Source organism: Ornithorhynchus anatinus, chromosome 17 (assembly GCF_004115215.2).
Source record: "Ornithorhynchus anatinus isolate Pmale09 chromosome 17, mOrnAna1.pri.v4, whole genome shotgun sequence".
Classification (NCBI taxonomy): Eukaryota; Metazoa; Chordata; class Mammalia; order Monotremata; family Ornithorhynchidae; genus Ornithorhynchus; species Ornithorhynchus anatinus.
In genome coordinates, this window is record NC_041744.1 from 28,584,665 (window position 1) to 28,656,753 (window position 72,089).

Below are 72,089 nucleotides of genomic sequence, written 5' to 3' on the forward strand. Positions count from 1 at the left end.
TAGAAGGTTGTTGCACTGTGGGATGGGTACCTAATGAGGCTTTTTAATGGACTTCTCTTGTGGCCTTTAAAGAAGGTGGATGTAGAATTCCCTCTCTGGGTTGGTTTAAATGTTATACTTATAGAAACCTGGAAATTGGATTTGACGTCTTTGGGAGTTCATAGCTTATTTTATATGTTTGGTTGAATAAGTTAACTGTGTACCTTAAAGAAAACTACAGAAAAAGAATGTGCTTTGAAAGCTAGAGGAAGGTCCACTCTCTTAAGTGGTATGATGAAACAGTTTTCCTCTGGGAAAACTGAGGTGAATTCCAAATAGCTCATCATAGGAGGTCCTCACTGATTTTGGAGAGAAAATAGCATGACCTGTGGAGACAGTCACAACCAAAAGAAGCTAGTGAATGCCCCAGTAGGTGTTCACCCCACTGTGAAAGGCAGCTCCCCTGTGCTACCTCTGCCATCAACAATGCCAGTTTTGAAGATTGGAGTTGGCTGTGGGGAGGAAGCTCAAGTGGTTGTGGTAGCTAGAACTGTGTGCCTATTTTAAAGATATCCTCCCTCTGTTTCTTTTCTTAGGTTAGATATTTGTTCTTCTACTTCAGACTCATTGAATGTTTATGGAATCTGTCCACTGTATGCTACCTGAATCACAATGGGACTTCAGACCAAAGTGCAGCACAGATCTTTACATGCCACACATAAAGCACTGTGTTGCTTTACACATTTTTGCTGATGAAGGAACTGAGGCACAGAGAAGGTAAGTGACTGGCCCAAGGTCACACAGCATGTGAGTGACAGATGCAGGATTAGAATCCATGGCCTCTGACTCCCGGGCCTGTTCTCTTTCCTCTAGGTCATGTTATTTCCCCATAATGAACTGTAAACAGGTCCTTTCAGAATCAGAGAGTCTACTGCTTCCCCAATAGGGGTAAAAGCAAGAAAATGAGGCAGTGAAAATTTCTGTTGCCTGAAATCTATTCTTTAATAATGCCTGAATCATTTTTGAAGTCCTAGCCTTCATTGGACTTTCAGCCTTGTCTTGCTTTTCTAAAGTCTATAGACTCCTTTTTCCTAAGATCCCACAACACTGGCCAAGGAGCGTCTTAGCAGTGTAGACTCAAAAATGAGGGAAGCTGGGGAGGAAGCGAGGGGAAATGTCAGGAAAGAAAAAAGGTGGAAGTAAGACAAGCAACAGCAAATTTTCAAACCCCACACTTTGTCTGGGCTCAGATAAGGTACTTTGACGATATTAGATCCATCTGAGAAGCAGAAGTCGTGGATTCTAATCCCGGCTCTTCCACTTGTCAGCTGTGTTACCTTGGGCAAGTTACTTAACTTCTCTGGGCCTCAGTGACCTCATCTGTAAAATGGGGATGAAGATTGTGAGCCCCACGTGGGGCAACCTAATGACCTTGTATCTACCCCAGTACTTAGAACAGTGCTGGCACAAAGTGTTTAACAAATACCAACATTATTATTATTGAACTTAAGTTCCCTGAGGTTAGGGAACGTGTATTGCTTCTATTGTAGTTTCCCAGGAACTTGGTACAGGGCTCAGCACTCAATAAGCACTCAATAAATACCACTGATAAGACCAATGGTAAGAGCTAAAGTTGTTTCAAGATTCTTTGAACATTTTCTGTGTTTACCTTTGAGTATTTCAACTCATCCTGATAGGAAACAGTGAAAGAAAAATATAAAAAAAAACCAAATAGTGAAAATCAGCCCATCTGGATTTTTAGACTGCTGAATGGAGAGATGGTATTTAATCATATGGCCCTTTTATATTATAGTTTCTGTCATTTTTTTTGTTTCATTGAGTTTGTATAAGTATCAGTGGGAAATGGCTGGCTGGGCACTGGGAATGCAAGATAAATTGGGACAAGGATGATTTTACCATTTTACTTAAATATGAAATGGGAATTTCCACCAAAGAATTAAAACTGATTGCATTCAAGCAAGTGCTTTGGTGCAGTGAGATGAATTCTGTTTAGAATGATCTGCACTTGATAGTATGTGGAGTGATACATCATCTGTATTGACAGACTGTTTCACTAATCTGATTCAAAAGCTATCTTATTAGCAATGATAAAATACTCCTTTTTTTCCAAAATAGATTAATTCTTAAAATGACTAGTTATAAAGTTAATCTGACCCCACCTACTTTCCAAAGGAAAAATTAATATATTAATATGTTGGTATTATTTTTCTTCAGCATTCATCCATTCAATCGGATTTATTGAGTGCTTACTGTGTGCAGAGCACTGTGCTATGTGTCACCTTTCAAAGCCTTAGGAAAAAAATGAAAGAAGCAACATGTTTAATATAAATGGTTTGCCATTCTATACACATTGTACAATACTACTTCATTATCGAAAACTATGGCGCATATCCTGCATTGAGAAAGTTAAAAAGAAATCCTTGCATACTCACTGCAATAGCAACATCTCTCAAAGGGAATGCTTAATCCAACCTAAAGTGAATATAACCCAATAAATATCATAAGTACTTTTGGGATATATAAAGGAATGCAACAAGCAGTTTTCTTACATGGGCTATTGGACCTGAAAAGGTAACCCAAGAAATTTGCTGCATTGAAAAATGTTTTGAGACCATTACTGACTAATTCTGATCTTATTAAGTATGAATTTCAGGAATATTCTAATAAATTATGCAGTTCAGCACTAGTCTTGGATAAACAAAAAGCTCTATTATTCAAAGAATCATTGTCCCAAAGATAGACAAGTGCAAGAAAAAGAAATAACTACTGCTGTTAAAAGTCTGTAATTGGGAAATTTTCCAAAGGTGGAAGAAAAAAAAACCTCATAAAAATCGAAATTCACAATCGCTCTCGTGTTTGTGAGGGAAAAATGTAATATTATAGTTATAGACCAATATCTCTACTAAGACATTTTGTTGTTGACACTCTTCTTACAAATTGAGCTCCTTCCTGCATAAAATGCCTTAATGTCCTTCTCAGAAGCACAAAGTCAAATGAAAATGATATAGGGATGAATTTAACTGGAATTAAGCATGAGTTGCATTTTAATAAATTAAAACAGTGAAAAAATTATAGCAAAGCATAATTGTGTAGACACATAAAGACACTTGAGTTCTGCAAATATTGTTCTCAGTCTAACTAAGCATTCTGCCAATCCTTGCCCTACACTGTAACAAGTAGAACTAATTCATTCATTCAATCATATTTATTGAGCACTTCTGTGTGCAAAGTACTGTACTAAGAGCTTAGCACTGTACTCCTCTGTCACACATTTAGGAGAAATTTCAGAGGCCATAATTCCAGTGATGGATAACTGAAGCTGCCACTCAGCCAGATATTCCCTGCTAGGAGAACCTCAGGGAGCATCAGCCTGTGACCATATATCTTCTCCCTCAGTTTCATAAACCACTAGCAGAATACCCCATACTTCATACTTCATTCTCCAGCATAGGAAGAGTGGAAGACTCTGCACTCATTATGAGGGTGACACCATTAATTCTCTCTCTTCACAACCAGCCCCTTCAGGAGGAAAGGGGCTGAATTGGGAGTTCAATCATTCATTCAATTGTATTTATTGAGTGCTTACTGTGTGCAGAGCACTGTACTAAGTGCTTGGGAAAGTAATACAGGAATAAAGTGAGACAAATGAGAAAACACCTCCATGCTTTGGACTCTGTCAGCAGGATGGAACCCTGGCTCAGGAAAGTGTGTATCTCTGCCATCTTCACATTCACATTCTGTCTTTGCCAGGCTACAGCTGTTCACTAGCCCCTACCTGTCACTCACCTCCCCTTTCGGGCCTTCTTGCACAAAGAAAAATGTGACCAAGGAACTTGCCAGAGATATAGAGCAGAGATATAGCCAGGCCAGGGTTAGCCCATTAGGACCTGTGGTATTTAGTGTGTTCTGGCAGCAGTCCATTTTTATGTCCTGAATTCTATAGACTGGATGCATTACTGTTCTAGTGCACAATGTGCACAAAACACTTGACTTCAGCAACTCTGTGACAAGCATTATTCATTAATCTTCATTTCATAAAGCTCTCCAGAATACACCCTCCTTCCCTCACACTCTGTACAGGTAAATTGTTTTGTTAAGAAAATGAAGATGTCAGCAAGAGATGTAAGGCTGTAGCTTTTTTGTTGGGTCTTTGACTAGCCCTGTCTCTGGAAAGGAACAATTAAATCAGAAAACCTGCAGTTGGATGTTGAACTGAGGCTTAATTCGTCCCAAGTTGAGAAAATGTCATTGAGGGCACTTAGCGCCAATGGCCAGAGGGGAAAGCTGTGCTCTCCCTTATGAACATGGAAGCTTGCTGCATCCCCTCAGGATCCTCTGAGAGAGCAGGCCCGATCAGAACCACTGAGCACCTGACAGATCTGAGGTTCACTTCATTTCTCAGGTTTGCCCAAAGATCATCCACCCATGGAGATATTTGGCCCAATTTTAACCAGTTGCCTGGTTGGGTCATAGCTAGGAAGAGATAGGGTGGAGAGGGTGGAAGAGGAAAATTGGGAATCACTTTCTAGCACCCAGAGCTGACTATGGTTCCCTATCTTGCATGGCCCACAAGGTCCCCAAACAGGAAAGCACTGGACTGGCTGAGCCCTCCCTTGGCTCCTGACAACAAATTATAGGCATAGAAGTGGCTCCCAGGTTCAGAGGACCTGGGAAAGGAATGCAAAGGCTCTGGATGAAGTCAGAGGTAAGAGGGGCCAGGATACTCATAGGAGAAATGCTCTAGGTTTTATAGGATTCTTGCAAATTGTTGAGAAGCAGCATGGCTTTATGGAAAGAGCCTGGGCCTGGGAATCAGGGCACCTGGGTTCTAATTCAGGTCGTGCCACTTGTCTGCTGTATGACCTTGGACAAGTCATTTGCTTTCCTGTGCTTCAGTCACTTAATTTGTAAAAGGGGATTAAGACTGTGATCCCTTGTGGGACAAGGACTGTGTCAAACCTGATTAGCTTGCATCTACCTGGCATTTAGTACAGTGCCTGGCACATAGTAAATGCTTAACAAATACCATTATAAAAAGTTGCATATGGCATTATTACATTACCTGCGTGTCTGAAGTAATGCAGCAATGCCAAGCACATTTCAGTGTTCGGGACCAGCAAGTACTGTCAGTGGCCAATCTAATCCTGGCTTCATTTCTGTTTGGCAATGCCTGGGCAATAGGAAACAATCAGTGGTTTTAATCCTGTATTGATCCACAATGCGCAAGGTGTTGATAATTCATTCATTCATTCAATAGTATTTATTGAGCGCTTACTATGTGCAGAGCACTGTACTAAGCGCTTGGGATGAACAAGTCGGCAACAGATAGAGACAGTCCCTGCCATTTGACGGGCTTACAGTCTAATCGGGGGAGATGGACAGACAAGAACAATGGCAATAAATAGAGTCAAGGGGAAGAACATCTCGTAAAAACAATGGCAACTAAATAGAATCAAGGCGATGTACAATTCATTAAAAAAATAAATAGGGTAATGAAAATATATACAGTTGAGCAGACGAGTACAGTGCTGTGGGGATGGGAAGGGAGAGGTGGAGAAGCAGAGGGAAAAGGGGAAAAAGAGGGTTTAGCTGCGGAGAGGTAAAGGGGGGTGGCAGAGGGAGTAGAGGGAGAAGAGGAGCTCAGTCTGGGAAGGCCTCTTGGAGGAGGTGAGTTTTAAGTAGGGTTTTGAAGAGGGAAAGAGAATCAGTTTGGTGGAGGTGAGGAGGGAGGGCGTTCCAGTACCGCGGGAGGACGTGACCCAGGGGTCCTCGCTGGAGCCTCCTCCCCCTCCCATCCTTTAACTGTTGGAGTTCCTCAAGGGTCAGTTCTTGGCCCTCTTCTGTTCTCCATTTACACTCACTCCCTCGGTGAACTCATTCGCTCTCACGGCTTTGACTACCATCTCTACGCAGATGACACGCAGATCTACATCTCCGCCCCTGTCCTCTCCCCCTCCCTTCAGGCTCGCATCTCCTCCTGCCTCTGGGACGTCTCCACCTGGATGTCGGCCTGCCACCTAAAACTCAACATGAGCAAGACTGAGCTCCTCATCTTCCCTCCCGAACCCGGTCCTCTCCCAGACTTCTCTATCACCGTCGATGGCACGACCATCCTTCCCGTCTCTCAGGCCCGCAATCTCAGTGTCATCCTTGACTCGTCTCTCTCGTTCACCCCACACATCCTATCCGTTACCAAGACCTGCCGGTTTCACCTCTACAATATCGCCAAGATCCGCCCTTTCCTCTCCACCCAAACGGCTACCTTACTGTTACGGGCTCTCGTTATATCCCGGCTAGACTACTGTGTCAGCCTTCTCTCTGACCTCCCTTCCTCCTCTCTCGCCCCTCTCCGGTCTATTCTTCACTCCGCTGCCCGGCTCACCTTCCTGCAGAAATGATCTGGGCATGTCACTCCCCTTCTTAAACAACTCCAGTGGTTGCCTATCAACCTCCGCTTCAAACAAAAACTCCTCACTCTAGGCTTCAAGGCTCTCCATCACCTTGCCCCTTCCTATCTCTCCTCCCTTCTCTCTTTCTACCACCCACCCCGCACGCTCCGCTCCTCTGCCGCCCACCTCCTCACCGTCCCTCGGTCTAGCCTATCCCGCCGTCGACCCCTGGGTTACGTCCTGATAACTAATGGCAACCTCTGGGCTGAGAACTCTGGGCCTGAGTCAAGCTCCAGCAACATGTAACAAGTAACAGAATGTACTAGGTCCCAACACCTCCCACTACCCTGAGAAGTTAGACCTAAGGAGATAGCAAAAATGAGGTCAAGTAGTAGGACCTTAGACTCCAGAAATCTTTGTAAAGAGGACAAAATTACAGGACAAAAATGCTTTTGATCATTGAGTGTTTAAATTTTTGGTGAAGTAATGAAGCAGGGCTGTTATGGGCACGTTAAGGATAACATATGCAGGAGTTTGCATTATGACAGAATTATGAAAGAACTGTAGTCTTCTGATTAGAATTTAGCTGTTTGTGACCTGCTTAACACTCTCAGGATGAAAGATCAGTTGAGCAGAACATATTGAAACAGAGGTTCGTAGCCTTTGAATTAATTAGTCAGCTAACAAAAGATGGATTTGTCACTATTTAAAATGGAAATGCTGAAAGTGTTCGGGTGTCATAGAGAATTTGGGGTGGTGGGGTATTTCATTTCTATACTGGAATTCATGTTGGTGTCTTCCAATGTTGCCCGGCTGGGAACAGCTTCCAGAAGTGTTGTGGCTCTATTCTCCTTCTTAACCCAGCACCTAGCTGAGTGCCTGGACTTGTAAGACTCCCTGAACCCCAAAGACTGCAGCAGTTCTCATTATTTCAGCTGGATTCAGAGACCTGTTGGTATATGCTTCTGTTGGTTCGGCCACTTGGCTGTATCTCTGCTGACAGGTTCACACTGAATGTTTTTCCCAAAACAAAACTCATATTTTCTACAGTTGTTTCCCCTGCATAATATGGCTGCCCTATATAGTTTTAACTATGGGTTTCTTCTTCACAAATTGGCATTACTAACTCTTTTTCTCTATTGCTTAAGAGGTATCAAGTGAAAATTCAAACCTCTCCAATGTGCCTCTTGTGGTACATGTATTCAACCCTTATTGTCCATAGCACTTACTCAATTCTTTTTCTTGGTGGTCATCTCTGATACTGTGTCTATGATTTCCCCCTGGATCCTTTATGCTAATTTTCATTTTTAATAGCAGGCTGGTTTGTGTTTTGTTACAGGAAAGCCAGATCAAAGATTGACATTATATAGTTCTCATGGATGCTGGTGACTTTTTCCTTTGTTCTTCTCCATATTACTGTGCTCAGAAATATGTCACTGTTGGAATTCCAGACTACAAGGATGCCTTCCCCAGTACGTAAGAGATCATGTTGCTCTTTTTTTCATTGTTAGATATTCCATTCTGGATGCTCGAGGTTATTAAGTGCTTTTAATTATACAATGCTATCTGTGTGAACTGGATTTTTCCACATTGGTATTTAATGAACATTTAACACCACAGGGTGAGTAAAAATAGACTTTAGTGCCTTTACCACATCTGGTGCCCAAGGCACTGGAGTGCTTTATAAAAAATACCCTCAGGTGGTAATGCAAAGCTCACTAAACTAGAGGGATGTCATTGATTGCTTTGCAGGTACTTGGTGGATTGACTGAAAATACCCTTCTTTTCCTTCATGCTTAATCAATAGCCTTATTAACTAAGATCAGCACTGCAACAAGTTCAATTTTGCACATATATTCTATTGAGCCTTGGACAGCTCAGACCTGCAAGAAAGGGTCTGTATCCCCTCTACTCAACCAGGATATTCAGATTGTGTATTAATATACAGCCAAGGTCCTTGAACCCCTAAGAAAAGGAAATAATAGTTTTTTAAAAATGGGATTCATTGCCACTTACTATGTGTCAGGCACTGTATTAAGCAAAAGGGTAGATATAACTAATTAGGTTGGACACAATCCATGTCCCATATGGACTCAGAGTCTTAATCCCTATTTTACAGATGAGGTAACTGAAGCACAGAGAAGCTAAATGATTTGCCAAAGTTCACAAAACAGTCTAGTGACCAAGTCGGAATTAGAACCAGGGTCCTTCTTGTTCTTTCCACTAGGCCATGCTGCTTCTCAAGTTGAGTCATGCTTCACTGGTAATTATATTTCAAGCAGAACCTGGTGAGTCTCTATTGTTAAAGGCCCTAAAAAGTAGGTGGTAGCTAAACATAATGGAGACATAGATGGCACATAGCCCAGACCTGAAGCAGAGCTTTAAATTTCTTTGCCATTATGAACTTAATTCACAGTGTTAGTACCTGTTCATGTCACTTTGACATAATAGTTAAGAGGTAAAATTGTATTGATTTTATTTTAATGACAATATTTTAAAAAATCAAAGTGCCCATAAGGACCATAAAGCTGCCTCTATATACCCTATGAATCAATTAATAAATGAGATTTTTAAAGAGCACTTTTTTCTCCAATTGTCCAGAAGTCTACCATAGAAATACAATATGTGCCCATTTTTTATTCAACAGGATCATAGATTTGGAGGACCATTTAACCTGTAGTATATGAATATATAGATTTCAGTGGATAATTAAGATACCTAGAGTGTAAGGTCCAATGTATAATTCAGAAAAAGCCTAGTAATCTAGGCTGAACTAGAGCTGTTTCTTCTGATTACTGTATTTTCCAAAGAAACTCATCTTAAAAGACATTATAGCACCCTGCTCTGAGGACCTGGGTACTATTTGCCCCTTGCTCTCATCCTTTTACCTTTATTCATCCACCCCAAGAGCCTTTCAAGGGTGTGGTTTCTCTAACTCCAAGCCCAAGTAATCAGGTCTCCAGGAGGAGGAAGAAGAAAGGAAGGAATATAGTAGACTCAGACTTGATATTTCCAGGGAATGGGCATTTCCTAAAAGACATTATTGCAATAAGGTGAGATTGATTATATGCGTATTATTTTTCTTGAAAGAGGAAAGGGTCTCATTAGCATTTGGTCATTAAGAGGCTTAATTATTCAAATTCATTATCATCAAGATTATTGATAATCATTTATTGAGAGCTTACTGAGCACCGAATATTGCACTGGGTCTGCATAAAAATGGATTCAAGGTTATGATTCTTGCCCTCTAGGCATTTTTGCCCTATTTATGCACTGTGAGGCTAAAAGTAACATAAATGAGAACAGTCGAAAGTACAAACATTTCTTTTTTAGATTTTTATTAACCTCCATTTTGATAATTTCACATTTGGATTGGATTTGTAGGAAGGACAACGGTATACATAATGGGATGATATGTCATGGAAGAGTTAGAGAAGGAAAATTGTACATTATATTACATGGGATAGTGAATGAGAAAAATATATGGCTTTAGTGTTGCACGCTGTTTAAATTAGTTTTTGTTCTGCATATTTTTGAAGCTATAATTAGATACCACTGGTCTCTAGTCAAATTAGTTTTTATAGTTCATAAAGAAAAAGTTTGCAACCTGTAAACTCCAAATGTATTTGCAACCTTATTCAAGATCTTAAGACGGTTAACTGGAACCATAATTTAGGTAAGTAATGATACTCCTATGAAATATTTTGGTAAGACATCACGTGATTAAGACCGTGAGTCCCCATGAAGGACAGGGCTTCTATCCACCTCAGCACTTAGTACTTTTTCAATTCATTCAATCATATTTAATGAGTGCTTGCTGTGTGCAGAGCACTGTACAAAGCACTTGGGAGAGTACAGTATAACAATAAGTGCATGACACATAATAAGCACTTAACAAATACCACAATTATTATTAGTAGTATGAATCAAAACACCTGAATTAAGTTTAAACAGCCTTGCAAATGTCTTTATCTTTCAGGAAAATTCTTCCAAAAAATAATATGAAGTGAGGACAGCCAAAAATTATGGGTAATTGGATTTATCAATGAAATTTAATTTTTTATTTTATTGTTCCAGCCAAATATCTGTGGATATTTTAAAAGACTGGTATTTGTGTGTCAAACACTATTCTAAGTGCTGAGGTAGATAACCGTTAACTGGAACTCACCGTTGAAGTAGGAGGGAGAACAGGTGATTAATTTACATTGTACAGATGAGGAAACGGAGGCCCAGAGAAGTTAAGTGATTTGCCTAAGGTCACAAAGCAAGTACTAGGCAAGTAGCTGATTCTCTAAATGGATTAAGTTAAAATGAGATATTGTGGGGGTGGCGGTCATGAAGTCTTTTCTTCTTGACATTATTAAGAATAAGGTAAGCTTGTAATTGACCAAGATGCTTAGTTATTTAGTCCTGGCAAGGATAGAATTTATTTACTGATCTCTATCCTTATAAGTGAATGATATGGTAATTCAAAAAAATAAGGACAAATTCTTGCAGGAAAAGCTACAGTATAGAAAGACGATAGTTTGCTCTCTAAGAGAGGTGTTCCTAAGAGCAAAAGTTGGCTGAAGGGATAATATATGATAGGATCCTAGGCTATTAACTGGGTAACCTTGTTGGAGGAGATGAGATTTTAGGAGGGATTCAAATATGGGGAGAGCTGTGATATGTCTGCTGAGGGGTGGGGAGAGGGAGTTCAAAGCCTGGGAACAGTGTGAGAAAGAAAATGGAGGAGGGACAGTCAAGAACAAGGTATGTGAAAAGATTGGGTTGGGAAGAATGAAGATATTCAGTTGGGGAATAGCAGATGAAGAGGGCAGACTTTCAGTTCTTCTTGCATAATTAAATAGAAATCACTTATTTGTTTAATAAACTTAAAGTGCTCCCTGAAGCACTTAAGTATATATCTGATGCATTGATATATACTTTAGTACATCTTCCTATATGTAATCTACAGTGTCCGCTAAATTGCAGTGTCCTAGAGGTCAGGGCTCATGCCTATTAATTTTATTGTACTCTCCCAAGGGCTTATTACTCTTACTAATCAGTAGGTGCTTAATACATATTGTTGATTGATCATTTAATTTATCAACAAATGGCATTTAAGAAAATTATATAATCCAATTTTATTTAGTATCCTTCTCCCATGTTAACTGAAAAACAGTGAAAGGAAACATTTTTTACAATTTCTTATTTGGTAGAACCATTGTGAACTGTCTTACAAAATACTTTTCAGCGTTAAATAATTCAATTCTGGAGAGAAATAAGTGTCAGGAGGGAAAAAAATGTTCACAGCTGAGATTTGAAAATAGTTGATGAGTAGGAGGAATCCTGAAAGGATGAGTTAGACTACAGGGGCTTTTGCAACCCAGTGGCAAGATTATGTGGAAGGGAAAGATGAGTTACTAATTGAGCTGAAGAAACAGGCTGCCTGGGGATGAATAGGGAGAGATGAAAGAAAGCGATGCCAAGGATGTGGAGTATAGTAGAGAAAGCAGTCAAAGGTGTTCCAAACAAGCATTTCTGAAAATGAAATTATCTGACTGCTGAGAGGTATCTTCCTTTCTCCAATGGATTAGGGCCTGCTGAAGGAATCCCTAGAAGTAGGGCTGAAGGAAACCAGAGGATTGAACTAGTTGAGGTAACAACAGATTGAAATAGAAATAAATTCAAAGCCAGGGGATAAAAAAGCACCAGCCAGGGTCTTGTCTATCCTGTAATACATGCTTTCTCTCCTCCCCACAACCCTTTCATAGGACACATAGTCACAAAACCTTGTTTTGGGAATAGGGTCAAGGATGGTGTGTTACCTCCATTCACCTTTACGTGGAACCCATTTCATACTTTTCCTCCCAGGGGCATTAATAATAATATTTGGGATATTTGGTAAGCTTTTACTATGTGTCAAGCACTGTACTAAGCACTGGAGTGTATGTTCACAATGTGGAACGTCCCTGCCCGACGGTGGATCACAATCTAAATGGGAGGGAGAATAGATATTGAATCCCCATTATACAGATGAGGTAACTGAGGCACAGACACGTGGCTTGTTTAAGGTCACACAGCAGACAAGAGGCAGAGCCAAGGATAGAACGTAGTTCTCCTAACTTCCAGGCCTGTGATTTTTACACCAGGCCAAGCTGATTCATGCTGTTTAGCTCCCCACGATAACCAGATAAACTTTTGTCTTATCCTGTTCCAGAACTGGTGCAATCCATCTACTCCACCATTCCTCTCCAAACCCCTCAAGCAAGTTGTCAATACCCACTGCTTTCATTTCCCCTCCTCCAATTCCCTTTCTTAAGCCCTCCTATCTGGTTTCTAACACCTTCACTCCACAGAAACTACCCCTCTCTTCCAGGCCGCTGCTGCCCAACACAGGTAAATTTTGATTTATTGGAGATTGCCTTCCACTCACTAGCCAATGCCCAAGCTAGGAATGGATTGGATATGCCTCTACCTGACTCTCGCTCCCATAGTCGAGACTGGTAGAGTACTGGAAACTCTCCAGGTGCGACCCTGAGAGGGTAATCCCATTTTACAGTTGAGGTAATTGAGGTACAGAGAAGTTAAGTAACTTGCTCAAGGTTACACAGTATACAAGTGGTGCAGCTGGGATTAGAATCCAGGTCCTCTGATTCCTAGGTCTGTACTCTTTCTATTAGGCAACTGTGCTTCTACCTTCAAAACACATCTAGAGTCCTTTTCTCTCCATCCATACTGCTTGTACATTCATCCCAGCATTTTGGTGGTTGCCCATCCACTTCCAGTTCAAACAGAAACTACTTACCATTGACTTTAAAGCACTCAATCAGCTCTCCCCCTCTTACCTTACCTTGCCCTTTCCCACTCTAGACTGTGAGCTCATTGTGGGCAGGGAACATGTCTGTTATACTGTATTTTACTCTCCCAAGCAATTAGTAGAGTGCTCTGCACACAGTAGGCATTCAGTAAATATGACTGACTGACTGACCAACTACTACTACACAGCCCATACACTTGACTCCTCTATTTCCAACCTAATCGCTGTTACCTCATTCTTGTTTGTCTAGCCAGCGACTCCTTTACCATATCTTCCTTTTGGCCTGAAACACCTTCCCCCTTAATCTACAACCAACCACCAATTTCCCAGTCAATCATTCATTCAATAGTATTTATTGAGCGCTTACTATATGCAGAGCACTGTGCTAAGTGCTTGGAATATATAATTCGGCAACAGATTGAGACAATCCTTGCCCAGTGATGGGCTTACAGTCTAATCGACAATCAGTCAATCATCATACTTATTGAGTGTTTACTGTGTGCAGAGCACTGTACTAAGCACTGTACAATATAAACAGTGTTGGTAAAATGCCATTCTCTACCCACAATAAGCTTACAGGCTAGAAGGGGAGATGAACATTAAAACAAACAAACAAATAAATAAGTAAATAAATAAATAAATAAATAGTATATACATAATTGCGGCGGGGCTGAGGATGGGGTGAATAAAGGGTGCAAATTCAAGTGCAAGAGGGACACAGAAGCTAGCGGGAGAAGAAGGAATGGGAGAAGAGGAAATAGGGCTTAGATGAGGAATGCCTCTTGGACGTATGCTTTTAATAAGGCTTTCAAGGTGGGGAGAGTGATCACCTGTCGGATATGAAGAGGAAGAGCATTTCAGTCCAGAGGTAGGTTGTGTGCGGGAGGTTGGCAACCAGATAGATGAGATTGTGGTACCGTGAATAGTTTGGCAATAAAAGAGTGAAGTATGAGGACTGGGTACTTGCACCTTCCAAGCCTTATTAAAATCACATCTCCTCCAAGAGGCCTTCCCTGACAGTCCTCATTTCCTCTACCCTATCTTCCTTTTGCATCGAGTGTGTATTTGGATCTGTAGCCTTTAAGCACTTGATATTAACCCCACTGCACAGCGTGGCTCAGTGGAAAGAGCCAGGGCTTGGGAGTTAGAGGTCCTGGGTTCGAATTCTGGCTCTGCCACCTGTCAGCTGTGTGACTGTGGGCAAGTCATTTAACTTCTCTGTGCCTTAGTTACCTCATCTGTAAAATGGGAATTAACTGTAAGTCTCACGTGGGGCAACCTGATTACCCTGTATGTACCCCAGTGCTTGGAACAGTGTTCTGCACATAGTGAGTGCTTAACAAATACCAACATTATTATTATTTACACAAGCAGCATGGCTCAGTGGAAAGAGCCCAGGCTTGGGAGTCAGAGGTCATGAGTTCGAATCTCACCTCTGCTACTTGTCAGCTGTGTGACTGTAGGCAAGTCACTTAACTTCTCTGTGCCTCAGTTACCTCATCTGTAAAATGGGGATTAACTGTGAGCCTCACGTGGGACAACCTGATTACCCTGTATCTACCCCAGTGCTGAGAACAGTGGTCTGCACATAATAAGCGCTTAACAAATACCAACATTATTATATATCCTTAATTTATTTTAATGTTTGTCTCCCACTCTAGATTGTAAAATCCTTCTGGTCAGGGAGAGTATTTACCAATTTAAGAAGCAGCATGGACTAATGGAAAGAGCACTGCCCTGTTAGTCAAAGGACCTGGATTCTAAACTCAGCGTCAACACTTGTGTGTTTGACCTTGGGCAAGTCATTTAACTTCTCTGGGCCTCAGTTAACTCATCTGTAAAATGGGGATTAAGACTGTAAACCACATATGGGACATGAACTGTGTCCAACCTGATTAGCTTGCAGCTCCTTAAGTGCTTAATACCGTGCCTGGCACATTTGCTTAACAAATACCATTTTTTTAAAAAAAAAGCTCTGTTGTAGTGTACTCTCCCAAGCCCTTAGTGTTTGCTCTGAAAACAGCAAGTGTTCAAAAAATACCATTAATTTACTGATTGATTGTGAATATCTCCCTTTCCATGAACCAGTTGGGTAACACCACATGGGCAAAGAGAAAATAAATTTCTGGTTAGATAAAAATAAAATCAATTGTATGTATTTTCATTACATTTATTCTTGTATTTATTTGTGTTTGTTAGTTTTACCTATTCTCAGATGGCATCTGTTTTCTCCTCCATTAGATTGTATTCTCCCCAAAGGCAGGGATCAACTCCCCTTTCTACCACTTGCTTAATGCTCAGGACTCAGTCAATAATAATAATAATAATGTTGGTATTTGTTAAGCGCTTACTATGTGCCGAGCACTGTTCTAAGCGCTGGGGTAGACACAGGAGAATCAGGATGTCCCACGTGGGGCTCACAGTCTTAATCCCCATTTTACAGATGAGGGAACTGAGGCACAGAGAAGTTAAGTGACTTGCCCACAGTCACACAGCTGACAAGTGGCAGAGCTGGGATTCGAACTCATGAGCCCTGACTCCAAAGCCCGTGCTCTTTCCACTGCGCCACGCTGCTTCTACTGCGCCACGCTGCTTCTGGTTACTATGGTTACTATACAATATACTGGTTACTGATTGATTTTACCCTGTAAATCTTTCAGTGGCCTGGATGAGTATACTGGTTACTATGGTTACTATACAATACTATGGTTACTGATTGATTTTACCCTGTAAATCTTTCAGTGGCCTGGATGAGTACTCTGCACTCATTAGTCGCTCAAGACTAACTCATATTGATATTTTAAATTGGGATTTCAATTGCTAGCAGTACCCTATCCCCAGCATTTCTTGTAGATATTAGGTGTGTTTTCAATGCGAAATAATTCAGATTTCATAGTAGTGAAAAATCTACCATATCTATTTTTTTTGTTTTATTTAAGGCAAATAATACTATTTTCACTTTTCATGTCATTACTTTTAAAATTGTTTTTTCATTTTATAATATTTTGAACCACAAAACCAGAAGTGAGTAAAGTGAACTTAGACTAAACCAAGACTGAACATTATACTAGTACATTTGATGACATGTTAGCAAAAGAATACATGAAATTATCCAGCTGAGTGAAAATAAATCATAAAAGAAACACTTCAAAAGGAAATAGGACTAGTGTTAACCTTGAAGTCAAGCAATCAAAGGAGTTCTTGATGCAGTTTTACCTTTCCTGTGATGACAGAGAAGTGCAGAATTTCCTCGCAGTAGAACAAGTAGTTTTTTGTTTCATCATGTGCCATGTTTCCAGAAAAAAAATTGACAGGAATTCATTTTATTCAAAAAGGAGCAAGTAGGGAAAGAACTTAATTTTTTCCACCCTGTAATTACATAGCACCCAGGGTTTTCAATAAACAATGACTTTACATTTAGAAAATGTTTAATTGTGATTAAGAAAGATGATGGAAGAGCTAGCAAGATTTGAAGCTATTTTAGACCAATTAAAAAGGCTATAATTGTGATATGATATTTAGTAGTGGAGAAAAATGAAAGCCATTGTGTTTTTATTTAGCATCTGAGTCAGTCACTCAGAAGCAGACAATCCAATATTTAGTGTGCCCACACCAATGCCCCAAGTCAAATAGCTATTTTTAGATGTGAAGAAAATTAGGATGAAAAAAGCTGTTCTGAGCATCAATAAAAGGAATTCAGGAAGATAAAGACAAATAACTGAGCCCAAGATTGGCAGTAAGGGAATTGTTTCATTCAATCCAAAATTGTAAGCAATTTTAGAAGATCATGGTTTAGCATGACCTCACCAGGGATTATGTCAGAGGGCTATAAAGCTTGAATTTAATGTGTGTCAAGGGCAAATATAGTAAATTTGCCAAAGAGGCATCATGAAAATGGTGAAACTTTAAAAGTTTTTTTTTTTAAATGGTATTTGTTAGGCACTGACTATGTGCCAGGAACTGTACTAAGCATTGGGGTATATGCAAAATAATCAGGTGGGACACAGTCCCTGTCCCACACAAGGATCACAGCCTTAATACCATTTTACAGATGAGGTTACTGTGGCACAGAGAAAGTAAGTGGCTTGTCCAAGGTCATACAGCAGGTAAGTGGAAGAGCTGGGATCAAAACCCTGGTGCTCTGACTCCCAGCCACTTGCTCTTTCCATTAGTCTCTCTACTGCTTCTCTACTGAATCCACCTCCAGGTTTCATGGTGGTTGATATAGATCAGGTACCACCACCTGCATTTGTCAGAGTCAGATACTTTTATGGAATGACCTGCTAATTTTATTGTACCATTACTTCAAAGGTAAATTCTATAGTAGTAACAATCAAACTGGAACAGAGTGTTGGTTGCACAGTTAAACGGAATATCCCTCTAAATATATATGTTCAAATAGAAAACGTTATTGTCATCATCAGCATTTATTGAGCACTTACTGTGTATAGAGCACTCTACTAGTCTCCAGGAAAGAGATGCAAGAAGATAAAGACACTGCCCTTGAGGAGTTTACAATATAATGTAATATGATACTTCTGAAAAAAAGGGGGGAAAAGGGAAGAACATTTTGAGAAAAGAGAAAATCAAATAACTTGCCTAAATTTCCAGATGAATTATAAAATTTTTCATGTGATTTTATTCATATCTGAACTTCAGTTTATGATGCTCCTAATTTCTAATTTCTGCTATTGATAATTCTAATTATCCAAAATACTGTGGTTGATAAGAAAGAATAGGAGAAGCTCTCTAGTAACATATGGACAGATCTTATCAATATGTTTTCATAATTAATCAATCAGTCTGTAGTATTTATTGGGCAACTATACTATACCACACTAAATTATGCTATACTAAGACCTTGGGAAAGTATAACGGAAGTGTCACAATTCCTGTCCTCAAGGGACTGTAAGTCAAGGGACTTACAGTTGAATAGAAGAGATAGGTGAAAATTGAATATTAATAGACAGTGGAGCAGGAGGAAGAACAAGAATGTAACAGAGTATCACGAGTAAGTTAGGATGGGGAAGGTGAGTAAACCATAGACTGTTCAATTATTGAGTAAGCTGGCTAGCTATTGTTATAAAGCATATGCTTGGTACACTGATGTCATCACATTGTGCCAGGTGCAGCATGATATATGACATCATATGTCACATGGGGGGGCCATAAATTGTGTGGTTCTCTGTATATGAAATGAACAGAAGTTTAATCGGGTCTGGCAATTCTGTGTAAGATGACTGTAGACCCCTGGCTTACATTAATACAGAATTGATAGATGGGGACTGTGGATCTCTTGTCTATATCAGAAAGGATATTTGTCTTACATTCTTAGATCCTGGGAAATCAGAGCTTTCCACATATCCTACTCTAATGCTGAATCACTCTGATTCAAAAGATGTGTGTGTGTGTGTGTGTGTGTGTTTAATCTACATTGCATAAATTTAAGATCATTTCCTTCTGTTTGATCCTTTAGGAAATGGAGAGCAACTTCTTTGTTATTCCACAGTAGCCCTCCATCTACCTTTAAATGATCAAAACCCCTACTTTCTCTGAACTGACTGATTAAAAACATCAGATACCTTTCTTATACTATTGTTTTGAACTTTTGTCTCAGAAAATGATGGCTTGGACTCTACCTCTCTTAGGTGGGAGTGATTTAGGAGGATGGCAGCTTTCCATAGTATTTCTGCCAAGTGGGAGCTGTTTCTTGGGAATTTTCTGCTCCAGGAAAATCCACGAGTATTGCTCACCTTACCAAAAATGGGGATGCTACCCATATAGCCTCATTTTCCTCTCTCTCTTCTCTTTACTCTTTTCTTGCCTCTCCTCCCAAGATCCTTACTTCTGGGGATAACAGCTCCAGGCCATGGCATCCTGGAAGGAGAATTGCTAGCTCTCTATTTGGTCTACATCTGATTTGTGGCAATTGTTGCATTTGGAGGATTTTCCACAAAAAGAAATGAGCTGTAGGATACTGATATCTCCCCTTTTAATATATTCAAAATACATTTTATTGTGCTCATGTTACATGCTTAAGTATATTTAAACATCCCACATGAATTTCCAAAATAGGTGCAGTTCTGTGAAGCAAGCTGTGAGTATCCACGGAAGACTCGGTAAAAATATTTGAGTATCTAATTTTGAATTTTTATAGCCTGTTTCTATCATGTGATAATTTGAGTGTGTGGAAGAGACTTTCTTGCCTGCAGAAGTTTGTTCTGCCTCTCGGGGGTATGGGAAGAGGGAGAAGAGGAAGAGAGAAAGAGAGGGAGAGAGAGAGTAGGGACACAGAGAGATTCACACGGAACAGTATTTAGAATCCCAGTAACTACTAATTCAGAGTGTTCTTAAGACCAACAAAGGACAGAAGTGTACACACTGTAAAATCCTAAAGAGTTCTGATGGTAAAGATTAAAGCCCTTAAATGAGACAGGAAACCATGGCATAATTTATGCATTAGTAAACTAAATTTATATAGGTTTCAGACTCCTATTTCCTAGAAATTAGTTGAGCTAACTCCCTGATATAATTTCAGAACATTTTCAAGCATCAGGATCTGAGAAGGTGCTTAATTTATTCTTGGTTTAGTTGACTAGACAGCTTTACCAAAGCCAAGAGTTATATTCTTAATATAATTACGTTCATTTTAACAATGGCATGAGCAGATGATAAAAGAATATTTGAAGTTCTTACTCCCTTATTCATCCTGAGATGATTACTTCATTTCCTCAACCATTATGGCCCGCTGACTTAAAATATAGCCTCTCACCGTCATCCAAATACATTTACTACTTTCCCTACATTTTAAAAATGTTAAAGGTACAGTGTACCTTTACTAAATTGTTTGGATCTCTAAAGAGGCAAAAACTAGATGAAGAAAAAGATGGCAAAAGGATCTTCCTCTGCAGAGCAATTCCCAATCCCATACAAAAAGATGTAATGCTGCTGGGCCTCTCAGAAAGTCTGTGGTTCTTTGTCTCATGATCCTATCCAACTGTGGGGTCTCAAAAGGACAGTTAGGCTAGGTCTGCAATCAATCAAGGGGTCAGTGGTATTTATTGAGTGCTTACTATGTGCAGAGTACTGTACTAAGCACTTGGGAAACTACAATACAATAATGTTGGTATACACGATTTCTAGCCACAAGATATCTCCTGTTTGCACAAGGCAAATCAAAGAGTGTAGGAGAATGATAAAGAACAAACAAACATACATAATGGTTTGTGAGCTCTCTGATTTCAATCAGTGACATTTCCTGAGTACTTATGGTTTACAGAGCATTGTACATAGGACCTGGAAAAGTATCTATTCCTGAGTCTGCACCACGCACCCCCAATCTTTGGGTCTAGGGTCTGAACTGAGAAAGAAGAGAAGCCTTGACAGATGAGACATCCTGATTAGTGGTGAAATTTCTCATGAGTCTGTAGAGGGAACTACTCCAGTGACCTAATCCTGTGCCCTGCATCTGTCACCACATTCTTTCCTAAAATAAGACGTGGAAATGTGTGTTCTGGTAGAACTGAGTATAGTTCTCTGTATTAGTGCAAACTGGAAACACATAATTATGAACATATTGCTTTATGTATTTTCACAAAAAAATTGGACTATTTAGAGGAGAATCATCTTTTGGTTCTTTCTGTCTAATTAACAGCAGAAGGCTTCAGGGCAGCTCAGAGGAAACCGATATTCCAGATTGTCTACTGTACTTCTAGTAGCTGACGAATATTTTTACTTTTATTGTTATGGGAAAGGAAATAGATTTATCATTTACACAACTATTAGGTATATCCTTTTTGCTCATATTTTATTTCTTTATTGAACAGTTTCTCTGGGCATATCATTGAAGACAGTTTGAACTGTGGCAGAGCATGGATCAGCAAATCAGGAGACCTGGATTCTAGTGTAGTCCCTTTGGCCTTCTGGGGGACCATTGGCAATTTATTTAATGTCTCTGTGCCTCACTTGCCTCACCTTTAAAATGAGGGTAATTCCTCCCTCTCCCTAACTCATAGGATGTAATGAGATTCTCTAGACTATAAGCTGGTCTACCAATCTTTTATATTGTACCCCTCTCAAGAGCTTAAGTAGAATGCTCTGCACACAGTGAGTCCTCAGTAAATCACTGATTGAAACTGAACTGAGATAATTGATATGAAAATACTTTGGGAAAATAATGGTGCTATTCACAATCAAGACATTATCATTATTACTGTTATTATTATTATTATTGAATAACTTTAATGTTGCTATAGAAATGAGTGACTACACAAATTTATCATTATAATTTTTTTTCTAGTAAAACCAGGAGAAGAGAGAACTCATTTTTCTTGGAAAGAAAGCTTAAGAAAACATTTTTTGCTTTGACTTCCTGAACCAAAGAAAAATGAGTAGTTGAGGCAATTATAATGATTTATTGAGCCCTAGGCCCATCTAATGTGAAAAGGTGTATTTTTTTTGGCTGGGGTTGGCTGGGGGAGGTTGTTGGGGGAGGATTTGGGTAGGGATGATGAAGGAAGCTAAATGATCCAGACACATAATCTTTAGTGATAGTGACATATTTGCACCTTGCTTTTCTTGGATAGACCTGATCAGAATGTTACTGTTTTTTAACTTCATTCATTTTGATAGTATAGGCTGATTTCTACTGAAATTGAAGAGGAGAAGCAGTGAGGTGAGTGGAAAGAACTCAGGCCTGGGAGTCAGTGGACTTTGGTTCTAATCCCAGTTCTGCCACCTGTCAGATGAGTGATCTTGGGGCCTGTCACTTGGCTTTTTTGTGCCTCAGTTACCTCATCTGTAAAATGGGAATTACGCACTACTCTTTCTTACTTAGACTGTGAGCCCCATGTGGAACAGAGACTGTTGTCCAACCTGGTTGTCTTGTTTTTACTCCAGTGATGAGTACAGTGCTTGGCACATAGTAAGTGCTTTCTTAGAGGAAAGAAAAAGACAGGTTATATTAACATGCATATTTAAAGGATATGTATTTCTCTCTTGTGTTTCCTAAAATTCTCAGAACTTGTTAACTTTTTATGATATTTGTTAAGCACTTACTATGTGCTAGGCACTGTACTAGGCACTGTGGTAGATACAAGCTAATCAGCTTCTTTGAGAATCAGCTCAGCCTAGTGAGTAGAGCATGGTACTGGGAGTCAGAAGGACCTGGGTTCAAATTTCAATCCTGCCCTTGTCTGCTATGTGAACTTGGGCAAGTAACTTAACTTTTCTGTGCCTTAGTTACCTCATTAGCAAAAATGGGGATTAAGACTGTGAACCCCATTTGGGACAGGGATTGTGTCCAACCTAATTTCCTTATATTCACTGCAGCACTTAGTACAGTGCCTGCCACCTAGTATGTGCTTAACTAATGCCACCATTATTATCAGGTTGGATAGAATCCATGTCCCACTTGTGGCCTATAATATTAATCCCCATTTTGAAATGAGGTAACTGAGGCCTAGAGAAGTCAAGTGATTTGCCCAAGGTCTCAAAGCAGACAAGTGGTGGAATAGGATTGGAACCCAGGTCCTTCTGACTCCCAGGCCTATGCTCTATCCACTAGGTCATGCTGCTTCTCAAATTGGCTTAAAAATTAATTTTGCTACAATCACATGCCAAATGTCCCATTCTATATTTTTTTTGGCATAAGTGATTGTGCCATCTTTAAGCAAACTGCAATTAAGCTGGAGAATAAGAAATTTCATCTCTGAAAAGTTTTTAGAACTGTCCTATCAAGTCATTCATTTAGTATGCTTCTTTCATTCAGTTTCACACAAGCGCTGCCAACATTTTATATGAAGTTGTATTGTAATTAGAAAATGCAGTATTAAAACTTTATGGTTGGCAAATTAATTGAAATTAGTTCATGATATGAGAAAGTTTTACTCAGTAAGAAAGTATTCACCAAGTCATTAGTTTGGGGGAATCTAACGTATTGAGTACTCCAAGTCTTAAATAATAGAGTAGCTCATTCTGTTATTGGGTCTTGAGATGATGATTTATGCATGTTCATGTGCAGGATAGAACTAAGCATTGCTCCTTCATTAGCAGTTTTTGCTGAAAGTTGTGGTTATATTCAAATATTCTGCCCTGGGATAGATCATATTGTGTAAGAAATAATTATAGGGCAAAAGTAGAGAGCCACTGCTTAAAATGTATTAGAAGTGATCTACGTAATGTGCCTCTCAGTTTTTTTAGTGCGGTTCTCTCTATCTAATTATCCCTCAGGACCTGCTAGGCATTCTATCAAACAGATGATTTTTTAACTTTGGGAAGCATGACTTCAGGAAGAGTTACTTGGCACTCATACTGGATCTGATCCTATGCAGTAAATTACTCACATATGAAATAACTCTATAAGGAGAGCATTTGCTAAATTAATAAATTAGCACTTGCATGGTGCCAAAGACTTCCTGCGTGAGTTTGTAGACCCAGAATGGTTGAAAAGCTCTATTTGGATAGGACCTCACAGAGCAAACCCATTAGCCCTTATTGTTCTCCTTAGGTACATTAACAAAAAGGAGAGTTACAATTCTTAGGCAGGTCAGTGTTTTCACCTTCAGTGCTTGATGAAATGAATTGACATTTTTATGTATAAGAAAGGGTGCTTTTGTATTTGGAAATATAAATGAATGTGAACAGTAAAATCCCTCCAAATGCACTGTTTAGGTGGGTTGCTAAGAGTGACTTCCAGGGGATAACAACCATTTTCTTTCATCAGTGCTATAAGAGACAGGCATTCCATTAAATAAATGTATTACACTCTTTGCTACCTCCACCTGCCCCTTAACCCATCTTATTACTTGCATCACTCTTCAGTCGCACTGCATCGTTTAAACTCTTTCTAAGCCATGCTCTCTGGCTTTTAACGTTGTGCACTCTCCACCTATAGCATAATCCATTGCTTCTGTAAATAACTTGTATAGCAGTCTCTTCCAGGAACATTCCTATTAGACAATTTGCATCTCATAATGACTTTTATCCTTTTAGTAGGACAGGAGCAGAGGAAAAGAAAGCCTAAGCTAGTTTATCCTTTAAATAACCCATTACCAATTGTTAGAAAACTTAATGGAAAATATTTGGTTTTTTGCCCCAAAAAAGCAAGATCATTTTTATAGTAGAAATGACTGTAGGCAACCGTATAATATTACTTCTGCTCTTTCCTTTTCTAAGACTCACATCCAAGTCATCAACCTCTAGTAAACAAGTAGAATCAACCATTCTTCCATCATATTGAAATGGGAGTCACTGAATTCCACTGATGTCCTGTGTACTGTGCAGTGGAAACTTGTAGGCTGTGTGACCTTGGGCTTTTCTGTGCCTCAGTTCCCCTATCTGTAATATGAGGATTAAGACTGTAAACCCCATGTGGGACATGGACTGTGTCCAACCTCATTAGTACCATGTCTGGCACATAGTAAGTGCTTAACAAAGACCAATTATAAATAAGAATAATGTTAATAAAGAATGTATAGAATCATAGAGAACAGCTTCACAGAATAATTGAACAAGGTAATGAGAAAACAGATCACTACTATTATAAGGATTTACCAATGAAAAGAAATTTGAGGTAGAATTCTAGTTCTAAACTTACCGATCAAAAATTTATTTTTCAAAGGGATTTTTTTTTTAGTGGAGTCATCTAATTCTACTAAATACAGAATTAGATAAAAGGTCATATTTGCTGTAGGACCTATTAAGGTCACTCCTTGATTAAGCTCTCTTTTCCCCGGCTTGTTCTCCCTTCACATCGTCTATGCACTTGGATCTGTAACTTTTGGACATTTGATATTCACCCCACCCCCAACCTCACAGAATTTAGGTACATAACTTTAAATTATAATTGTTAACATATTAATCTCTGTCTCCTCCTCTCGACAATAAACTCATTATGGGCAGGTAATGTGTATTATATCGTACAGTACTCTGCATATAGTATATGCTCAATCAATTCCATTGATCAATTGATAGATTGCAGGTTCCAAAATCGTTTACCATGCAAGGTTTAGTAAAAAGGGAAAAGTTAGCTGTTCATGGAGGGGTATTAGCCTTTTAAAGACACACACAAAAAAACCTCTTGCAGTCAGGTTGATTAATCCAGTAGGCATGTATCATAAAAGCAAGTCTGGTTGCCAAATCATTGCCCAGTCCAAATGGACCAGTTCTTGAACCCTTCAGGTTGCCAAGATTCTTTTAGCTTATGCAAGTGAAAGTGCTATAAGTTTGGATCCTAGAGGAATGGAAATGTGTTCATACTTGGATAAAAATATCCTAGGGTCAAAAAGTTAAAAATTGACCTATAAGAATTACAACATGAATCTGAGGAAAATAAGCCACTTAACTTTTCAGTCTTTGTATTAGAAAGTACTTTAAATTGCTTTCCACGTGTTGGCAGTATTTCAAAACTAGGTGAAGTACCGCACTGGTTTCAGTATTTTTTTAAACATTATTAATGCACTCTGTTCAATTTATATAGGGTCAGTTTTCAATTGCAACTTCTATTTTCATGCCTCAGATCCCTTAAAATTCTATGCCACTGATGTCAGGAGAGGTTAATTGAATCCTCACATGGTGATACCATTAAAACATTTAACTAATATTCAGGGATCTGGTAAGCAGTTACTTTCCTGAAATGCTTTATTCCTGATGCTGCGTTCTGATTTTAGCTTGCACTGAAGATCAGAATTTCTTGAAGTCTACAGTTTAAGTGATTGGTATTTACCACAAGTTGATTTTTTGAATTTTTTTTCCTTAGGCCTATTAATACTGCATACCTAAGACTTGGTTGAATTTTGCCATTCTGCTTGGGTCCTGGTTGAGTAGAGATTTTTCTTCTGGCTTTGCTAATTTCTATGATGATATTTTTTACTCCCCTACAACTTTATCTCCTCATAGACTAAGACCCTTACAGGATAAAATGTTCTTAATCCTCACACCCTTTGGTGATCTCAGCTTTCCCACCAACAGGAAGGCCTGCACTTCCTGCTCATTGGTAATCTAGAAACCGTTAGCCATATCGGGAAGCAGGGGGAAGCAGTGGCTGACTACATGTACTAATGTGTCCTACACAACTGTCCCCAATATTTCAAATCTGGTTGTAGTTCTCTGGATTCCATATTTTGGTGGGAGACAGGGTGCAGAGGATGCTGACTTGGGTTTACTGGAATCCAGCTGGGAAAGGAAGGGGTGGAGTACCAATCTGGTGCGAATGAGGTAGTTATATGGGTCTCTGTAAACCTCCACTCACACAAGGTTAGTTGGCCAGGGTCCAAGACTCCCCCATAATTGAGGATATTGGGAGAGGACGAGTTAATTGTTTAGAGGGATGATCTCCTATATCCACACCCCCACTACCTCTCAACACATGCATAAGCTGTGGTTCTGTGCATAGTGGCTCAGCATCATGTGAGAACATAGATGGGAATACTAGGAGGGAAACAGTGTCAGAGTGTGTCATAGGAAGAGTGGGTCTGTTCATGATTCTTGAGCCATGCTGACTGACCTTCTGAGGAGGGACTATGCTCAGACGGGGTGAACAGTAGCTGGGTGATTTTTTACAAAGACAAAGAATGAAAAGTATGTACTGACTTTCAAATATTTTGCTGACATAATTTTATGTAAGATAGTATATTATCAATGTGGGAAGCAGTGTGGTATAGTGGAAAAAGTATGGACCTGGGAGTCAGCGGACCTTGGTTTTAATCCTTGTTTTGTCAATTGTCTGCTGTATGACTTTGGGCAAGTTACTTAACTTCTCTGTTCCTCAGTTTCCTCAACTGCAAAATGTCAATTTAATATTTTTTCTCCTATTTTTTAATGGTATTTGTTAAACATTTGCTATATGCCAACACTTTAGTATGCACTGGGGTATATACAAGCTAATCAGATTGTCAGAGTCCATACCCCACACAGTCTTACACTCCCTATTTTACAGATGAGGTAATTAAGGCACAGAGAAGTTAAATTACTTGTAAAAGGTCACACAGCAGACAACTGGCAGAGCTGGTTATGCCTCATCCCAGTTTACGACCCATCCATTAAGCGACATTGCGTCTTGCTTCTCCCGCCTCCTCAGACTATAAACTCGTTGTGAGACAGGGACTCTGTGTCCAACCTGATTAACTTGTGCCTATTGCAATGCTTGCAGCAGTGCTTGACACATAGTAATTTGTTTAACAAATATTATCATTTTTAAAAAGGACAGATTTGTGGGTAAAAGGGCTATTGGGAGAAGGCAACTAATGAGGCTGTGGTCAAATAGAAGAATTTCAGTGTTAGTGAGGGGATTATACAGTAGCTTGAGATGATGAGACAAATGTGCTTCCAAACTGATGAGTGGTTTAAGTCAGGTGGAGCAAGAGGTCAGTGGCCTTAAAGAGAGAGAGAGAGAGAGTGAGAGAGAGTGAATGAGCAAACAAGTGCAAGAGGAAAGAGGCAGTGGAAAGGTTGGTAGGTAGGATTTTTCATGTGGGTGTTGAAGGCCTTAGGGTTGGTTTAAGGTCAGAAGAAGAGATAAAGAAAGGGAGATTAAAATCATTCAGAAAGTCGGAGGTGGCTGGTAGGGCAGGAAATAGCAATGACAAATAATTTTAGTGAGGAGTAAAGTCAGATGAACTGGGCTTTGGGGAGCAAGAAGGAAACTAACTCCTTCTTTTCAGTGAGTCTTGGGGAATAGAAGAAGATGAGGCCCCCTTGAAAAAAGAGCAGCAGGGAAACAGTGTCCTCTGGAGCAGTGATTGAGCCAGAAATGAATGGAGGATGGTGGAAAGCATCCCCTTAAATCAAGCTGGGTTCCACAGGCCTCACTTAAGTGAGGCTGTAGGGGTTGAGTGGTTGAATAATCACTATGGTATTAGTTAAATCCTTTCTTTGGGCCAGGCACTACCCTAAGCACTGGGGAGTGTTACAAGGAAACTTGGTTGTTCATTCAGTTGTATTTATTTATTATTATTACTGTGCACAGAGCCCTGTATGAAGTGCTTGGAGAATACAGTACAGCAACAAAGAGACAATTCCTGCCCACAATGGGCTAACATAGTATGGGCTTAGCAAGTACCTAAATGATTATTATCATCATTAGAGCTCCATGTTGTTCCTGTTGACCATGTTGGCCCTGGGCAGTTCACTGTATGCATGGGTGGGGTGGTGGTGTGGTGTATTGGATGTAGTCCTTCTCCCAGGTGGAATTTACAGTGTCCGAGAGGGTCAAAAATGAGGTGATTGGATGGAGGCAATTGAGAGAACACAGGCTCGTCAGAAGTTATATAAAAGACAGCCAATCCAGATGAGGTGAAGGGGCAGATGTTGCCAAACTGTTAGCAGCTGAGTCAGTCATCAGCTGGGAATTGTCAGTGGGCAGGGCAGATAAAGGAACCAATCCGGTGGCCTGAGGGAAAGTCTTTGGGGCCCTTAGGGGGTGGTATTGTCTGTTGGAAGTCATCATCCTGGCTTTTCATGCTGTGCTGAGGGAGGGGAGAAGGGTCTATGTAGTTTCTTACCTGGCAAGGCCTCGTGGGCCTGACTTAATCTGAGGAGCTGTGTGCTATCTCAGGGTGGAGATGATACATAATACTATTTGATTGTATTTAAGTCTTTGCTATGTGCCAGGCACTGTACTAAATGTCAGGGGTATAATAAAATTAATTACCTGGCCCCTTGTTTGAGGATGTTGATGGCCCAGCAGAAAGAGGGAGAGCTTCCACAGGTATGCAAGCCCAGGTGCCTGGGATGGGCAGACTGTGGGGAATCAGTTGGAGATTATTTAGAAACCACAGCTCTCCTTTTCCTCCTTGTCCACTTGCCTCCTGTATAATATTGGTCCTTGTCTCAGTGGAAGGCAGGTGTGGTGAGCAGCAAGACATTTTGTCCTGCAATTATCTGGCCCATTATTTGACTGTGCTGAGGGCCCAGCAGATGGAGAAAGTTTTGACAGGTATGTAAACCCAGGTGCTGGAGGGTAGAAGGTGTTGGGGGTCAATTGGAGATGATTTAGAAACCACAGCTTTCCCTTTCTCCTTGTCTGCCAGACTCCTGTCATTTAGCTCTCAAGCAGCAGCTCAGGGACTTCCTATTTCAGGTAGATTCAATTGGGGGAACTGGAGTATGTATTAAAGAAAAGTGGGGCAGGAAGGAAAAGGAGAAAAGCAGAGTGGCCTAGTGGAAGCACAGGCCTGGGAGTCAGAGGACCTTGGTTCTTACTACTCTAACCCTAGCCAGTATCCCTGCACTGTATTAAATTAGTGAGTAAGCATAGTTTGTCATTTTTCTAGTAGCTTATATGGTGTGTGCTTTTAGAATTCAACTTGGAGGTGAAATGTTTTCTATCACTTCATATATTTATTTTCTTGTAAAATAATCATCCCTTCAAAGGTAATCATCTTACACAGCATAAGAAGTTCAAGCTGCACCCTTCTGCTGAAGTCCTCTGAGTAAATTAGATCAAAGATGTTTTGGGCAGCTTTTCCAACTCCAGTCAGTCAAACCAAACAAAACCCAATGAAGGTAGGTTTGTTTTTTTTTTTTTTTAACACGGTAAATATTTGTTGTTTACATTGAAAAATTCAATTGTTGACAAACTTTTTTTTTTGCTGGAGAAGTATGTGCATAAGGAAACACAGATGAAAATTATAAATTGCTAGTAACTTTTCCAACTTCACTGAACCAGTTGCATTTATGTTTAGTATTGCATAAGCAATAACTAGTATATTTTATATAGTTCTTAAGCCCCCCAGAGGGTTGTCGTATTGTGTTAGTTGGACTAAACATTGTTAATCTTGGTGTGCTCATAATTTTCTCATTCTTGTGGTTTTTCTAGTGAATGCCTTCTTGATAAGGACTGCATTTCTGGAGAAAAAAACAACCACCTAAAAAAATCCTATGGACCTCATCAGACTCAAGTGGCAAAGGTGAGAAAACTTCAAAGAGGTGCTGTGGCTCTTCCCCCCCCCCCCACCCCCCCACCCCGGTGAGCACGGGCTTGGGAGTTAGAGGTCATGGGTTCTAATCCCAGATTTGCCACTTACCAGCTGTGCAGCTGTGTGACTGGGCAAGTCACTTCACTTCTATGTGCCTCAGTTGCCTGATCTGGAAAATGGGGATTGACTGTGAACCCCATGTGGGACAACCTGTTTGCCTTATATCTACCCCAGCACTTAGAACAGTGCTTGGCACATAGTAAGCACTTAACAAATACCAAAATCATTATTATTATTATGAGATTCAGGATGGGCTAGTGGTGGTTGGGTACTTTGGGTGATAGACTGAGGTCCAGGACTACAAAATACTATTGGGAGAAAAGAGTTCCCTTTAAAATGTATTATCAGATAAACATGCTAACATCTCAGCTCCAAAAATAGAGGTAGGATGGGAATGTATATTCACCAGGAGAGATTAGGACATACCTGCAAACTGTTCATTCTCTTGGTTTAGGTTTTATGCCATAAAATATAAATTTTCATATCAGTGATAGTTTGGTTAGAAAATTATTGGTTCTTAGTGATAAAGATGCAAGAAAAATGTATAATGTTAAACAGTTGGGGCATTAGGGAGGTGCTGAGTGAGAAGATCAAATTGGATTTGTTCGAGGTTAATTTTTGATTACTTGAGTTTCATCACTTGCTCCAGAGATTACTAGACTTGAAAATCCCAATATTGCTTTAATTTGTATCAGTCTGCCTCCTTTAGTAGAATGCTGGGCTATGGGCTTCACCTGTGGGATGAACACAACATTAATTAAGGAAGAGGATGAGTAGCAGCAGTCCTAGGCCATATTCCTTACGATCTTCAATTTTACCAATTCATCCTAAATCAACTTATGCCTAAAAGTCTTAATTAGCTATAATTTCTAACCCTTGGTTTATTAGAAATGTGTAAAATGAATAACTTTAGTTCAGTGAAATAAAATAAATCAGGGCAAGAGCAAAATGGTTTGGTAAAGAGTTTATAAAAAGCACTACTGAAGCCAGGTCTACTTTTTCAAAGTTTTGATAGAATTAGGTTCCAGAATACCCTTTAACTTCAATTAACTAGATTCTTCAAACAAAATACTTTTTTTTTTGAATGAAATAGGCAATATTTTGCTGTCTAAATGATACATAAATGAATACAACCAGAAACCAAAGTATACCATTGCCTCAGTGATCCAGATAATTAGCAAAAGTGAATTTACCAAAGATTGTGTCTTTTCAGGCAATAGAGAATTGAGGCAAAAACCTCTAAGAAGGCAAAGGTTATTTCATTGGCCTTAACAAAACCTAGAATCTGAGTGTGTCAGATTAGCATTTTTTTTAAGCTTGCCTGAATCAATTGTCCCATGATGTTAAACTAATTTTGGTGCTAAATAAACCCTCCACTAGATATTTCAGGGGATGCTGACATCAGCATGGGAGCCTAATGAACAGATTATTTCTGGTTTCTCTGACCAATGCTGTAATGTTATTAGCGATTCCTGGGGGAAGTAAAGGCCCCATCATATCAATCAGCCAGTAATATTTGAGCACTTATTGTGTGCAGAGCACTGTACTAAGCATTTGGGAGAGTACCTTAGAACTGATATAGATGTTTCCTGCATGCAAGTATCTTACAGTCTAGATAAGGAGAGAGCCAGTGAAATGATAGGTATATACATAAGTGATAGGGTGAATATTAAGTGATTTAAAAAGTGCAGATCCAGTGCATGGGGGATGCAGAGGGAAGATGGAATAAGAGAAAAGAGAGTTTAATTAGGGAAAGCTGCTTGAAGGGGATGTGATTTTAATTAGACCTTGAAGGTTGGTTGGGGGGGGACGGACTTTGTCATATACAAGTATAGGGAGGGAGTTTCAGGTTAGAGAGAATATGGACAAGGGGTCAATAGTGAGATGGATAAGAATAAGGTACAGTGAGTTAACTGATATTAGAGGAGTGAAGTATGAGGGCTGGGTTGTAGTAAGAAATCAGTAAGATAAAGTAGGAGGGGGTAAAAATGATAGAGTGCTTTAAAGTCAATGGGAAGGAGTTTCTGTCTGGTACAGAGGTGGACTGGCAACCAGTAGAGGTTCTGGAGGAGTGGGGAGAGAAGACTGAATGTTGTTTTTTAGAAAAATGATCCAGACAGCAGAATAAACTATTGACTTAATTGAGGAGAGACAGGAGGCAGGGAGGTCTGTGAGACGGCGGCTGCAGTCAGTTATCAAGGTGGGATATGCTAAGTGCTTGCATTTCAATGTAAAACTGTTTGGAGATGAAATGGAGGGTTTTAGTGATGCATGAATAAGGTTTGGTGACAGTGAGTATGTGGGCTGAATGAGATATATTAATTGAAGATAATGCCAAGGTTACAGGCATGTGATACAGGAATAATGGTGTTAGCTATAGGGATGGGAAAGACATAGGTTTGCATTTAGTTGGGGAGATGTTCTGTTTTGGACATGTTAAATTTGATATCCAAGTAGAGATGCCTTGAAGGCAGGAGGAAATGTGAGACAGAAGAGGAGGGAGATGGAAGCTTGAGAGGTAGATGTGGGAAACATTCATTCAAGAGTATTTATTGAGTGCTTATTATGTGCAGAGCACTGTACTAAACACTTGGAATATACATATTGGCAACTGATAGTCCCTGCCCACTGATGGGCTTACAATCTAATCGGAACATCTGCATAAAGATTATAGCTGACGCCATGGGAACACATGTTCACCAGGTGAGTTGATTTTATAGATGGAAAATATAAGGGGAACCCAGAACTGAGCCTTGAGGGTCTCCCACTGTTAGAGGGTGGGAGGCTGAAGAAGAACCTGTGAAAGAGACTGAGAAAGAGCTGTCAGAGTGGGAGAAGAGGATAGTGTCCATGAAGTCAAGATTAGAAAATGTTTCCAGGAGACAGTATCCAAGGCAGCTGTGTGAGGAGCATTAGGGTGGAGTAGAGGGAGTGCCCCTGTAGGGAAAAGCAGGATTAGGGAGAAAACTGTTTTGTGTATTATAAAGGATGCCTCCCTTGAGAGTTAAGTACTTTGAGTACAGTAAAGAGAAGTTTGCTCCTGTTTCTTCTGTTGCCGTTTGAGATTAGGTATTCAAGCACACTAAAATGACAAACCTGAACTATGAGGACCAAGAAGAGTGGGGAAGACTCATCACAGGAGTTGGCTATCACACTGCCAGGCTTGAGGCTTTATTCAGCTATCTGGCTGAAAATAATGATGGTATTTTAAGCACTTTCTATGAACCAAGCACTCTGTACTGTGTCCAGGGTTTCAGTAGCCCCACCTGAGGACGCAGCCTTAACCTGACAGTTTCTACTGAATTTGATTAATCTGATACCATTTGTGGCAAATTCTTTTCATCAATTTTGAAAGAATTTAGTGCAACCTATAGTGTCCCTAATTGGATCTTAATTATATATTTTCTAACAAAGCTTTGGTTTTGCAACCCTGACATTTCCCAGTCTTCACTGATCACATTTAACTCTCTGCTTGACTCAGCCTTTATAGATCCAGCTTGTATAAATGCAGAGCTCTAGGGGTAGATAGTGCAGCTCTAGGTAGAGCTATTGAAGTTACAGCTAAGGGTTTGGGGTGGAAAGAAAATCAATTCCACTTGGAGCCTTCTAGAAGATCTGTGTTGTGTGGTTAGAGGGCAGGAGAGATTACTTTTGGTTTGAATGGATACTAGGAGGTAGGACACAGTAGTTAAAACAATCTTGATGTGAAAAGTGGTTGGTCTTGCACTTCTATAAAGGGAGCCCTGGTGTTCTCTTCAGAGGATGAGACAAGCAGATAATGTTCTTTCATACTCTTTTGCACTGATAAGGAGATGAAATAACTGATCTAATAGTTCTCTTCCATCTGTGCTATCTGGGATCATAAAAAGAAACTTTCATTAGGAGAAATAAGATCTTTGCCCTAAAGACACATTAGGCAGTATGCTTAGGAGGAAAAAAACACAAGAACACCTTTTCGTTTCTTTACTCAGTGTTATCACTCAAAGCAACTGTCACTGTTTAGATTTTCAGTAGCTGCAAGAAACCAGAGGGAATTGAACAAGCAGCTGTCACAAACATGGCCACAAAGCCAAGCAGAAATAAAGAAAAGAACAGAGAAACTCCTTATTGGCAGGTTGTGATGGTTGTAGAAAGGGGCACCTAATAGGCATGATCTTTTTTTTTCCCCCAGTGTTTTTCCAATGCCTACCTGTTATTGCCACAGGAAAATTTTATTTAGCAGAGTGAACCAAAGACCGAGGAAAATGCAGTATGTGGAAGCAATCTGGATCAAACCTGGGGCAAGCCAATTCCTTGTTTTTTGGGTTTTTTTTAATGGTATTTAAGTACATATTATGTGCCAAGCACTGTACTAAACGCTGAGGTAGATACAAGATAATCAGGCATCAGGTTGGACACAGTCCATGTCCTACATTGGGCTCACAATCTTAATACCGATTTTACAGATGAGTACCTGAGGCACAGTGAAATGACTTGCCCAAGATCACACAGCGGACAAGAGCACTGGGGACATTGGGGTGGAGTAGAGAGGGTTCATCTGTAGAGAAAAGCAGGATTAGGGAGAAAAATGTTTTGTGCATTATAAAGGATGCATCCTTGAGCTTTAAGTACCTTTAGCACAGTGAAGAGGAGTTTGCTCCTTTGAAGACAACTAACGGGTTTCTTCAGGTGCTATTTGGGACTAGGTATTAGAGAGCACACTTTTATGACACCACTACATGATGAACAAAATATTATTTCCCCATCTCTTGGATTAACTGCTGACTTGCATAAGGAATTTTAGAAGGCCAATACATTTGGGCTGCTTCATCAATTTTACTAATCTTTGCCATGTCTACCACAGTTGCTGTATGAATAGGACATTACTGGTTATATAAGAAAACATATTTTGCTACAGGACTCAAGGTATGCTCCTTTTCCTTTAAGGCTGAGCCAGAGGTTCCCAAACCATAGATTAGGTTGAATCTGGTCATGGCAACTTTTTAAATGTTACTCTAGTTGACTGGATAATTAATATCCCAGAGTCTAAGCTATGCCCTTGGGACAAACTCAAAGTTTTGGAACCTGTATTAACTCCTTTTGGCTAGTGGGGGATTATTGAGTTCAAAGAAGCCGTTTAAATAATGCTCAACTGTGTGGAAATTATTATTTAGCTTTTAAAAAGCTCCTAAAATTACCTGTATTTGTATAGAATTAAAATCTCCATTTCTATAAGTAAAAAACTTATACTGCATATTCCTACTTCAACAAAAACCTTCACTTTATGCTATTTATCATTCAAAAAAATCATGCTCATAAGAATTTGGGCAAAATAGGAACACTTTTCTCCCTGGAAATTATCAGCAAGGTACTGTGGACTGGAGTCACTAACTTACTGCTTTGTTTGTTTTTTGTATATTTTGGTGGACTTTCAATTAAGGATTTTTTTTTTTCTGACTGGTTCCAAGTGAATTTTTACAGGTGCTTTCTTTACCAGATTTATTTATTTAGATTATAAAACTGTCTTTAACTTTAACTGAAAGTAGAAATAAAATTCAGCCATAAGATGGTCTTATTGAAGGTGACTATAGTGTGAACAAGATCCACTTGGTTAAGCTCCTAAATGCTAAGAAGCCTGCTATGTTTCTCTGCTTTCCCATGTCTTGTATGCATAAGCTTCTATATGGGGCCAGCTTTTTCTGCCCAGTAAAGCTCTTTTTCTTTAATATTCTAAAATAGTCTGAGGAATTAAATTTTAACATTTAAAGTTATTGAACCTATTAGTTTTAGTGCAGAGTAGGTCTAACAATCTAATTGCACAAAATCAGTTTAAGTTTCTTCCAACTGCAAATTGGTTTTCTGCCTCCTGATATTGTAAGCATTTTGAAAAATATGATATTGCAAATCATTGAAATAATTTGCCTAGTACAGCAGGACTCTGTTCTTATGGTTTTGTAGCCATTTTGAAGTTAGCTTGGTTTTATACTAAAAATTATCCACTGAGAATCCAACTTTTAATTCTTGTGACCATTCCATCACAAGAAGCTTTTAGTGAGATATTACTGCTGAAAAGGATGGTACTAATTAAGCTTTCTTCATCAGCACTTACTACTTATGTGTGATAGACATTACTGGAAGAAGAATTTTCATTGATATTGTATTTTGTTTCAAAATTACTATATTACCTTTTAATTGCAAATATTTGTGAAATTTGCTATTTAGTCAATATTATTCTTATGGTTTGAAAAGGCTATTAAGTATTATGATTGATGTATTAGAGTGAATTTTCATGCTTTCACATTTTTGGACCTTCTGAAGAAGGCAAGTGAAAAATTAGCATGATGTGAAATCCGAATATGGAAGTCATACTGAAATCTACCCTTGCATTGTATTGAAGGTATAGATATTTTACTAAAGGTATAGATATAGAGTGGTGAAGTAATAAATCCTTAAGTATTGATCAAAATGGCTTTTGTTAAATTTTCCCATTGTGTTCTTACATGGCAGATTTTATCATGACCAAATTCACTGAAGAGATGGTAGTTTAGCATTTCCAGCATTAAGGATTCCATTATCTATATAGTGGGTGAATGTGGATAAGGATAGCAAATAGGGTGATGAAACATGCTTTAAAATTTGATTTATGGATACTAGGTAACTGTCTTTCAACTTTCTTGTACTCTCCCAAGCACTTAATATAGCAATCTGCCCACAGTAATCCCACAAATAATTGATTGTAGGAATCTATGCATTACTAAGAAGTATAGATGATATTAATAGTTTATTTTGTGACGAACACCGGGGAATGGACAAGGATATTAATATGGTCCCTAGTCATCAGGGAGCTCATAATCCTGTCAATGAATTGCAGGTCTCTTGACTGCAAGGGGCTGTATGCTCTATTGTGCTACTGGATGTAATCTCTCAAGTATTTCACAGAGTGCTAAGTATCATTGCTGGATTGATTAAAAACTGAATGAAAGATAAACTCTGAAATTTAGTGGGAAAATTCAGATCAAACAGGCACTAGAACATCACAAATAATGACAAAGCAATGACATACTCTAGAGAAGAAGAATCCTAAGTTCCTCCATCCTCCAGTCAGAGCCATTCTTGGTCAAATGGGCCATGACAGAAGAGAGAAAATGCCATAGCTTTGTTTGTGCTCCATCCTTCAGACTCTGGAGTTCTGATGATGCGGAGCTCATTGGAAGACAGGGTTTCTCTTTGGTGAAGATGTTGGGAATGGAGGAGGGGAGATGCCTGGCTCTTTGGATCCTGGAACTATATTAAATCCCTACACCCATAGACAAGGCACCTCTTTAGTGCTGCTTGAAGGGAAGAAAAAATGCAAATCTCTTAAGGTTAGGAATTGAGCACCAGCTCAATAAGTTCTCAGTAAGTACAACTGATTGATATGTAATCTGAGGGAAAGAGTACTGGGCTAGAAATCAAAAGGCCTGGTTTTTCATCTCACTCTGCCTCTGTGTGTTCTTGCACAATTCAGTTCACGTTTGCAGTTCTGCTTTTCCAGCTGTTATATGGAGGTACTGTTATATTAAACACTCAAGTGCTTATAGTAGGCCCAGCACTGTACTAAACCATGGGGTAGATTTAAAGTAATTATATTAGACACCACCCCTGCCCCTCACTGGGTTTGCACCTCTACCTCACAATGCTGCGTGAGGCTATAATCCTGTGGTCATTGCAGAGAGATGTGAAGGAAGCACCAATTATGAAGTGGTGTTGACTCCTTTACTGCTCTTTCTGCACCATAAAGTCATCTATTTTTTTTTTTGGTGGAATTGATCTAGCCAACCATTCCTTGGGCCTAGTCTTCCTCTGAACTTCAGGTATTTCTTGCTGCCCACTGAGGACTGGTTTCAAGGGAAAAGTTTCCACATGGATCCTGGATGTGTATGTGATGTAGTTACCACATGATAACAGAAGGCTTTTACAAAACTCCACTCTGCACACAGTTTAGAATGACTGCTTTTGAGCTAATGAGGCTAATGGCTGATGACAACTTTGATAATTTCATTTAGTTTAAAGAAAAGGATGATTAAGACCAAATCCATAACAAGATTAATGAATGTTTTTCAAGGTTAAAGTACCATTTCTACTATCTTAGTACAAGATTTAGAATCCTAACACTCTGTCACTGCTACTAATGAAACAGTGAAGCAGATGAATATTTTGGCAAGGAGATTAAATTACTGGATTTATTTTAGGTGAGTGAAAGCACAGGCTGAACAGCCTAGTTATCTTATTTACAGAACCATTTTGGGGCCATATCTACACAAGCGTAAAAAAGGCTTTCAATATTTCTAAGCAATTGGGTAAGAAAACAGGTTACATTTTTAGAGACAAGAAAACAAGACTTATTGGACTTCCCTGAATATCAAAACAGTGTAAAAGGTTAAGGTTGGTAGTGCTTTGATTTGATTAAATATCAATCAGTTAAATTTATTGATTACTCACTGTTTGCAGAACACTGTACTAAGCTCTTGGGAGAGTACATTATGACAGAGTTAGTAGACAAGTTCCCTGCCCACAAAGAGCATCTAAGGCTTGATAAAAACAATCCTTGGAACACAAATGTACCTTAGCTACTGGTAATGCCCAACACTTGCAGAAAGTTTGTCTTCTGTGAGGGCTTAGGGAAGAAGTGAAGGAACAAATTCTGAAATAGGTAGAACACCTGGGATTGAACAAAACAAGACCTGGACAATTCAGGGAGAGAGACACAGTCCTCAGTGTCTTGGATCACCAACAAGGATCAAATTTTCATTAGTTCTTTTGGAACTTTCACTCTCTTGTTGCACTGTCACAGAATGATTAGATTCTACTCCTCCTTCTGGAATCAGGGTAGATTGGAGCTCATGGTCTGCTTTGCCCTACTTTTCAAGTGGGAAAATGGAGTTTATCAGGTTATCATGAAGCTTTAAGCAACTTGCTCTGATAGTTTTAGGCCATTTAACTTTAAATGTCTCTAATTCTTCATGCAAGGTGCTAACTGTTGGTGATTATGTACATATGTAACTGCCATTGAAACTGTTAGAGGTTACAATTTAGCCTGTATATTTTATGACATTGCTGCAATTTTGCAAGAAATTAGTGGAAAATTATGTACAAGTATATGACCCTTAACTTCAAATACTGTTTGCACTCACTATGAAGCTACAAAAGAAATGTATTTTTAATATGAAACCAAGCAACTGAAAATCAATTCCATAATAAAAGCTGTTTGTGAATCAAAAGTGATATTGAAAATCTGTGTATGTGTGTGTACCTCGAGCTTTTTAAATAGGAATACAAGAGAAGTAGTAAGGGCCTGAGTGGAAAGAATATGGGCCTGGTAGTCAGATGACCTGGGTTCTAATCCTAGGTTTTCCACTGCTGTGCGACTGAGGCGTCACTGAACTTCTGTACCTCAGTTTCCTTATCTGTAAATGGAGATTAAATTTTATTCCCTCCCACTAAGACTGTGAACCCTATGTGGGACAGAGACTATGTCCAAACTGATTATGTTGTGTCTATTCCAATGCTCAGCACAGTGCATGGTATGTAGTAAGCTCTTAACAAGTACCATAATTATTAACATATGGGAATAGACTTAGGGGCACATAGGGAAAAGATGCTAAAGGACAAAATTGCCCTTCTTGAAATGATCCTTTAGTAGTTGCAGTACAATTAGGATTCCATAGACAGGTTTTTAAATGAATTGGGCATGCATAGACTGGCTGGCTGAGATAAAGCCCCATTGGAAGTGGGGAAGAGAAATAGACGGGGACATTTTGAAGCAGCAATTCTGGTACTTTAGTCTAATTCCAGCCTATGCCCTTAGATTTATCCTCTCTCTCGCCCAGGTCACACATGTTCCCTCTAAATTTTCCCTTTTCCCCTTTTAAGACAGTCATCTTACTATGGGAGGGGGAAAGAATTAGAGTGAAGCTTTGTGATTCTCTCACTAGGGATAGATTTTGGGCCATCTGACCTTGACCTTCCCTTGAATTTTCCTGAAAATGGTCTTAGAGCTAGTCCACTTCTCGGGGTTAGGAAATTCAGTTTTATGGGGACTATTTGGTTTTCCTCTTGTTCCTCCTGATGTTCCACTTAAATGGGAAGCAATGGCTTCTCCCAGGTAGGCAGTTTTGTGCAGAGTTGAGCACCTTGTGGGTGAGCAAGGGGCAAGGTTTGAGATGTGTCCAAGTCAATAGTTGCCTAGCCACTATCCTCTTTAATATTTACATACTACTGATGTAATACCATTGTTAAGCTGCTAGAAAGGCATGCTGACAGTAGTCCAGGATCCATTTGATAGGATAATTGCTACCACAGTAGCATTCCTTCAGGCAGATTAATAACTTGAAATTCTAGAATTATGGGATTGATGGCCTTGAGCTCATGAACGAATTTTTTCTCCTCTCTCTACCAACCTTCAGAGATGAGTACTGTGTCATCAGGAAGCAAGAGATGGAATCATAAAACTACAAATGAGATTTTCTGAAATATTTGTTTCCTTCCTCATACTTTCAAAAAATTATCTGCATATATTTCACATTAATTTGCTTGGCAGAACTGGAAGTGTTAATTCAATCATGTTGAGAGCTTAGTGTGTGCGAAGCACAGTACTAAGTACTTGGGAAAGTACAAATGAACAGACACATTCCCTGCCCACAGTGAGTTTACAGTCTAAATGTAATGGCCATGTTTGGTGAAGACAGTACAGTTGAGGAAGGAATTTATACAACTCAATATCCTGTTCACCAATTTAACAATTCTAAACTCTATTGGTTTCAGAAATCAAGCCATTTCTCAAGCAGGAAAACTATTTTTCAGGGAACAACCCTCAAAGAAAGGTAAATATCATCACACAATTCATTTTTCTTGACTCGTTTTTGTTTATATTAATCACACTAATAATGCACTAATTGTTTTATGATGTTTGCAGTTCTGTAGGAGAATTTTGTCTATTAGATGTGGCCTCATAATATTCATAATTTAAAATTGACTAATGCAGTGAATCATAGGCCTGTTTTGCACTATTAGCTGTGTACTCTATTTTGCGCACACATATTTGCACTGCCTTAAAAATAAAAAAAATAAAAGCTTGTGTGCCCTTGAAGAATGACAGAATTTAATCAAATGAGAATATAGTTTCTGGATATAAAGGTAATTTTGCCATAGTTCTTTTGTAAATAAGGCATGTGAATATTGTTTTTTGGAAGATGAAGCGTAACCATTTTATAAGTGGCAAATGCTCTTCTCAAGTTTTATCTTTTGGCTCTTTTACTTAAGCTTTTACACTGTCAAGCACTGTAGTAAGAGCTGGAGTAGGGGCAAGATAGGTTGGACACAGTCCCTTCCCCACATGGGGCTCCCAGTCTAAGTCTGAGGGAGAACAGATATTGCATTTCCATTTTACAGATGAGGAACCTGAGACCCAGAAAAGTCAAATGATTGATTCCTGTCAGGCCTTAGTCTCCCGCTGCTTTTGTAATGCATTTTTGTACAAATGAGCTAATGTGAAGTTTGGATAATTCTCTGTGTATAATAGATTTGGTTCTCTAGATGACTCATATTCCAACCTAAACTGGAGAAGTGGTTATAATAATAATGTTGGTATTTGTTAAGCGCTTACTATATGCAGAGCACTGTTCTAAGCGCTGGGGTAGATACAGGGTAATCAAGTTGTCCCACGTGAGGCTCACAGTTAAGCCCCATTTTACAGATGAGGTAACTGAGGCACAGAGAAGTTAAGTGACTTGCCCACAGTCACACAGCTGACAAGTGGCAGAGCTGGGAGTCGAACCTTTTCCTCTCCCGCTCTCTCCTCCTCCTCGCCCTTTCGGAAACGTGGCTCTCTCCCGAAGACACGGTCTCCGCCGCCGCTCTCTCCGGCGGAGGCCTCTCCTTCTCCCACTCCCCCAGACTCACCGGTAAGGGAGGAGGCGTCGGCTTCCTCCTCTCGCCCCGATGCCGCTTCCGCACTATCCCTCCTCCCCCCTCCCTCTCCTTCCCCTCCTTCGGAGCCCATATCATTCGCCTCTACCACCCACTCCAGTTACTTGTCGCTGTCATCTACTGCCCTCCCGGTCCCACCTCCAACTTCTTCAACCACCTTGACCCCTTTCTCACCTTCCTCCTCTCCTTCTCTCTGCCCACTCTGATCCTTGGAGACTTCAACATCCATACGGATGTACCCGACGACTCCTCTGCCGCCTGCCTGCTATCCCTCCTCGACTCTGCCGACCTCCTCCTCCACCATACCACGCCCACTCACCGACTCGGTCACACCCTAGATCTCGTCATCTCCTACAGCTGCACTATCTCCTCCCTCACCAACTCTGAAATCCCTCTCTCTGACCATAACCTTCTCACCTGCCTCATCTCTCACACTCCCTCCCCCTGCAAATCTTCGCTACTGCCCCACAGAGACCTCCGCTCTCTCGATCCCATCTGTCTTTCCAATAGCATCTCGCCTCACCTTGCCGCCCTGTCCTCTCTTCCCACTCTCGACGATCAGGTCTCCGCTCTCAACGCCACCCTCTCTACTCATCTCGACTCTCTCGCCCCCCTTTCCCTCCGCCGCTCTCGCGCCACTAACCCACAGCCCTGGATCACCTCCTCCGTCCGCCTCCTACGCTCCTATGCTCGAGCTGCTGAGCGCTGCTGGCGAAAGTCCAAGCACCAAGCCGACCTCACACACTTCAAATTTATCCTTTCCTGCCTTAACTCTGCCCTCTCCTCCGCCAGGCAAAGCTTCTTCTCCTCCCTCATTGACACCCATGCCCGTCACCCCCGCCGATTGTTCCGGACCTTTAACTCTCTCCTTAGGCCCCCTGTTCCTCCCCCTCCCCCATCTCTCACCCCTAATGATCTGGCCACCTATTTCCTCACGAAAATCAACACGATCAGGTCTGAGCTCCCCAAAGTCACCCCTCCGCCTCTCCCCTCCCCCCCAACAACCCCCTCCCCTACTTTCCCATCCTTCCCTGCAGTATCCTCAGAGGAGATCTCCTCCCTCCTCGCAAGTGCCACCCCCTCCACCTGCGCCTCGGACCCCATTCCCTCTCACCTTCTTAAAACCATCGCCCCTGCCCTCCTCCCTTCCTTAACTTCTATTTTTAACCACTCAATCTCCAAGGGCTCCTTCCCCTCTGCCTTCAAACATGCCCACGTCTCCCCCATCCTAAAAAAACCCGCTCTTGACCCCACTTGCCCCTCCAGTTATTGCCCTATCTCCCTACTACCCTTCCTTTCCAAAATCTTAGAACGAGTCGTCTACAATCGATGCCTAGAATTCCTTAACTCCCATTCTCTCCTAGACCCCCTCCAATCTGGCTTCCGTCCCCTCCACTCTACCGAGACTGCTCTCTCTAAGGTCACCCATGACCTCCTTCTTGCCAAATCCAATGGCTCCTACTCCATTCTGATCCTCCTTGACCTCTCTGCTGCCTTTGACACTGTCGACCATCCCCTCCTCCTCCATACCTTATCTCACCTTGGCTTCACGGACTCTGTCCTCTCCTGGTTCTCCTCTTACCTCTCTGGCCGATCATTCTCGGTCTCCTACGCTGGAGCCTCCTCCCCCTCCCATCCTTTAACTGTTGGAGTTCCTCAAGGGTCAGTTCTTGGCCCTCTTCTGTTCTCCATTTACACTCACTCCCTCGGTAAACTCATCCGCTCTCACGGCCTTGACTACCATGTCTACGCAGATGACACGCAGATCTACATCTCCGCCCCTGTCCTCTCCCCCTCCCTTCAGGCTCGCATCTCCTCCTGCCTCCGGGACGTCTCCACCTGGATGTCGGCCTGCCACCTAAAACTCAACATGAGCAAGACTGAGCTCCTCATCTTCCCTCCCAAGCCCGGTCCGCTCCCAGACTTCTCCATCACCGAGGATGGTACGACCATCCTTCCCGTCCCGCAGGCCCGCAATCTCGGTGTCATCCTTGACTCGTCCCTCTCGTTCACCCCACACATCCTATCCGTTACCAAGACCTGCCGGTTTCACCTCTACAATATCGCCAAGATCCGCCCTTTCCTCTCCACCCAAACGGCTACCTTACTATTACGGGCTCTCGTTATATCCCGGCTAGACTACTGTGTCAGCCTTCTCTCTGACCTCCCTTCCTCCTCTCTCGCCCCGCTCCGGTCTATTCTTCACTCCGCTGCCCGGCTCATCTTCCTGCAGAAACGATCTGGGCATGTCACTCCCCTTCTTAAACAACTCCAGTGGTTGCCTATCGACCTCCGCTCCAAACAAAAACTCCTCACTCTAGGCTTCAAGGCTCTCCATCACCTTGCCCCTTCCTACCTCTCCTCCCTTCTCTCTTTCTACCGCCCACCCCGCACGCTCCGCTCCTCTGCTGCCCACCTCCTCGCCGTCCCTCGGTCTCGCCTATCCCGCCGTCGACCCCTGGGTCACATCCTCCCGCGGTCCTGGAACGCCCTCCCTCCTCACCTCCGCCAAACTGATTCTCTTTCCCTCTTCAAAACCTTACTTAAAAATCACCTCCTCCTAGAGGCGTTCCCAGACTGAGCTCCTCTTCCCCCTCTACTCCCTCTGCCATCCCCCCTTTACCTCTCCGCAGCTAAAGCCTCATTTTCCCCTTTTCCCTCTGCTCCTCCACCTCTCCCTTCCCATCCCCACAGCACTGTACTCGTCCGCTCAACTGTATATATTTTCATTACCCTTTTTATTTTGTTAATGAATTGTACATCACCTTGATTCTATTTATTTGCCATTGTTTTTACGAGATGTTCTTCCCCTTGACGCTGTTTAGTGCCATTGTTCTTGTCTGTCCGTCTCCCCCGATTAGACTGTAAGCCCGTCAAACGGCAGGGACTGTCTCTATCTGTTGCCGACTTGTTCATCCCAAGCGCTTAGTACAGTGCTCTGCACATAGTAAGCGCTCAATAAATACTATTGAACCCATGACCTCTGACTCCGAAGCCCAGGCTCTTTCCACTGAGCCACGCTGCTTCAATGTTGATATTCATCACTCCATGGGATCTGTACTGCATCTTTGGGTTGTCTTGGGCTCTAGGTAGCATGCTACTTTGTGCTCTGCACACGCTAAGTACTTAATCAGTATGACTGAATGAATGGTATTGGGAGAGGAAGGGTGGGAGTAGTATTGAGCATGAGTTCTCCCAGAGCTATGGACCAAGACTAAAACATGTGACATTAAAAGAAAGATGTGGTAGACTATAAACTCTGATTAGGGAACATGCCTCCTAATTCTCTTGTATTGTACTCTCTCAAGAACTTAATACAGTGCTTCGCAGGTAATAAGTGTTCAATAAATATGATTTCATTAAATCATATTTGAGTGCTTACTATGTGTAGAGCACAGTACTAAGCACTTGATTGATTGTCAATAGACCATAGCCTCAGTGTGGTATTTTATAATAATGTTGGTATTTGTTAAGCGCTTACTATTTGCCGAGCACTGTTCTAAGCGCTGGGGTAGACATAGGGGAATCAGGTTGTCCCACGTGGGGCTCACAGTCTTAATCCCCATTTTACAGATGAGGGAACTGAGGCACAGAGAAGTTAAGTGACTTGCCCACAGTCACACAGCTGACAAGTGGCAGAGCTGGGATTCGAACTCATGAGCCCTGACTCCAAAGCCCGTGCTCTTTCCACTGATCCACATTTTATGTTAGAATCAGTTTTCTCTTGAAGGAAAATGAACCCTAAGTAAACCATTAATCAATCATATGAAGTGCTGCCTGTACCAAGTGCTCAATATACAAGTTGGTTGACAGGTTTCCTGCCCACAAGGAGATTAAAGCCTGGTCTAGATTAAAGTTAGATTTTTTTCCTGTATCTTCTCAGACAACTTTCAATCTTCTTCCACACTATTTAGGAGCTACTCCAGGAAGATGAACAGTGTCTCATGAATGTCTCCTCCTATTAAGCTGACCAAGGAGGGCTTAATGAAGCTACAATGTAGTTGGCAGTAAGGCTGATGGTTTGAAATCTGAAGGACTAGCACTAACTAAAAGATGCATCAGGTTTGGTAATGTGCATTTATTATTTTGTAAGGGTTAAATTTTAATTAGCAAGATGACACGGGCTGTGATCTAGATTTTTAGCTCTATCACTTTTCTGAATGTACAGTCAAGTTATTTTAAATACATTGTTTTCTAAACTTAGACTTGGACTATGTTGATAATGGCTCCCTCTACTGGGCAGAATCAATTGGTGATATTTACCTTGAGTGACCTAAGATCTCAGAACACTGAGGATTAAAAGGTGTTCAGCATGTTCAAGTATTTTCTTTGGCCTGGTTGAGCAGTACACCACCACAGATAAATTAGGTAAGTAGACATAATTCATCTAAGGATCATTTCGAACATTTTAAAATTATTTTCTCCTCCATTTAAAGTCTATTTTCATTGATATATTCCTCACAAAAGCCTAAATTGAAAGTAGTCCTTAAAGTTGGTGCGCGCGCACACACACACACACACTATTGATAAGAACTGTTGTAGAGGGAGATTATGCTTTATGAACTGGTTTTCTTAGCTGTATAAATCTCTCTTGAGGGAAATAAAATTTCAGTTCAATCCAGAATAGGCTCTGGCTAATAGCAGACATACCATACTTCTCCATCCAGAAACAAATTAAGAATATAAAAACGAGGATGAAAACCAAAGATGAGACACCTTTTTACCTGATTCCTCTTTATTTTACTTTCTCATTCTTCACTTTCCTTAGCTAGTCTTTATCTGATTTGCTCTATGATCAAGACTTTTCCTTTTTTCAGTGATTTGCACAAATCAAAGGTTTGGCAAGTCTGAGCTTTTTGCTTTACTTGACTCTTACATATCAGATTCTTCTGTGCTGAAAAAAGCACAACCATGTTGAATTATTGTCCCTGTGCAATTCTCAGTTATTTGGTAGATTGCCTCTTGAGTGTCAAATTAGAGCTCATTCAACTAGAACCATTTCAGTGATGCCTCAAAGTTTGTAGGACCAGGTTCTTGCAATACCATGACATTTCCTCCCCCCTTTCCCCCCCCAAAATTCCAACATTCAAACTAGTGAATGCAGTGATTTGGAGGGGGTTTTTTTTTCTCCTGTCTGAATTGATATTTCTTCACTCTCAAAACATATTTTTTTTCCTCTTTTCTATGTTTTTCTTTCTGAAGGACACCTCACTTGGGTTATGTCTAATTCCAGCAACAAGGCAGTTTGCAAGCTTTTGTAAAATAATGTTATTCTTCTGATAATGCTGTGTATGTGGTCTTCTGGATCTTCTCCGAGTGCTGCAGTATTACGTGTCTGGTCCTTATATTAAGATTCACTTTGTTTCATAAGATGACTTTGCTAATAGTGAAAGTGATTTTGCTGGCTAACAAATATCAACTTTTGGATATTCAACCCTGGTCTGCTTTATAATTTCTTCATTCATTAAATTGTAATAAGTGCTTACTATCACATTCTCTGCCCACAATAAGTCTATCAGAGGAGACAGACATTAGTACACATTAAATTACAGATATGGACCTAAGTGCTATGGGGCTGGGAGGGGGAATGAACAAAGGGAGCAAGTCAGGGCTGTACAGAAGGGAGTGGGAGAAAAGAAAGGGCGGCTTAGTTTGGGGGACTTTAAAGGAGAGAGGAGTGACAGATTTGAAGTGAGAACATTCCAGGCCAGGGGCAGGATGTGGGCAAGGGGTTAGCAGTGAGATAGATGAGGTTGAGGCCTAGTGAGAAGGTTAGCATGGGAGGAGGGAAGTGTGCCAGCTGCATTGTAGTAGGAGAGTAGAGGTGAGGTGGGGGCAAGGTGATTGAGCACTTTAAAGCCAATGGTGAGGCATTTTTGTTGGATGGGCAATATAGAGAAGCATAGCTTGAAAAATCACATTTTAAAAAATAAATCCTAATTACCATTTAAAAATGAGGTTTTCTCTCAAAGTGGATGAAATTGAAGACCTTGAAGCTAGGACTTCCTATATAGAGATTATAAACTTATTTTCATTTGTAGTGCCCCCTGAGTACTTGAAACTGTGAATTGTTTATCATAAATGATCCACAATAATTATAAAAGTGAAATGACACTTTAAAACTTAAATATGCTTTTTACTTGGCGTACAATTTTCTATGATAGAGGTATCCCCAATATTAGTCTTGAAAAATGAGTTCACTAGACAGCTGTTTGACATTCAATAACAAATGTATGCTGCTTCTCCCATCTGAAGTGGTTAATGGGATTTTCAAATCCACGCTAGAGGAATTCATGTTGAAAGTACAGTAGCACTTTGCTGCTGTAAAACGTTTGCTCATTTATACCATATGTGTTGGATTAGTGACATAGCAGTTTCATTTTTTTACCATCATGAATAGACAAATGAGGCTCTTCTAGGAAAACTAATCATTTAAAAGGGAGTCAGGAAGCCAGGGTTCTAATCCCAGGTCTCCGTTTGTTCACTGTGACAAATCACTTTTCTGGGCCTCTAGTTTTCTTATCTGTAAATGGGGAATTAAATACCTGTTCTCTTTTCCCTAAGATTATGAGCCCCATCTTGGACAGGGGTCAAAGAACAGTGTGGCTTAGATTTGAGTGGTGCAGTTTGAAAGAAATAGGGAGTATGCTTGTTTAAGACATGTCAAAGGCTTTTGTACATGTAAATAAATGACCCCATTGACTTAATTGTCAGGTAGAAAGACTCCCACTAGCAGTTTGCACATTTGGGTGGGTACACATGGATAAGAACCCAGGTGGACCAACTACTTATGTTGTATTTAGAAAGCACAAAGTCTCCTTACAATGATAGAACACAGTATTAACCTGCAGGCAACATCCTGTTTAAGTGTTTTGGTTGGGTAGATGGACTGAATGTTAACAAAACAACAATCATCTTTTTTTTAGAAAATCACATTTAAGTGCTTATTTTGGGCTAGCTTATTATGGGCCAGCTGCTGTAGTAAGCTCTGAGATAGTAACTAATTGGCTGGGCACAGCCCATGTTCCACTTGGCACTCATAGTATTAATTCCCAATTTACAGACGAAGGAACTGAGACATAAAGAAGTGGTGACTTTGCCAAGGTCACCCAGCAGACAAATGTTGTGGCCAGGATTATAACCCAGGTTCTCTGACTGCCAAGCTCTAATTCTTTCCACTAGAGTTATGTATTAATTGCTTTTGAGGTGGATACAGTAAGTTCCTTTTGGGCAGGGATGTCTTCTACCAATTCAGCTGTATGAATGTACATTACAGTACTGTGCACACAGTAAATGCTCAATACCATTTACTGACAGTCTAGTGTAACTTAAAAATACTCATTTTTCATTTTGAAAACCTAGGATGGTCTGGAGATGGTTCCCTCATCCTGACTTAATTTTTTCTAATTGGTCTTGCTTTTTTTTTAGTACTAATTACTTACAATGTGCCAGTCACTGTACTAAGCACTTGTACTAACCTTGTCTCATTTGCTCTCATTGGTTCTCTCTCTCTACCTGTACAGAGAGAGCATGAGGAAGAAACTGAGGACAGGTGATGAGTAGTTTGGTAGGTAATGAGAATAAGGCAGGGAGAATCACTCTGCGTCTCCCCTCTCTGCTTGACTGTAACATACTCTGCCTGTCTCCCCAATAGAGTCCTGTAAGTTCTTAGGGCTACATTTTTCTTCCATTTGATCCCAGAATGTCTGAACTATGTCTCTATGCACTCCTATGGGCCAGCCATGTTGGAGGTATTAACGTTTTACATATGGACTGTTAAGATTTTGTGACAAGGGCCACACTGATATTTAGTGTGATCTGACCTCTGGATGTTTTTGCTGAACTTGCTTTCATGCATCTAGAATGTACTTCTCTCCCATCTATTTGCTCAGCCTCACTTCCAGTTATTTTCTCTTCTAATGTTTCTCTAAATCAAAAGCTTCTTTAACTTCCTATTGCCATTCTATCAGTCTCCAGAAGTAGGTTTGCATACAATCGTTGCAGCATCTTCATTTCATACATTTAACTCTGTTCTTAGCACCTGCTTCCCTTGCTTTTTGTGGTCTTGAACTGTGTACTTTCCATTCTTAAGCCTAAATCTCTCTAGAGCATACATAGATGTTCCTTAATTGCTTTTTAACTTGGGCATTTAGAACATATGCACTTATGCAGCATGATGGATTAAATAATTAATGCTGATAATATTGATCACTACAAATTATGAGAAATCAAGCTAGCAGTGGGAGCATTCTGCCTCGACTGTCTAATACCAACAACTTCTCTGGTGACCACTTGGAATTTTGTGGGGATTCAAACTCAGAGGTGTAATATTTTGGTGGAGAAAAGATGCTGGGTGAGGGGATTTTTTTTTGTAATTGTCAATTGTAGTGGCCTTTTCACAGGACACTTCTAGAGATTAATAGCTTAATTTGTGTGTGTGTGTGTGTGTATAAGGTAAATTTTATAAAAATTGCAATGAAACTAAATGAACCCGATGAGCTGATGTTGAAGACAAAATTGTCTTGCCTTTGGGACTTGGTATTTTATTTAGATATTTCACATATATAAGGATGATAATGTCTGCCTTTTAGCCTTTTATTTTCAGTTATTGGAAGGATTAAGCTTGCCTCATGCTGTGTAATTGTTCAAAGGAGTCTTAGTGGTTTTCATACTTAGTTCTAGTAAATCTCAAAGGCTACTTGTCAAAGAGTTCAGGAGTTATATGAAATCTGCTCTTTTGATGGAGATTATAGTCCTTTCTGTTTGAAATGAATTTTTGAATTCAAGTAGTTTGGTACCTTGGTTCTACTTATTTCTTTGTAGGTATGAATTAATTTCAATGCAGAGGCTTCAGGAGGCATACTTTAAATACAGCTGCATCCTCTTCAAGGCTTTGTCTTCTGGGATAACAGATAATATTATAGAATGTGCTTACCTGAAGGGTTTGTATTGCCTGATGAAGAGCCCACCTTTTCTAGGAAACAGGTAACATTGTTTTCTAATGTTGTCACCTGTCATGGTTCAGGTTTCCTTCCCTGAAAGTGGGATAGAAGTTCCAAATGGAGGCTCTCTAACTAAAGCCTTCAAGACAATTGATTGAACTGTGAGTTGGCTACAGCACAGAAAATTATATTCCTATTCCAAACCATAGTGAAGGAAAATAATGCTACTTATTACAGAATGATAGAGAACAAAAAGTATTATAGCTACACAGGTTTTTCCCCTGATCAGACCTTAACTTTGTCAGGATACACTTCTCTAGAATCTGTTTAAATTTAGAATCTTTAATCACTGATTTATTATTTTTATATAATGTTGATAAAGCTAATTGCAAGATTGGTCACTTATTTATTGCTTATATAATAGAATCACCAAGTTCTTTTGCACTTCAAGGAACTTACATATACTGAGTATTTGTAGAACTAAGCCACATGTTTTCCATATACTGTTGTGGTGAATAATCAGTATCTGAATAACTATGGGATTTCATGGTATAGCTGTTATTTGTAATTATATTTCTACTGCAGAAATGAACATTACAGTTAATATTTCCCTTTAGATTGCAAGTTTGACTGTGAATTTTGAACACATTTCATTAGTTGGTCTAAGAACTTCTGATTTGAAATAGAAAAGCAGCGTGGCTCAGTGGAAAAAGGCCGGGCTTGGAAATCAGAGGTCATGGATTCTAATCCCGGCTCCATTTGTCAGCTTTGTGACTTTGGGCAAGTCACTTCTCTGGGCCTCAGTTACCTCATCTGGAAAATGGGGATGAAGACTGGGAGCCCCACGAGGGACAACCTTACCTTGTATCCCCCGCTCCCCAGTGCTTAGAATAGTGCTTTGCATATAGTAAGTGCTTAACAAATACCAACATTATTAAATCTATCAACCTGAGCTATGTAAAGACAGGTAATACCATCGAGGCTTTTCCTTTTGGAAAACCATTACATTTAACTTGACTTTACACTTGCTGGTCTGGTAAAACTGTGTTACTCTCTAAACAAAATACATCTGAAACAAGAGTTTCAGACATTTTTCTATTAGGCCCAATAAGTAGTTCACTAGGTCTTGGGGTGTGAGCCTGTTATATGCAAGGATTGTTTCTCTTCATTGCTATATTGTGGTACTTTTCAAGCACTTAGTATAGTGTGCTCTGCACACAGTAAGTGCTCAATAAATATGAATGAATGAATATATCTTCCTATTTGAATTCTTTTCAATTTTGCCTATTTAGCATTACAGTTAAATGTAAATTGACTCTATTGCCCACATTCAAAAATAAATATTTGACTTATGGATGACCATGAAATCAAATCAAATGCCTTGCTCATGTCTAGCACTCATGGCTACCTTTGTTTCATGGCTCAGTTGGCCTTATCAGGGGATGGAAAAATGGAAACCCATGTGCTGGGCTCAAGGAATATAAGGTTACAGGATAGCCTGAGGCCTGGTATAGTCACAGTGGAACTGGATAGATAACACTCCTCAACTTACCTGCAAGGTCCACTTAACAAAACTGCAAGGCCCCTGGGATACCCTTGTGATTTGAGAAGACAGAATGAGGGAGGCTGAGGAGAAAGTGAATGGTGCAAGAAATAAGGGGAGTTTTAAGGAGACTTAGTCACTAGCTAGTTGATAATGACAACAGCAACTAAGACTCTAGAGAAAATTGAGTACTGTCCATATACATCCCTTGCAGTATTTATTGTGTGTCCAGTGGCTGAAGTATACTGTCCTCTGCTTGGGGAGGACCAAACTCAAGTGACACATTCCTTGCTGTCAAGAAGCCTCCACTCTAATAGTACATTAGGCCCTGAAACAATTACATTCATATAATAAGGTATCTATTCTTCATGATGGTCAGAAAATACTTAAAGTACATTCCAATCATTAAAGAAGGCAAGGAAACATTTTGCTATTCTCTGAGGGGACCATAACTTTGGCACTTTTAAGGGGGAGCAAAGGGTAGGGGATATTTAGATTACCATGTTTTCTGGATCCTTTTGCCCCTTATTTGCCAGAGTTTTATGTGGTCAGTGAATCAATGGTATTTATTAAGCACTGTGTGCAGAGCACTGTACTAAACACTTTGGAAATACAATACAATTGAGTGGGTCACATTGCCTGTCCACAGGAACCTTATAGTTTACAGGATGTTTACAGTCTAATGCAACAAATTCAGGGATACTGTGTAAGCCTAATTCAATGCTTCTTGTAGCTGATAATGACATACCTTAGTTTTTATCTACTTCAGAATTCTAAACTTAGTAATTCTATTCCTGTAAATCAACTATTAGTTCTCAGTATGTAACTGCAAAAATCAGCTTCATGCAAAACTGGGAAGATTGCTAAAGTTAGGAAAGAAGCAAAAGCATAACTGTCAGGGAGCATATTTGAACTAATAAACATTTGAAAGGCCTAATGTCATAAGGAGAAAATTGCAATTAAATATAATTTAATAAACAATTTACCACCTGGATTTTGCAATCCTAAGTGGAATTTAAACACAAAACCACTTTGTTATGCAGCAAGAAGAATGTGGTCATTATATAATAGAGATGGAGTAGCCATTAGGTTATGGCAAAAGTCACCATGGTTCAACTAATTCACAACTTTAAATTTATATTTGTGCATTTTTTTGTCATTTCAAAATGTGTTCTGATAAACCATGTTAAGGTCATTGTAGGAGACTTGAAACTTGGTTGCAGTCAGCATATTTTCCCCTGACTCAAACATTACTATCTGAATACATCATGCTTTAAATGAGAAATGAATAAACAGTAAACTTTATGAATTATGACTCTAAGCCGGAATACATGGTATCAATCTTCTGAAGCAACAGTTTTACATTGACTACAGACCTTCTCCCCTATTTGACACATTTTAACTAAATTTTTCCCCATGAAAACCTCTATTGGCCTTTTTTCTACTGGATAAGGGAAGGAACATGGCCTAATGGAAAGATCATGGGCCTGGAAGTTAGAAGACCTGGGTTATAATCCCATCTCTGCCACTTGACTGGTGGATGACCTTGGGCAAGACACTTTACTTCTCTGTGCTTCAATTCCTACATCTGTAAAGTGAGGATTAGGACTCAGTCTAAATTGCCATGTGGGGCAGGGACTGTGTACAATCTGATTTTTTTTTTTAATCTACCCCAGCATTTAGTACAGTGCCAGGCACAGAATAAATGCTTAACAAATACCATTTAAAAAGAAACACATTTTGTGTCATCTTGTATAGTCTGCTCTGAATTTTGAATTGTTGAATTCTGGCATTTGGAGGGCTTCTCTATTTACCTGGTTTTTTTAAAAAAATCCTTCCTAGATTATTAGTAATTGGAAAGACCACCAAAGCCAGTCATTTAAAGTAAAGAGTTTGTGTTCAGTTATTTTCAAATGTATACTTAGTAAATTAACATAGTGGAGTTGATTTTTATCAAACATGGTATTTTTTCTCTGAGAAAATTAAGAATTTTAATTCAATTTGGGCTTAGATTCACATCCACAAAAAAGTATTAGAGTTAGAAGAATTATAAACCCAAATTACTTTCAAGCTGTATTTTCCCTTGAGGTGGACAATTTGGGAATAGAAATGAACTGGGAGCGTCAATATCCCCTTTTACCCATGATCGTATGATCTAATTGCCCTTCCTTTCTGTAAGAATTGCAGGAGAACTTCAATTTCCAAGATCTCATCAGTTGATTTGGTGAGCCTCATTTATTCTGTACTTCAATATTTCAGTGGTCAGTAAACTGGATGTGTGATACAGACATTATTTACAGTATAAAGCTGGAAAATCCACTGACGACTCAAGTCACTAAGGGAACAAATCTTACAACTTTGACATTTGTCAGACCCAGATTCTTACCAGGTGAGTTGCATATACTGTGTAAAAGGAGGGTGGATGTTCTTATAATGGCCCATTAGCTCAAATGCCACTACAATTTTAATTTGGTAGTTTTGCTAATGTTAAACCCCACTGTGAAATAATTGAGAGTTGAGGAAATGAATCTGGAACTCCAATATTAGGTAAGAGGCCTAGTAGTATTTGTTGATAACAATTATGGTCTTGGATGAAAAATCATGTACCATATTTTCCATTCCTCATAAATACCTTTTTGCTTGAGTGGATTCTTGTCAGTTTCACAAAATCAATATGTGCAAATTGAGTTGATCAGAGGAAAATTTTTAAATTTTAAATAGTGTGAGAAACATGGTGACTGGTGACATGGGATAGTTTTCTAAAAGCAAGAACCTGTAATTGGGGCTGTGAAAAGTTTGGATTAAATTATTTGTCTGTAATGACTGAAACACTTTTACTTCAAGATGCACATGAGAATATTATCATTAGCCCTCATCTAGCCATTGTTTTAAGAAAGATAAAATACAGCATATAATTGAAAAATAGCCCACTTGTAAATGCACTAAACCAATAAGTGATAATTATTCAGTAATTCATTAATACAGCAATAATTAGGATCTAGAAGGGTGATCAGTCCCAGCTAAAATAAAAAAGGCAATTTGCATGTATCTGGCTTTTCCCAGAATGATTTATGTCCCTCATGGTACTAATAACCTGCTTTCTGAATATTACTTTCCTTGCTTGAGCAGAGCACTAAGTGATCATTCCAGGCTGCAACAAAGTTAAATTGATGACATTTTTTCCTCAAATTGGTATTTTTTTTACTTGATTTCTTTATGAAGCCTGATGTTCTTTCACATCCTCTCTCCAAAAATTCCTCAACTCAGTAAACTGGTCCACATTTTGTATTAACTGAGTTATAACTGGGAATGTTAATCATGTAAATGTATACTACCTGTTTGGTACCCCACACTTTGCAGTTTTGAAGTAGGTGACTGGTCGGAGACATTCCTAGGAATTGTCAAGGGCAACACATCATATTAACCAGATCTACCTGGTGGAAAATTATATTTCTGGAAAGAATATAGAAATGGAAAATTTCCCTCTTGTACCTGAATGTGTACACAGCAATTTATCCCTCAGGGACAAACATGAGTGGTCATTGCACCATTTTTTGAACCACCATTTACGTGATGATCCAGTGGCTGCGGTGATGGCAGCTTGTAGCTCTGCTGGGAACAAATGCAGTCGGAGTGGCAGAAAAAATGATTACAAGTTAAAGGAATTATAGCACAATGGGGGGGAAGCACATTGGAACCAATGAAACAGGAAGGTGAGTGTGCATTGGAGGGTGGAAGGATAGGAAAACTGCAAAATCCTGAAGTGTCTGGAGACCGAGTGGGGCTGAGTATATGTACTTTAGAAGGAAAGAGGTTGTGTACATAACTGAGGCCCCTAAGGTAGCAAAATATACTCCTTTTCTCCCTCTTACTTACACTAAGACCCTCAGATGGAAAAGGGACAGTCTGACTTGATGATATTGGATCTACCCCTGTGCTTAGTACAGTGCTTGGCACATAAACACTTAACAAATACCACACCTATCATTATCATTACCTCTCTGATTGGTAACTGTTGTCAGCAGTTTCCCAAAGACCTGGAGATTGGAGTTGTTCACCTTCACAGAGAGCACCTGCCAGTCAGATGACTTTCAGTCCAATCTGAAGGCTTGCTGGAGAACCCAGTCTGAGCCCAAAGTCTGATTGCTCTGCCTCAAAAAAGTATCCTTCAGCCGATGCAAAATATGACAAAATGATGTACTGAATACCCTTTAGGTTGGCTGAAAAATGAGCCAGACATACTGGACCTCTTATGTGGTGAACAAATATTTGGGGTGTGTATGTGTATATACACACATTGGTAGGATATATAGGTAGAGATAAGGTGATTGTTTTCCTCTGTGCTGACTTGCCCAGTGTTGCATTAATGATCCAAATGTGCAAGTTTCTGCTAGAGACATAATGCCAATTCCAATATATTCCCCTCAGCTCACTTAAAGGGTCTTGATATTTTTTAGCATGTGTAAAGAATTGTCAGCTATTTAATTTGTATGTTCAAAGGATCTTACAATTCCTGTGAATTGTTTGACTGTATTGCAAGCTTTTTTCCTAGTTTGATGTCAGTGTTAAGATGTACACTTAGTGGGGGTCTGCTACCGAAACATTATTAATTTTTCATTCTCTGGAGTAGGGTATGTCTGTTTTTTAGAATGCCAAACAGTAGCAAAATTATTTTTGTGCCCCTGGAAAAGCAATTACCTTATGTCAAAGGGAAAAAGGTACATAAGTGCCCTTTAAAAGGGCAACATCAAGGTGACAGGTGCATTTTTCCTCCAACATGAAGGACTTTAAAAAAAATAGTATGTGTCATCATACTTCACTGAATATAGAAAATGTTCTGTAGGTTTTTTTAGTGTACTCATTTCTGTTTAATGAGGATGCTCTCAGAAAATAGCATTAATTTTTTTTTTTGGTGGGGGATGCACTCTTAATTTTTTTTAATGAATCCATTTCAATCTGGAAGGGCAAATTCTTGCCTGAAGAGGTGAATAAATCTTGTTACTGTCCATGAGAAATGTACTTAATTTTTGGTCTCATTCATATAGCATTGACACACATGAATTTGGATCTAGTTCTACATAAAGGCTGTAGAATGACAGATGAAGCTCTGACAATTAAAATTAATGCAAATAAATGAAATTATAAAAGCCCATTGAGAGAATTCATTATAAAATAAAGGTAGCATTAACTGACTACTATATAAGCAAGACAGAAAAAGCAAGTGTTTAGCTAAGTGGAATTTGTTTTCTCATGAATTAACTACCAATCTGTTCCTCTATATATACTTGTCCAAAGTAGGACATGAATTTAATTTATCTTTTGAGTGACAGAAAAATAATAAAACTGTGATTGCTCTGATGACAAATAGTAATACTGCAAATGATAAATGAAATTACACTTACCTCTGTTAATTTGACCACTAATTTGATACTTCCCTTAAGTATTTGTTTAATTTCAAGTTAGTTTTGCTATCGTAGCAGTAGCAACCCTTATGGCATTGATTCACTAATGTTATTAAATGATAGAGTTGGTATGGTGAAAATAAGATTGTCTAATCTTTCCAAACTTAAAAATCCTAGTACAAAGATTTTCCCACTTCAAAAAGTATGAGTTCAATTTTTATAGAATGTGTTATTGATTTTAGATATGTTGCACGTATCTTTTATTGATAGAAAATAAAGAGTTTATTAGACTTTTTTTCAAATAAAGCATCAATGTTTTCTCAGGTGAATCGGTATTCTTGGGAAAGTGTTATGTTTTTGTAATAACTTGAGAAATTAGTACTAGTTTTAACTTAAAAAATCTACCCAAACGAGTAGACATCAGATATCAGTTTTTCAGTCAGACTGTAAGATGCTTGATCTTTTTGTGGAGTCTCTAGAAACGACCTTGCTAATATAATGCTGGGACAGGAACTGGGTCAGATGTGATTCTCCTAATTACGCCAGTGTTCAGCACACTCGCTGGCACATAGGAAGTTAATGAATAGTATAATTACACATCCTAACAATCATATTTGAGTGCTTACAATGTGCAGAACACTGTACTAAGTGCTTGGGATTGTATGGTATACTAGTGGTAGGTGACCAGTTTAGAGTTTAGAGAGGAAACAGTCATTAATATAAATAAATTATGGATATATACATAAGTGCTGTGGGCTGAAGGAGTCAATGAAAAGTATAAATACAAGTGCAAGGGAGATTTAGAAGGGAGTGGAAAAAGAGGAAATAAGGATTTAATCCGGGAAGGCTTCTTGGAGATGTGCCTTCAATAAAGCAGGGGAGAGTGATCAACTGTCAGATATCAAGAGGCAGGGTGTTTCAGGCCAGAAATAGGATATGGACAAAGGGTCGCTGGCAAGATAGACGGGATCGAAGGAGAGTGAGTAAGGTGGCAACAGAAGAGTTCAGTGCTCTGGCTGGGTTGTGGTAGGAAATCAGAGCTAAGGAAGGAGGGTGCAAGGTGTTTGAGTGCTTTAAAGCCAATGGTAAGAAGTTATTGTTTGAGGAAGTGGATGTGCACCTCTGGAAGTTCTGGAGGAGTGGAGAAACAAGACTGAATGTTTTCATAGAACCGTGATTTGTGCAGCAGTGTGTAGTATGGACTGGAGTGGAAAGAATTGTGAGGCAGGGAGTTCAGCAAGGTGGCTGGTGCAAGAATCAAGGTGGGATAGGATATGTATATTATGTACAAGTATATGTGTATGCATGTATATAATCTAGTGTCCTTTATATAAATTTATATTCACAAAATCATTTTGATATCTGTCTGGGAATTTAGAAGACTATTTACCTCATATATTAGATCCACCCACTTGATAACTTGTCCATGTTTTTGTGATCTGTAAATTTGAATTAATCCATAGTTTTAACTAAAAGTTGAAGTGTTCTTCTGGAGACTTAATCTATGTCCTCTTTTCAATATTTATGGTGTAAAAATCTGTGTCCAGCCGGTTTCTTTTTTAGATATTGTATGCAATGCACTTTGTATTCACAGAATCATCAGCCTCTGAAACTCCCAATGTTTTTGTGACTACCCCACTCAGAATCTCTCACAGTAGAGCACATATTGAAGCGGAAGTTAGATGGAATCCTTCATGGTTACACAGTGGCCTATTCTGTCATGGGTTTTACTGGAGGCCATGTCCCATTGCCAGCCAATTTAAAACACTCCAAATGGGTGAAAGGTGTATTGGAAAATATCTGTTTGAAATATTTTTTATTGGGAAAACTAGTTATTGGAAATTAATAATAATGTCATTTTACACAGTTTTATAGATCACATCAGGGTATGTGAAAATTTGTCAACTATTAAGTATGTAGGCACCCCTTGTTTTGCTTTTTTTTTAATGTCTCATGGTTTCAGACTCAAATTATGAGAGCTGGAAAATATTTTCTGCCTATGGGGGTTTGGCTAAGGTCAAACTTTCTTCCCCTTTTTTAAGGGGTGAGCATGATTCTCTCCATTCTTGGTGAGTACATCCTAAGAGGTTGAGTCACAGTCAGTCGATGGGCGATTAAGGGGAAGTGCCGAGCAGATGAAAAAAGGAGTAGAAGTAAATGACATGAAAACCACAAACAGGACTTAATGAGCAGCAAAAATCAATGAGGTGCAAATGAACCATGTTTCCTTCATTGATTTTTGCAGCCAATCGAGCTTTGTTCCTTCCTGTACTTTGTGTGTGTGTGTGTGTGTGTGTTTCTGGTCCTTGGAGGATTCTCTGGTGTTGCCGGAGAGCAGTGTTGCTGACTCACTGGGAGGCCCCAGATTAAGACAACACTCATGAAAGTTTTGGATAGGTGTCCTGCATTTGTTGTAAAACCATTATGCAATCCTCCAATGGTCTTTATCATCCTTTAAACTTTCAGCATGAAAGGCAAAAGTTGTTTTTCATTTCCCTTTGAGTCAGGCTTGCATCATTTACTATAAGAACTTTAGTGCTGAGGTTCTGAAACATTGATGCTCCCACTCTGCTGTTCCACTAAGTGGATTTCTGCAGGTTCTATCTAGTGCTGCATCATCTACCATTCTGCATTTTCTGTGTCTGGAAGAGAAATTGCTCTTTGCTTTTGTCAAGAGGAGTGGAATGTCATGCAGCCTGTTTATGTTCTGCACAGATACAGAATAGGGCATGGTTAGGTGGGGATATGGCCAACATTATCATTCTCAGGTCTTTAAAAAAAATTTTCAGAATTTTAGGATTTTCATTTCAGCCTTTCTACCAGCATTTTCTGATGAATGTGGAATTAAGTAGCTTGCTCATGGGAGGGATTCAGCTATATTCTGCCCCACTCAAATCTCTGAGCTTCCAGGCATCTTTCTGCCAGGAACACCACCACAAGTAAAGCAAATGGAGTTCAACCTGGCATAATTTGCAGTTTCCAAAGGAAAGAGGATTTGTTTGTGCCTCAGTAATCAACTCTGGCTAAAACATTATATAAAAACTGAAAACCAATGTAGCCAACTAATGTTTGGGTTTGAACCGAATATGAGTTTCTCAGCTGAACTAAAACCCCCCTCAAAATTGCATCTCTCTGACTTTGGAACCAGCCTGTTCTTTCTATAAGAGTCCTCCTTGCTGACCTCCTAAACCTACCTCAGTTGATTTGCTCCAGATTCAAAAAGAAAAATATTTGCCCCTCTAGTTGGTAAGTTCAGTAATAATAATAGCATTTCAGCAGTTAACATTTGTCAAGCATTATATTAAGCACTGGGATAGATATGTTTGGACATAAATCCTTGTTCCACAAGAATCTCCCGGTATAAATTGGAGGGGAAACAGATATTAAATCCCTATGTTACAGATATGGCACAGAGAAGTTGTGATTTGCCCAAAGTCATATAGCAGGCAAGTATCAGACCCAGGTTTAAAGCCCCCACCCCCTAACTCAGGGCCATGTTCTTTAGTCCATGCTGCTCCTTGTTTACCAAATCTGTTATGTTGTACCCTTCCAAGCGCATAGTACAATGCTCTGAACACAGTAAGTGAAGAATACATAATGTTGATAATTTGAAAAAGGATCTTCCAATACAATGTGCTACTTGACCTCAAGTAGTCTACAAGTTGATATGGGAAATAAAAAAACATATTATAGATATAACAATTGCATGAATGCTTTGAGAGGATGCACTAACAATCTATTATTGTTTGTTGTGAGCCATCTCTCCACTTAATCGTACTAGCAATGTGTTTCTTCTTATTAGATTTTGAATCTATCTCATCCATACATGTGGGTTGTGGAAGACAGGTTATCTTTTTTGACATGGCCACCATGAAAATCGCTTAGGCAATTCCTCTTACATTCATTATTGACATATCCCATTTTACTTCCTTCTTACAATTGCAAGGTAAGTAAATCTCCTGGTGGTTCCAGAGCTAACTACTGTGGACCTCTTTATTCTTCATGAGTAGGTGCAATAGAGTGCATTATTTGGTAATATAGGAATACAGTGGCCCTGTACGGTTATATTTGAGGACTGTTATCACTGACCTTTTTTTCATATTCTTCACCTTCCCACTCATCATTTTCATTGCTTTTCCTCTCCCATTTCAGCTTATTTTCCTTTCTCATCTTTGTTCCCTTATTATTATTCCATTTCCCTCTAGCAGTACATATTTGGGGGAGCAATGGTCTGGGGAACAAGGACATTTTATAACAGAACAGAGGACAGTATGAGTAGAAGTAGCATTTATGTCCACTTGGTGTAGTGCACTTGACAAAAACAGAACAAGTGAGAAGGAAGTCACTCTCTAAGAGGGGAGATAAACTTAAAGTGCAGGCAGCAGGACAGTACATGAGATCGATTCATTTTTTATAGCAAATATAAAATGGTTATTTGTTTGAAATTATGTAAAAATGCACATCTCATTTGTTTTCTGCTTTTCCTTTATTTTCCCTTTCTTTCTTTATCCTCTTTGTCTGACCTTCATCAAGAGGATAGAGGATGAGGAGATAAAATTTACCCTAAGAAAGGGGATAAAAGAAGACAGAATGGGAACTGAAGAGGTGTGATGACATTTCCTGTTCTTTGGTGGTTGTTGTTTTTGTTTATTTTTTTTAAACTCTGAAACATAGGAAGCATCAAATGGTCTTGCTCTCTAATTTCTCAAAATGAATGGTTCACTTAGATTACTTTAAAAAATTTTACATAATGTCCCTTTTAACATGATGTTTGGGTGTAGAGGAGATCTGATGAAGACAGGTAATTGGAAAAGATGCCATTGAGTTTTGAGATGATCCTCCTAGCACAGGAGAAATTTGGTGAGCCGAGAAGGGGGAGAACATCAGCTGTAGGGCACAATCAGGAAAAGCACCGAAGCAGGAGTTCAGTGAATGGTTTTCCCCTGTCTCCTTTTGTAAATTTGCTTCAAGGCTTCAGTGTGGTCAAGTGACTGGCTGAGGTTGATAATCTTTTGCTCCAGTAATTCCATTTTTTGGCAAAGACTGAGCGCAATTTTCTTTAATTGGTTATGTGAAGATCCAGCATGTATACTTTGCTTGGTTGTTGAGGATACAGTGCCACCATCAGTCAATTGTATGGCAGTGTGGTTGTCAGGAACTAAACTGAGAGAATCAAGGAGTCTTCTGCAGAGAGTGAGGGATGCAGCATCCACTTGTGCTTAGTTTCTATGCTTCTGATGAAGGAGAACTTCAATTCCTTGGCTGTCTTTGCCACCCATTTCAAAAAAGGTTTAAGGTTGCAATATAAATTGCATTATGCTTTTTGTTAGGAAATGATAAATTTCTTTTGCTTTAAAACATATGATTAATGATAAATAGGCATACAAGACTTGATCTCTTCTTCAAAAGCCTATTTAACCTGTTCTCTCTAACCTGAACTTTGCTCTTAATACAAAAATCAGTGGCAATTCAGGCCTGGTTGCTTTTATTATCTCAGACCTAACCCTTTGTGTTTTTCAAGTTGAGTTGTGCCTGTATAGTGAGTCAGATCTGCATAACTAAAAACTTTAGTTAAGAGCCAACTAAATAGGGGCCTGGGAACACTTGTCCAATGGATTTTGAATTTCAGCAAGAGTCCACTCCCTACCTTACCCTTTTGCAAATATGACTAGTTACAGTATGCTCACTTATTGGCTAAATATTTTTAAATTGCTGTTGATAAATTTGTTTTCAGACCCAAAGTGGATAAAAAGCACTTCAGACTAACAAATTATATTACAGATTAAAACCTATTACCAGTTCCCAAAACTTGATTGTATTTAATGTTCTAAATGACAAGTCAATTACTTCATGATTCACTTCATGGCATATTGGATAGAGCTTGAGCCTGGGAGTCAGAAGATCATGGGTTCTAATCCTGGCTCCACCCCTTGTCTGCTGACTGACCTTGGGCAAATCACTTCACTTCTCTGTGCTTCAGTTACCTCATTTGTAAAATGGAGATTGAGACTGTTTCCCACATGGGACAGTGACTGTATCTAACCTGATTTCTTGTATCTGCTCCAGCACTTAATACAGTGTGTGGCATGTAATAAGCAATTAATAAATGCCATTATTATTATTTTAAGTGCACATGAATGAATGAGCTAATGCAGGGCCCACAGTCACACACAAATTTTGCACACACAAAAGCTGTTTGTTCAGTATTATTAGAGGAAGTGAAAGTGGGGCTGTAGACTGCAAACTCTTCATGGGCAGAGATTGGGTCTACCAACTACATTATATTGTACTTTCCCTAACTCTTAGTATCTTGCTTTGCACACTTTAAGGGCTCAATAAATACCAGTGATTGATTTGGGAGGACCAATCAGTAAGGAAAAGTGCATGGAAAGAGCATTCATCTTAAATTATCTGCTAAGAAGACTGTGTGCCAAGTTAATTTATTTGGATGTAAAGGGCAGTTGAGTGTGTTGGATGACATTCAACTTGGGAGATATGTCTGCCAACTCTATGTAGTGTACTCTCCCAAGCACTTACTACAGTAGCCTGCAGATAAGTACCGATAATGATGAGGAGGAAGGCATTGGAGAACTACTCACCTTGGCAAAATGCATAACAATGCAACTTCAATGAACTCTCAAATTACCCTATGTCTGTCTCTGGAGGAAAAGTCAAATATACTAGTTATCAGAAAACATTCATCCACATTGTAAGAAAAGGTCTGCCGACTCTTGTCAGGTTAGTGGAGTATTCATTTAATCTCTGACTTAAACTCTGGAAACTCTGAACTTTGTTGAGCCTACTGGGACCAGTTAAAAACTAATCAAGATTGTTTTTCAATGTTGATATTAGCATATAATGAGTTTTAATCCCTTTCTGTTGAGCATAAATTCAAACAGCTGCTAAGAAACTGGAAAAAACTGAAGAATTTCAGCGAACAATTTTTTCAACCCAGCCAAGAGGTGAGGGAAATGGAGACAGGGAATAGAGGTAGACAAACTCCCTCATTCTGATTGTTACCTTATTAATGCCTGGAAACGTGTGTGTAAACACACACCCCCACATATTTAGTAAAATTTGAGGCCAATTTTGCTTCAGTTTATAAATCCACAGAGGATTTGTAGGATTTGTAGATATTTGACAATCTCAAAATCTAAACTGCAAGTCACTGGATTAAATATTGAATTCAGTCAGTTTTATTTTCTACTTAAAAGCACTAACTCCAGTTTTGCCTGTCTCCTAAATTTAATTGTTTTTAATCATATTGCAACTCTTATATAGGAATTCTGGGCAGATTTCTAAAACAATTGCTTCTAATTTGATTACAGACCCAAAACAGTGAAATACACAGGCTTGATCTAGAATAAAAATGACTGAGGAAAATGGTGTCAGTTTCCCAAGAAATATTTTGCAAAACTGTTGTCTCTATAAAAAGGTGGTATTTCCTAACCTCATGTAATCCTTCTTTAGCAGTGTAGCACCCTCTAAAGAGCTGTATATCATGAAGGTGATTATTTTTCTCATTAGACAAAAGTATCATATTGTGGTGTTTAAAACAATGTATTTAACTTAATTTGTAACCTTCAAATATGTTCTCATATGGCAAAGATTTACAGCACCATCAAGCTTGGGATTTCTATAGTGATTTAGTGAAACCTTAAAGCTGAAATAAAACTAAGCATAATTGGTTTTCATTAGTTTTAATGAATTAAATTAATGAATGATAAAAAATAATTATTTTTAACCACTCAATCTCCAAGGGCTCCTTCCCCTCTGCCTGCAAACATGCCCACGTCTCCCCCATCCCCAAAAAACCCGCTCTTGACCCCACCTCCCCCTCCAGTTATCGTCCTATCTCCCTACTACCCTTCCTTTCCAAAATCCTAGAACGAGTCGTCTACAATCAATGCCTAGAATTCCTTAACTCCCATTCTCTCCTAGACCCCCTCCAATCTGGCTTCCGTCCCCTCCACTCTACCGAGACTGCTCTCTCTAAGGTCACCCATGACCTCCTTCTTGCCAAATCCAATGGCTCCTACTCCATTCTGATCCTCCTTGACCTCTCTGCTGCCTTTGACACTGTCGACCATCCCCTTCTCCTCCATACCTTATCTCACCTTGGCTTCACGGACTCTGTCCTCTCCTGGTTCTCCTCTTACCTCTCTGGCCGATCATTCTCGGTCTCCTACGCTGGAGCCTCCTCCCCCTCCCATCCTTTAACTGTTGGAGTTCCTCAAGGGTCAGTTCTTGGCCCTCTTCTGTTCTCCATTTACACTCACTCCCTCGGTGAACTCATTCGCTCTCACGGCTTTGACTACCATCTCTATGCAGATGACAAGATCTACATCTCCGCGCCTGTCCTCTCCCCCTCCCTTCAGGCTCGCATCTCCTCCTGCCTCCGGGACGTCTCCACCTGGATGGTGGCCCGCCACCTAAAACTCAACATGAGCAAGACTGAGCTCCTCATCTTCCCTCCCAAGCCCGGTCCGCTCCCAGACTTCTCCATCACCGTGGATGGCACGACCATCCTTCCCGTCCCGCAGGCCCGCAATCTCGGTGTCATCCTTGACTCGTCTCTCTCGTTCACCCCACTCATCCTATCCGTTACCGAGACCTGCCGGTTTCACCTCTACAACATCGCCAAGATCCGCCCTTTCCTCTCCACCCAAATGGCTATCTTACTGGTACAGGCTCTCATAATATCCCGGCTGGATTATTGTGTCAGCCTTCTCTCTGACCTCCCTTCCTCCTCTCTCGCCCCGCTCCAGTCTATTCTTCACTCCGCTGCCCGGCTCATCTTCCTGCAGAAACGATCTGGGCGTGTCACTCCCCTTCTTAAACAACTCCAGTGGTTGCCCATCGACCTCCGCTCCAAACAAAAACTCCTCATTCTAGGCTTCGAGGCTCTCCATCACCTTGCCCCTTCCTACCTCTCCTCCCTTCTCTCTTTCTACCGCCCACCCCGCACGCTCCGCTCCTCTGCCGCCCACCTCCTCACCTTCCCTCGGTCTCGCCTATCCCGCCGTCGACCCCTGGGCCACGTCCTCCCGCGGTCCCGGAACGCCTTCCCTCCTCACCTGCACCAAACTGATTCTCTTTCCCTCTTCAAAACCCTACTTAAAACTCACCTCCTCCAAGAGGCCTTCCCAGACTGAGCTCCTCTTCTCCCTCTACTCCCTCTGCCATCCCCCCTTTACCTCTCCGCAGCTAAAGCCTCATTTTCCCCTTTTCCCTCTGCTCCTCCACCTCTCCCTTTCCATCCCCACAGCACCGTACTCGTCCGCTCAACTGTATATATTTTCGTTACCCTATTTATTTTGTTAATGAATTGTACATCGCCTTGATTCTATTTAGTTGCCATTGTTTTTACGAGATGTTCTTCCCCTTGACGCTGTTTATTGCCATTGTTCTTGTCTGTCCGTCTCCCCCGATTAGACTGTAAGCCCGTCAAACGGCAGGGACTGTCTCTATCTGTTGCCGACTTGTTCATCACAAGCGCTTAGTACAGTGCTCTGCACATAGTAAGTGCTCAATAAATACTATTGAATTTATTCATATTATTATTATTTATACTATTTAAAATTTAAAACCTTGTTGGTTCAGTCCTAATATAATAAAAGGCTAGCATTTATCATAAACTATAAAATGTTGAAAATTACCCCAGAAGCTTGTCATAATTCAACTACTTTTACTAAAGTATCTTTTCTAGTCAGATTTAATAGGTAGTGATCTCTGACAGAAATGTGCTGTTTGCCATTTCAAATAGTTCATTTTCTTCATTGTAGGGGAAAAAAAAAAGCTTCCTGTCAGATGTCCAAGTACCCCCAAACTTTCATGTCAGGCTTAATATTCAGTCTCCTCCTTCCTAATCACATTAGGACCCAGCTACTAAAATGATTTTAACATTTTTTGAGGAAAGAGTGGACAGCAAGGGAATGATTTCATGAGACAGCTTATCTTCAAAATGGCCTGCTCTTCCCAGGAAGAATTTATTCAAGCCCTTTGCATATTGCCCCAAGGACCAAATTAATAATGAGAGGAGGAAGCTAGCAAGTCAGATGGAGGAGAAGAAAAATGAGCAGTGTTTATTGGTACAAAATATGGGCGGGGGCTAGCAGGAATAATGGGTAAGAACAGGCTCCTGGAAGCGATCAGTAAGAAACAAAAGGAAAAGGCAATACCCAGAAAATACTGGACTAGTGTTTAATAGAAACAAGTTTCTGGCTTAGGTGTATTGCAAAGGAAAGGGAGAACTTGCTCCAATAATTTTCTCATCAAAAGCTGTAGCAGGAGGTAAAGACTTAGTGGACAAACCAGACTGGAGACAGCAGGAACTCAAAATAGGGATGCCACAAAGGACAATAAAGAGCTAGTAAAGGGGCACATCTCTTGGAAGTTTTTAGAAGATATTGGATTGCTCACTTGGTTTCTTTGAGACAGTGATTCAGGCAGCTCAATTTAATTACTATTTAATAATGTGTGATTCTATTAATAATAACTTTAATTAGATTCTCAAGGATCATAGAGGGTCTATAATAAATCATGCAGTTTTTAAATTGTTTTTACCTTGTTCCTTATCCCTGTGAGGTGGTTTGCAACTAAATATGCCCCAGTACAATACTGACTGTGGCTATCAGAGTACTGGGCTCTGTTTTTTTTTTTTTTTCCCCGTTTAAATTTACAGAGCTCATCTTAAGAGAACTTAAAAGGGACTGACTAATGTATGTCAGCTTTTTCATTTTGAGTTTGGGGATGAATTTGTGGCATATGCATTATGGAGGCAGAACTTTGTGCCACAGCAGGAAGAGAAGAAAAGGAGGGAAAAAAGGAGGATAAAGGAAAAGATGGGGAGAAGAGAAGAAAACACTAAGACCAAGGAAATAAGATGAGAGAAGGAGAAAGAAGAGGAAAGGCAAAGAGACAGGAAAAGGTTTTGATGGGTACTGCTGCTCTTGTTCCCTCTCTACCACAGATATTTGGATCCTCTTTGGATTGGCCTGGGGATGAGATAGGCTCATGGTTTCTGAAGTTGGGAAGACACAAAGACATGAGCACATCATAGGCTGCACAAGTGCTGGCACTAGCAGGCTGAGATGATCAGTGTGGCCTTAGTGGAAAGAGCATGGGCCTGGGAGCCAGAGGACCTGGGTTCTAATCCTGACTCTGTCACTTTTTGCTTTGTCCTTGGGTGAGTCATTCATTCAGCCATATTTATTGAGCACTTAACTGAGTGCAGAGCACTGTACTAAGCACTTGGGAAAGTATAATACAACAAACTGACACATTAACTGATCACAATGAACCTACAGTCTAGAGTGGGGGACACAGTCATTAATATAAAAAAAAGTATTACAGGTATGGACATAAGTGCTTTGGGGCTGGGAGGGGTGAAGAACCAAGGGAGCAAATCAGGGCAATGTAGAAGGGAGTGGGAGAAGAGGAAAGGAGATGTTTAGTCAGGGAAAGCCTCCTTCAGAGAGATGCCATCAATAAGCCTTTGAAGTGGGAGTCACTTCTCTGCTTTGCTTCAGTTTCTTTACCTGAAAAATAAGGAAGCAGCATGACATAGTTGCATGGCATAGTGGCTAGAGTCTGGGCCTGGGAGTTATGAGGTCATGGGTTCTTATCTCAGCTTCACCACGTGTCTGCTGACACCTTGGGTGAGTCACTTCACTTCTCTGTGCCTTAGCTCATATGTAAAATGGAGATTGAAATTGTGAACCCCATGTGGTACAGGGATTGTGTTCATTCTCTTATATCCACCCTAGTGCTTAGTACAGTGCCTGGCACATAGTAAGCACTTAAATACCATCATAATAATTAATGAAAATGGGGATTCAATACTTGTTTTCCTTCTTAAACTGTGAGTAAGAGTGGGACCTGATTATTTTGTATCTACTGTAGCACTTAGTAGAGTGCTTGGCACATGGTATGCATATAACAAATACTACTGTTATTGTTGTCATTATTAACTGTGGCCATGACAATGGAGTGACACATGTGTGGTCCTTGGGTGCCCTGGTACAGTGACTGGTGTGCTGCTTTTCATTCAGACATTCTGGATAAGATCATGGCTGCCATCACTTTGGAAGCAATCCAGCATGGTTGCAGCAGCTTTGGGTTGTGGCCCCCAAGTGCCAGTGCCTTTGTGGCTCATAGGAGCCTGTTCCATGGAAGCTCTGGATCTCTGGCCCCCACCTGGTTCCTGGTTGCTCCTCTAGCTTCCCTGGACACTTAAGGGCTGAGGCCTATGGATGGGACTGATAAAGCTTTGATCCAGAAATGAGAGAAACAGTTTATGCCAATCCTTGGTGCCTTTTTTAGAAAAAAAAATATTCCTGGGAACAGGGGGCAAAAGGTATTACTGGCATCTTGACTACTTCTAGTCCCTTTCTGGATTTTAATAGGATGAAGCTAATGACTTTTCCCTTTCAGTGCCAACACTATACAATCACCCCCAATGCTACCTTGAACTTGGTGCTTATGAATTGATAGTAGTGAAGATTCATAGAATATACAGGTATGATGGTTACCCTAGATAATAAAAATAAGTTAAGCTCCTATATGCTAAGCACTGGCATAGTTATAATAGAATCAGATCAAACACAGTCCCTGTCTACATGAGACTCACAGTCTAAGGTGAAGAAAAGACAGGTGTTGAATTCACATTTTAAATATGACAAAACAGGGGGCTTGCTGAAGTTTATATAGCAGCCAGCCGGGGGAGCTGGGATTAGAATCCAGGTCTCCTGGTTCCCAATCCTATGCTCTTACATTGAAAACTCTAATCATATAAATTTAAACTCTCTACTGGTGGATTATTTTAAATTTTTGAAATTGGAGTTCAAGCATTTTGTTATATCACTATCAAGAGGACTGCTTCTTGGTTTTCTCAGATTTGCCTCTTCTCTGTTCTGAGTTAAAGGTTTTGCACCCATGGTGTTTTAATATGCTTACTATTTTTTTTATTGTCAGAACATCTTTGACTACAATATCATAAAATGATATTGGAATTTAAAATTTTATTAGCAATCTAGACCGCATGGCTTTTATTGCTGATTTTCTAATACACTGATAGCTGTCAGTGCAATCATTTCTAGAACAAGATAACTAGTATTAGGAACTTTACACACAGGTCATGGAGAGATTCATTCTTATACTGCACTCGAGATTTTCAAAATCTCTGACAATTAATGATAGTGGCCATTACACTAGTTCACACAAATCTCATGGGAGGTTAGACCACTGAAGTGTTCTTATGGCATTCACTGATAAGTAGATGTATTTGCCCTTATGTCTACGAAGTAGAATTTCATAGATAAACTGAAGGTGGGAAAGTTGTGTTCCAATATTGCTAAGTTGGAGTTAATGAGGTTAGAGATTGAACAGTGTCTAAAGATACTGAGATCTATGTGTATGCTGGATTTGGGTTTATAAGAGAGATCAGCAGAGTTAATTGTGCATTGGACAGGTGATTAGTGTCGAGGGGCAGGAGAAGTGAAAGATATTAACATGGCAGTTGAAGCTCTTAAGAATCAGAGTAGGAAAGAGGTACCAAAGTCAGTCAGATGCAGAAAGGGGACCATTCATTCATTCAATCATGTTTATTAAGGGTTTACTGTGTGCAGGGCACTGTATTAGTGGAAGATAACACCCCACAGCTGCTGTGGGTGGTAGTGTTGGACAGTGTAGGATTTGACTTGAAAGACAGGATTACGAAGTAAGCTGTTGTAGTTTCATTCTTCTAGGATCCAATGTGAGAAGAATTGTTGGTCATGAATTGATAAATCTCTTGTTCAATAGCATCATTTTGGAAGCCAGTAGACAGCTGTGGGTTACATAAGTGAAGAGAGGAATCTATCTTTATACTTGAGTAAATGATTATAAATAAAACATAAAAATATACCACTTCCTCTGCTTCCATAACTCTCATTTTGAGGGGGGCCTCAATTACCTTGCCTTCTCCTACCTTACCTCTCTTATTTCTTACTACCACCCAGTCACACCATTTGTTCCTCTAATGCCTACTTACTCCCTGGACCTCAACCTTGTCTGTCTTGGCACTGACCCCTTGACCATTCCCTGTCTC

The 72,089-nt window shown here is 39.9% G+C and overlaps 1 long non-coding RNA gene and 1 other non-coding gene across 2 annotated transcripts; one reads left to right on the forward strand and one right to left on the reverse strand.

The window, feature by feature from the left end:
- Window positions 1–7,739: 7,739 nt before the first annotated feature.
- On the forward strand, window positions 7,740–51,092 carry LOC120638937. The gene is made up of 7 exons (XR_005660995.1): window positions 7,740–7,861; window positions 29,563–29,694; window positions 30,008–30,098; window positions 40,950–41,008; window positions 46,028–46,180; window positions 46,318–46,481; window positions 50,937–51,092. It is a non-coding gene; the product is annotated as an uncharacterized LOC120638937 (long non-coding RNA).
- On the reverse strand, window positions 12,781–12,918 carry LOC114818121. The gene has a single exon (XR_003765942.1). It is a non-coding gene; the product is annotated as a small nucleolar RNA SNORA7 (small nucleolar RNA).
- Window positions 51,093–72,089: the final 20,997 nt, after the last annotated feature.